At 38.6% G+C, this 72,089-nt stretch overlaps 3 protein-coding genes across 3 annotated transcripts; 1 reads left to right on the top strand and 2 right to left on the bottom strand.

The window, feature by feature from the left end:
• Positions 1-23,610: 23,610 nt before the first annotated feature.
• LOC130731943 (uncharacterized) lies at positions 23,611-25,238 on the top strand. Its single transcript, XM_057584102.1, has 2 exons — positions 23,611-24,636; positions 24,739-25,238. Exons 1-2 carry the CDS (start codon positions 24,448-24,450, stop codon positions 25,003-25,005), a joined length of 456 nt encoding a protein of 151 aa, XP_057440085.1. The 5' UTR covers positions 23,611-24,447; the 3' UTR covers positions 25,006-25,238.
• A 179-nt stretch (positions 25,239-25,417) lies between these two features.
• On the bottom strand, positions 25,418-26,115 carry LOC130731942 (uncharacterized). Its single transcript, XM_057584101.1, has 2 exons — positions 25,846-26,115; positions 25,418-25,751 (listed from the first exon to the last, which is right to left on the bottom strand). Exons 1-2 carry the CDS (start codon positions 26,002-26,004, stop codon positions 25,536-25,538), a joined length of 375 nt encoding a protein of 124 aa, XP_057440084.1. The 5' UTR covers positions 26,005-26,115; the 3' UTR covers positions 25,418-25,535.
• A 2,721-nt stretch (positions 26,116-28,836) lies between these two features.
• On the bottom strand, positions 28,837-44,479 carry LOC130733570 (acetyl-CoA carboxylase 1-like). The gene is made up of 32 exons (XM_057585795.1): positions 43,998-44,479; positions 42,808-43,186; positions 42,193-42,399; positions 41,952-42,113; positions 41,644-41,736; positions 41,460-41,555; positions 41,205-41,378; positions 40,435-40,528; positions 40,160-40,347; positions 40,027-40,077; positions 39,910-39,949; positions 38,830-38,954; positions 38,605-38,721; positions 38,434-38,508; positions 38,281-38,337; positions 38,051-38,155; positions 37,239-37,325; positions 36,963-37,154; positions 36,404-36,592; positions 36,136-36,246; positions 35,965-36,051; positions 35,706-35,882; positions 35,246-35,323; positions 35,023-35,145; positions 34,313-34,582; positions 33,882-34,219; positions 33,420-33,657; positions 32,954-33,309; positions 32,648-32,861; positions 31,758-31,934; positions 29,492-31,639; positions 28,837-29,248 (listed from the first exon to the last, which is right to left on the bottom strand). The coding sequence occupies exons 2-32, from the start codon at positions 43,153-43,155 to the stop codon at positions 29,192-29,194; spliced, it is 6,774 nt and encodes a 2,257-aa protein (XP_057441778.1). The 5' UTR covers positions 43,156-43,186; positions 43,998-44,479; the 3' UTR covers positions 28,837-29,191.
• Between the last annotated feature and the right edge of the window lie 27,610 nt (positions 44,480-72,089).

The raw sequence follows: 72,089 nt of genomic DNA, 5'->3' as shown, positions 1-72,089 counted from the left end.
AGACTACCATTTTTGATGATAGCTGAGGGGATCTTATATTTGATTATTAACCTAGATCCTTCAGCAGCACTGAGTTTCTCAGTTGTTTTTTCAAAATATCTGGTGGGAATGAGTCCCTCAGAAATACAACTGGAATCAGCCCCAGTATCAAAGAGAGCTGGAGTTTCCAAGATAAAATCTCCTATAAGGATTTTGATGTGGATGTAGAATTTCTGGATGGTGACATGATTGATGACTTCCATAAAATCATCGCAATTGTTGTTAGGAGCAGGATTGGAATCAGGTATAGAAGAAGAACTGTCTTCTTCATAATTTCTAGTCAGTTTGTCTAAGATAAGCTGCTGACTTCTTTGGATTTGTTTGAGACCCTTAACCTCGATTTTAAGGGTACTAACTTCAGATTGGAGGTCTTGAATAGTGACAGGTTTGACAGCAGATTTTTCAAGACGCTTGAAGGTATCCCTAAGATTGAACTTATTGGTAGTAATAGGACTTCTGGGAGGCCTGTCTTCAAGAGTAGATCTGAGGCGTTCCAAGTAGATTTTCTTTTCTTCAGGATCAGGGATAGAATTGATGGCCCTAAAGAGAAGATCTTGCTCATTAGTCAAAGTGTTAATGGTCAAGGTATTGACAGAGGATGATGATTGAGAATCATCATTCTGGATTTGATTTAGGTCTTCGGAGACCTCGGAGTCGGAGTCCGAAGGATTGGATTCTTCTTCATCAGAGGTTTGAATGAGAAGATTGTTGATCTTATCCTCAATCTCAGGTTCAAGCTGAAGCTCAGAGATTCTTCTTTTGAGTCTGCAATATCTGCTAATATGGCCAGGCTTGCCGCAGGTATAGCAGGTGACATCTTTTCCTTGAGAGGTTTTAGTCTCAGGAGGGTTTTTGGAGGTTTGAGCAGAATGAGGTTTAGATCTGGGTTTCCTTTGATCATTTCTGCTTGATCTCTTTCTCCACTGTTGTTTGGGAGGAGGATCTTGCTTTCTAGGTTTAGGTTTCTTGGGACAACCTTGAATTCCAAATTGTTCGCAGAAAGTACCCAAATCCCTGCGATTTTGAGACTTCTCCTTAGTGAGTTGCTGTTGGATTTTGTCATCCTGACAGATTTTGAGAGCAACTCTTTGAATGATAGCAATAAGCTGTCCATAACTAAGGGTGTGATACGGGATTTCTCCCCCCGGATTTTGGCTTCTAAGTTTTTCCCGAACTTTGTCGCCAAAAGATTTAGGGAGGCCTGCCAGGAATTTCTCTTTCCAGAAGGCTTGTTGGCTGTCTTCCCGGGTGTAGACTCTGGTCAAGAAGGTATCCTTATACCATCTAAAATCACCCAAAGATTTACACTTAAGATTGGACAAAAGATCACCAGATCTATCCTTGATGAGGGAAGGATCTCCAACAAAATGTTGAGCTATAGTGAAGATTAAGGAGTTGACAGCATCAGGAATGAATTTCCCATCTTCAATGATAGGATTACCTTCTTCATCAGTCTTGATAGCAGTCAAGATCTGATTCTTCTCGTCTTCAGTGAGATAATTATCCCACCAACCTTTGAGCTGGCCACAGAAACCAGCAACCAAGACTTCGACAATAAGAGATTCAGGACAACTATTGGCGATAACATAGGCAGTGGCTACCATAGTCATATTTTGGAGGATTTTGGTGATGCCATACTCGTTTTCACCATCAATATTCCATTCATAGACATTGTTGGCACTGAAGCTTTTGAAGTTTGAAGATTCTTCTAAAAGAAGATCAGGAGCAGTAGCTCTAGGATAATAGAGTTTGGTTTCTTTTCTCCACTGATTCCTAGAATTGTGATTAACAGCGTTGATAGGAATACTCTTGACAGATTGGATATCAGAATCAGACTCAGCCTTACCATCTTCAATATTGTTTAAAGAAGTAGAGGCATTACGAGTAGAAGTCCGAGTTTTTGGAGGAGCAGGAGCAGAGACAGTAGGATTAGAAACTGCCTCCAGAGTAGGAGTTTCCTGAGTCGGGGTTTCAGGGATCACTTGATTGAGAAGCTTCAGTTGTTCCACAACTTTCTGAAGAAGCTCATTATCAGATTCATTCTTGGCACGAAGGGATTGAGCTGAGTGCCTAGATCGATTACTGATTTGGAAAGGTTTGAATAAAGGTTTTTCCAGTTGACACCCTTTAGGGATATCAAGATCTGGGGAAGAGGGTTCAGTCTTGACCTTTCCTTTTCCTTTTCTAGCAGATTCATCATGAGTCTGAGATTCTCCAAGAGTTTGAAGATACTTATTGGTATAATTGGCCTGTTCCATGAGGTCTTTGATGTCCTTACTGGTGACCTCACCTTCTTCTTCTCTAGTCTTGAAGGGAGAAGCCAAAACAGGTGTAGATTGAGCTCCTTTAAGAAGGAAAGGAGTTTTAGGTGGCAGTTTAGAAAGGGTTTCTTTTCCATCTTTATGCTGCCATTTAACCATGTCAATTTGGAAGGGGTAAGATTTCCAATTCTTGTTGGCATAATCTTGAAACCATTCAAAAAAGAAGATGTTCTGCCGGGTTTTTTCAAGGAACCCGTAGAATTTTTCTTGGATCTTCTTTCTCTTTTCACCCTGATACTTTGCAAAGAACCATTTTCTTTGCTTAGTCCATCGGTCAGAGTAGAAATCTGCTTTGATACTTTCTTTGTCGATGACAAATTCAGTAGTGATAGCTCCAATGAAATCAGAAGTTTCTCCAGGGGTTTCTAGAGAAGAATACGTTGGAGATAAGTTGGATTGATGATCTTCATCACCCTTGTCATAGGTAGTCTTGACAGGAGTGGTATTGACATATCCAGCCAAATGGATAGTAGATCCGTCATGAGAGAGGGAAGGTCGAGCACTAGACTCATGCTGGTTCCTTCTGGTCATAGAAAAAGATCTTCTAGACATGGCGGATTGGAAATCATTTGAGGACGTCCTAATAGATCTAGGGATAGAGAAGGAATTTCTCCTATCAAAGATGAGATCTACTTGGCCAGATTGGTGTTGGACAATTTCACGAAACTCAGGAGTTTCAACAGGTTGGGCTGGAGTAGCCTTTTCCAGAGACCATTTCTCTGGAAGGGTGATATCACTCCATTGGATGGTTTTGGGCACAATAACATTGGCCTTATCATAATCTGTGAGGAAGAGGGTAGTTTCTCCAGATTTCTCACAATTGGTTCGCAAGAAATAAGATTTGATTGAGTTCATTACCTTGTATTGAACCCTGTAGATCAAAGAGATTGGAATGGAATCTTCTTTCATATCAAGGCCGTGAAGCTTGATATTTAGGAAGAGAACGTCAAGGATGTTTTTGTCTTCCAGACTGACAGTAAGATCTGGAAAGCAATTGAAAAAGATTGTTTCAACCGTTCCTAAGAGGGAGTCATGGAATTGATTATGTCTAATATCCCTAAGACAAAGAAGAACAGAGATGTCCAGAGACTTCCTAGTTAGGGGTTTGAGACCAACTTGAACACTATATCTAACAAGAATTTCTTAATCCTCTTCTCATCCCCCTTCTGCTTCCGACCCCCTCTTGGTATCAGAGCCTGATGGGGAAGTAGGAACATGCTAAATATGTTAGATATAAGTTATTTCTCTGTTCTGTTCTTATATAATTAAGCACTATGGTCGGGATCTGGACTGGTAGTACACTTTGAACTAAACTAAAATGAAAGCTCTTTTGAACATCTTCTAGGATTATTACTATTCAGACTTATGATCATCTCTGTAGCGGAGGCGTTGAAGGCAGTAAGTCCCTGTGTGGCAGTAAGTCTATATTGGCCATACTACAGACATGTTATTAAGTTCTGAATATTTTTAATGTCCTTGTTTAGTTTCTTTTTGTGGTGGCTTAAGTCTGATCCAGATCTATACTGCTCAACTATTAAGAACAACGCAGAACATAACTTATATTTCTAATTTATTTATATGTTTCTATAGAACCAGGTGATGGCGATGATACTTACGGGTAAGGAAGATCTATCTTTCATTATGCTTCGCTCTTTCTCTTCTAAGCTTTCTTTCAGATCTTCCCAACCCTCTTCTTCTTCTATCAATCATCCTCATCAATCCAATCAATTATCCAAATCTGTCTTCAAAGAAGAAATTCATTTTGAAGATATCAATCAAGATCTCGACAACTGGGAAATCCCTAAAATCTCTCATACTGAGATCTACAAACCAAATGGATCTTTTTTCAAACGCTCAGACTTCATCATCAAAACCGTTGAGCAAACCTACAAGCTCAGATCTGATAAAGAAGAAATCCATCTGCTTTCTGAGAAAAGCGTCAAAGATCATATCAGCAAGAACTTCAACTATCTTCACATAGGTAGTGTTCAAGTTGGTCTCAAACCCCTAACTAGGAAGTCTCTGGACATCTCTGTTCTTCTTTGTCTTAGGGATATTAGACATAATCAATTCCATGACTCCCTCTTAGGAACGGTTGAAACAATCTTTTTCAATTGCTTTCCAGATCTTACTGTCAGTCTGGAAGACAAAAACATCCTTGACGTTCTCTTCCTAAATATCAAGCTTCACGGCCTTGATATGAAAGAAGATTCCATTCCAATCTCTTTGATCTACAGGGTTCAATACAAGGTAATGAACTCAATCAAATCTTATTTCTTGCGAACCAATTGTGAGAAATCTGGAGAAACTACCCTCTTCCTCACAGATTATGATAAGGCCAATGTTATTGTGCCCAAAACCATCCAATGGAGTGATATCACCCTTCCAGAGAAATGGTCTCTGGAAAAGGCTACTCCAGCCCAACCTGTTGAAACTCCTGAGTTTCGTGAAATTGTCCAACACCAATCTGGCCAAGTAGATCTCATCTTTGATAGGAGAAATTCCTTCTCTATCCCTAGATCTATTAGGACGTCCTCAAATGATTTCCAATCCGCCATGTCTAGAAGATCTTTTTCTATGACCAGAAGGAACCAGCATGAGTCTAGTGCTCGACCTTCCCTCTCTCATGACGGATCTACTATCCATTTGGCTGGATATGTCAATACCACTCCTGTCAAGACTACCTATGACAAGGGTGATGAAGATCATCAATCCAACTTATCTCCAACGTATTATTCTCTAGAAACCCCTGGAGAAACTTCTGATTTCATTGGAGCTATCACTACTGAATTTGTCATCGACAAAGAAAGTATCAAAGCAGATTTCTACTCTGACCGATGGACTAAGCAAAGAAAATGGTTCTTTGCAAAGTATCAGGGTGAAAAGAGAAAGAAGATCCAAGAAAAATTCTACGGGTTCCTTGAAAAAACCCGGCAGAACATCTTCTTTTTTGAATGGTTTCAAGATTATGCCAACAAGAATTGGAAATCTTACCCCTTCCAAATTGACATGGTTAAATGGCAGCATAAAGATGGAAAAGAAACCCTTTCTAAACTGCCACCTAAAACTCCTTTCCTTCTTAAAGGAGCTCAATCTACACCTGTTTTGGCTTCTCCCTTCAAGACTAGAGAAGAAGAAGGTGAGGTCACCAGTAAGGACATCAAAGACCTCATGGAACAGGCCAATTATACCAATAAGTATCTTCAAACTCTTGGAGAATCTCAGACTCATGATGAATCTGCTAGAAAAGGAAAAGGAAAGGTCAAGACTGAACCCTCTTCCCCAGATCTTGATATCCCTAAAGGGTGTCAACTGGAAAAACCTTTATTCAAACCTTTCCAAATCAGTAATCGATCTAGGCACTCAGCTCAATCCCTTCGTGCCAAGAATGAATCTGATAATGAGCTTCTTCAGAAAGTTGTGGAACAACTGAAGCTTCTCAATCAAGTGATCCCTGAAACCCCGACTCAGGAAACTCCTACTCTGGAGGCAGTTTCTAATCCTACTGTCTCTGCTCCTGCTCCTCCAAAAACTCGGACTTCTACTCGTAATGCCTCTACTTCTTTAAACAATATTGAAGATGGTAAGGCTGAGTCTGATTCTGATATCCAATCTGTCAAGAGTATTCCTATCAACGCTGTTAATCACAATTCTAGGAATCAGTGGAGAAAAGAAACCAAACTCTATTATCCTAGAGCTACTGCTCCTGATCTTCTTTTAGAAGAATCTTCAAACTTCAAAAGCTTCAGTGCCAACAATGTCTATGAATGGAATATTGATGGTGAAAACGAGTATGGCATCACCAAAATCCTCCAAAATATGACTATGGTAGCCACTGCCTATGTTACCGCCAATAGTTGTCCTGAATCTCTTATTGTCGAAGTCTTGGTTGCTGGTTTCTGTGGCCAGCTCAAAGGTTGGTGGGATAATTATCTCACTGAAGACGAGAAGAATCAGATCTTGACTGCTATCAAGACTGATGAAGAAGGTAATCCTATCATTGAAGATGGGAAATTCATTCCTGATGCTGTCAACTCCTTAATCTTCACTATAGCTCAACATTTTGTTGGAGATCCTTCCCTCATCAAGGATAGATCTGGTGATCTTTTGTCCAATCTTAAGTGTAAATCTTTGGGTGATTTTAGATGGTATAAGGATACCTTCTTGACCAGAGTCTACACCCGGGAAGACAGCCAACAAGCCTTCTGGAAAGAGAAATTCCTGGCAGGCCTCCCTAAATCTTTTGGCGACAAAGTTCGGGAAAAACTTAGAAGCCAAAATCCGGGGGGAGAAATCCCGTATCACACCCTTAGTTATGGACAGCTTATTGCTATCATTCAAAGAGTTGCTCTCAAAATCTGTCAGGATGACAAAATCCAACAGCAACTCACTAAGGAGAAGTCTCAAAATCGCAGGGATTTGGGTACTTTCTGCGAACAATTTGGAATTCAAGGTTGTCCCAAGAAACCTAAACCTAGAAAGCAAGATCCTCCTCCCAAACAACAGTGGAGAAAGAGATCAAGCAGAAATGATCAAAGGAAACCCAGATCTAAACCTCATTCTGCTCAAACCTCCAAAAACCCTCCTGAGACTAAAACCTCTCAAGGAAAAGATGTCACCTGCTATACCTGCGGCAAGCCTGGCCATATTAGCAGATATTGCAGACTCAAAAGAAGAATCTCTGAGCTTCAGCTTGAACCTGAGATTGAGGATAAGATCAACAATCTTCTCATTCAAACCTCTGATGAAGAAGAATCCAATCCTTCGGACTCCGACTCCGAGGTCTCCGAAGACCTAAATCAAATCCAGAATGATGATTCTCAATCATCATCCTCTGTCAATACCTTGACCATTAACACTTTGACTAATGAGCAAGATCTTCTCTTTAGGGCCATCAATTCTATCCCTGATCCTGAAGAAAAGAAAATCTACTTGGAACGCCTCAGATCTACTCTTGAAGACAGGCCTCCCAGAAGTCCTATTACTACCAATAAGTTCAATCTTAGGGATACCTTCAAGCGTCTTGAAAAATCTGCTGTCAAACCTGTCACTATTCAAGACCTCCAATCTGAAGTTAGTACCCTTAAAATCGAGGTTAAGGGTCTCAAACAAATCCAAAGAAGTCAGCAGCTTATCTTAGACAAACTGACTAGAAATTATGAAGAAGACAGTTCTTCTTCTATACCTGATTCCAATCCTGCTCCTAACAACAATTGCGATGATTTTCTGGAAGTCATCAATCATGTCACCATCCAGAAATTCTACATCCACATCAAAATCCTTATAGGAGATTTTATCTTGGAAACTCCAGCTCTCTTTGATACTGGGGCTGATTCCAGTTGTATTTCTGAGGGACTCATTCCCACCAGATATTTTGAAAAAACAACTGAGAAACTCAGTGCTGCTGAAGGATCTAGGTTAATAATCAAATATAAGATCCCCTCAGCTATCATCAAAAATGGTAGTCTTGAAATTGAAACCCCTTTTCTGCTCGTCAGAAATCTTAGTCAAAAAGTCATAATAGGGACTCCTTTCATTAAGAAACTCTTCCCTTATGATACTGACTTTAATGGCATCACTGTCCAGCACCTTGGACAACCTATTCTGTTCAAATTCTCGGAACCTCCCTTTGACAAAACCCTGAATGTTATATCTTACAAGGAAAAGCAAATCAATTTCCTCAAGGAAGAGATCTCCTTCAAGAACATTGAAGTTCAATTACAACAACCTTCAGTCAAAATAAGGATTGAGAATATTTTGGGGAATATTCAATCTAGCATCTGTTCTGACCTACCCAATGCCTTTTGGGAAAGGAAGAGCCATATGGTGGAACTTCCTTATGATAAGGATTTTTCAGACAAACAGATCCCAACCAAGGCTAGACCTATTCAAATGAATGAAGAACTTCTTCATTTTTGCCGAAAGGAAATCGATGATCTTCTTAAGAAGAAACTAATCCGCAGGAGTAAAAGTCCTTGGTCCTGTGCAGCCTTCTATGTCAACAAACAAGCTGAGATAGAACGAGGAACCCCTAGATTGGTCATCAACTACAAACCTCTCAATCAAGCCCTTTGTTGGATTAGATATCCTATTCCCAACAAGAAAGATCTTCTTGCCAGACTGCATGATGCTAAGATCTTTTCAAAGTTCGACATGAAATCTGGATTTTGGCAAATCCAATTACAAGAAAAGGATAGGTATAAAACTGCTTTTACTGTCCCTTTTGGACAATATGAGTGGAATGTTATGCCTTTTGGGCTAAAGAACGCCCCATCCGAATTTCAAAGGATCATGAATGAAATCTTCAATCCCTATTCCAAATTCACTATTGTCTACATCGATGATGTGCTGGTCTTCTCTCAAACCGTGGATCAACACTTCAAACACCTCAATACTTTCATCTCTGTAATCAAAAGGAATGGTCTGGCAGTATCCAAAACAAAAGTCAGCTTGTTCCAAACCAAAATCAGATTCCTTGGCCATAATATTCACCAAGGAACTATCATTCCCATCAATAGAGCCATCGAGTTCACCGACAAATTCCCTGATCAAATCATAGACAAAACCCAATTGCAAAGATTCTTGGGATGTCTCAATTATGTTGCAGACTTCTGTCCTCAACTCAGCACAATAATTAAACCCCTTCATGATAGACTCAAGAAGGATCCTCCACCCTGGTCTGATATTCATACCAACGTGGTCAAACAAATCAAACTGCGTGTCAAAAATCTTCCTTGTCTTTATCTCCCTAATCCTCAAGCTTTCAAGATTATTGAAACTGATGCCTCTGATATTGGCTTTGGTGGTATTTTGAAACAAAAAATTCTTGATAAAGAACAAATTATTGCTTTTACTTCAAAACATTGGAATCCTGCTCAACAGAATTATTCTACTGTTAAAAAAGAAGTTTTAGCAATCGTTTTATCTATTTCAAAATTTCAATCTGATTTGATTAATCAAAAATTCTTAGTCCGAGTAGACTGCAAATCTGCGAAAGAAATCTTACAAAAAGATGTCAAAAACTTAGCTTCAAAACATTCTTTGCCAGATGGCAAGCTATTTTAAGCGTTTTCGACTTCGATATTGAATATATAAAAGGTTCTAACAATTCTCTCCCTGATTTCCTCACTCGTGAATATTTGCAGGGAAGATCATAAGATGTCCTCCAGAGGAGGATCCTCCTCCTCCCGAGGAAGAGGAAGAAACAAAGAAAATAGCAAAGGTATTATAATCTCTGACTCTTTAATCTTATCTGGGCCCACTGCCCATCAATCTGGACCCACTGTCCAAAAATCTGAGCCCACTGCTCAAAGCCAATCTCCCCAACCAAAACAAACCAAAGCAGATTATGCTTTATCAATTCCAACTCTCCTTGCCCTCAAACAAGCAGGCCTGGATAATGTTCCTCAGGGACTCATCAATTTACCCAAAAAATCCTGGGCTAGCATGACAGAAGAAGATGATGACCTTCAATCTCTCCAAGCCATCATTGATAAAACCAAAACCTTAGCAACTCATTGCGGGAAAAAACCCGTTGTTGCTCAACCCAGTCAACCCAACCAAAATACCGGTTATCTAGCCAAAATAAACTCCAAATTCCAAACTTTTATTGAACGAGAATGGTGGGATAGCTCTGGAGGAGTCGACCTTGCCAACAAAATTGGCATTAAACTCTTCCCAAATCACCTTGATCCCATTCACCCAAACAAATCCCAAATTTTCTATGAGTTTATCCTTATAGATACAAACAGTGTAGAAATCAAACACTTTAGGGATAAATCTGATAACTCCCTTATCACTCATTCTACACTCCAAATTCTCCGTGTCCTTCGTCCCACTGACTTTGGACCTAATCCAAATGGTTACAAAAAATTCTCTCAGAACTTTGACCCTGTAGGTTTCAACTATTGGGACTATATGAAAGCTTGGGAGAATACAATCCTTGGTCTACAAAATCAGAATTTCAAACACTCTTGGCTCATTTATTTTAAATGGTCCAACAAATATTCTTTTCCAAATTGGTTTCACTCTTGGTGGGATTTCTTTGGACCTACTACGGAAATCTTTCCCTCTGAAGTTCTTGAGGGTTACAATCATTTTTTAAAGCATTGGAATAAAGATTTAAACAATTATCCTGATTGTTTGAATTTTTACACAATCTTTTCCCTTTCTTGGGTATTTGCCTGGCGTTATGGTCTCAAGACAAAAGCCCAACCAATTCTCCACAAACAACCCTTAATCAAATGGTGGAAGGTCTTTGATGCTTCCAAAGCTCATAAGGAGAATGTCAATCAGTGGTTTAAGTCTAACCAAAAGTGCCTTAAGCATGTCAATCCGCAATCTAGTCTCTTGCTCAATCAAAAGGCCCACATCACAGCGGCCCTCGCAGGAGCTTCAACAGAAGAAGACTTGCTGAAGAATCTCCAAACAGCTCTGCAATTATTGAAAGAAAAAGAGCCAAAGGAGCAGGCCTCATCCTCAAAGGCCCCTCAGCAGAAAACTTCCTCACAATCTTCTTTCGGATCAGATCTTGTCCCGGAAACACTGGAATCAAGTGAAGATGACCTCTGCTAAAAGCTTTGTCGTCTTTTATCATTATGTTTTGTAATAATTCAATCTCAATTATTGTATTCCACTGTAGCAACAGTAGAACTTTTTACTGTAGCAAATAGTGCCCGTCAAATAGTACCGTCTACCGGAACTATTCAAACAGTGACCAAATTTTTCTTTAAATAGGCATCTTCTGAGCTTTGTTAATCAGAGTTTGGTATAGCCTAGATAGAGAGTTATAGAGAGAGAAAACACTGAGAGTTCTTCTGTAAGTTCTCTTTCAGTTTCCTTTCTTCAATCTTTTCAGTTTTTCAGTTTTTAAAATTCAGTTTTTGTAACCTATGTTTATGTAATATATTTCCTCCAGTTTTATTATTCTGTTTATGGAAGGCTGAGCCTCCTGTTTTAATTCCTGTCTTTTAATTTCTGCAATTTAAATTTCTGCTAGAAGCCCCTCCGTGGTGGCGTCCTACTTCTCTTCTTAATCCTCTTCTCATCCCCCTTCTGCTTCCGACCCCCTCTTGGTATCAGAGCCTGATGGGGAAGTAGGAACATGCTAAATATGTTAGATATAAGTTATTTCTCTGTTCTGTTCTTATATAATAATTAAGCACTATGGTCGGGATCTGGACTGGTAGTACACTTTGAACTAAACTAAAATGAAAGCTCTTTTGAACATCTTCTAGGATTATTACTATTCAGACTTATGATCATCTCTGTAGCGGAGGCGTTGAAGGCAGTAAGTCCCTGTGTGGCAGTAAGTCTATATTGGCCATACTACAGACATGTTATTAAGTTCTGAATATTTTTAATGTCCTTGTTTAGTTTCTTTTTGTGGTGGCTTAAGTCTGATCCAGATCTATACTGCTCAACTATTAAGAACAACGCATAACATAACTTATATTTCTAATTTATTTATCTGTTTCTATAGAACCAGGTGATGGCGATGATACTTACGGGTAAGGAAGATCTATCTTTCATTATGCTTCGCTCTTTCTCTTCTAAGCTTTCTTTCAGATCTTCCCAACCCTCTTCTTCTTCTATCAATCATCCTCATCAATCCAATCAATTATCCAAATCTGTCTTCAAAGAAGAAATTCATTTTGAAGATATCAATCAAGATCTCGACAACTGGGAAATCCCTAAAATCTCTCATACTGAGATCTACAAACCAAATGGATCTTTTTTCAAACGCTCAGACTTCATCATCAAAACCGTTGAGCAAACCTACAAGCTCAGATCTGATAATGAAGAAATCCATCTGCTTTCTGAGAAAAGCGTCAAAGATCATATCAGCAAGAACTTCAACTATCTTCACATAGGTAGTGTTCAAGTTGGTCTCAAACCCCTAACTAGGAAGTCTCTGGACATCTCTGTTCTTCTTTGTCTTAGGGATATTAGACATAATCAATTCCATGACTCCCTCTTAGGAACGGTTGAAACCAGCCTGAGTAATGGACCAATCTTTTTCAATTGCTTTCCAGATCTTACTGTCAGTCTGGAAGACAAAAACATCCTTGACGTTCTCTTCCTAAATATCAAGCTTCACGGCCTTGATATGAAAGAAGATTCCATTCCAATCTCTTTGATCTACAGGGTTCAATACAAGGTAATGAACTCAATCAAATCTTATTTCTTGCGAACCAATTGTGAGAAATCTGGAGAAACTACCCTCTTCCTCACAGATTATGATAAGGCCAATGTTATTGTGCCCAAAACCATCCAATGGAGTGATATCACCCTTCCAGAGAAATGGTCTCTGGAAAAGGCTACTCCAGCCCAACCTGTTGAAACTCCTGAGTTTCGTGAAATTGTCCAACACCAATCTGGCCAAGTAGATCTCATCTTTGATAGGAGAAATTCCTTCTCTATCCCTAGATCTATTAGGACGTCCTCAAATGATTTCCAATCCGCCATGTCTAGAAGATCTTTTTCTATGACCAGAAGGAACCAGCATGAGTCTAGTGCTCGACCTTCCCTCTCTCATGACGGATCTACTATCCATTTGGCTGGATATGTCAATACCACTCCTGTCAAGACTACCTATGACAAGGGTGATGAAGATCATCAATCGAACTTATCTCCAACGTATTCTTCTCTAGAAACCCCTGGAGAAACTTCTGATTTCATTGGAGCTATCACTACTGAATTTGTCATCGACAAAGAAAGTATCAAAGCAGATTTCTACTCTGACCGATGGACTAAGCAAAGAAAATGGTTCTTTGCAAAGTATCAGGGTGAAAAGAGAAAGAAGATCCAAGAAAAATTCTACGGGTTCCTTGAAAAAACCCGGCAGAACATCTTCTTTTTTGAATGGTTTCAAGATTATGCCAACAAGAATTGGAAATCTTACCCCTTCCAAATTGACATGGTTAAATGGCAGCATAAAGATGGAAAAGAAACCCTTTCTAAACTGCCACCTAAAACTCCTTTCCTTCTTAAAGGAGCTCAATCTACACCTGTTTTGGCTTCTCCCTTCAAGACTAGAGAAGAAGAAGGTGAGGTCACCAGTAAGGACATCAAAGACCTCATGGAACAGGCCAATTATACCAATAAGTATCTTCAAACTCTTGGAGAATCTCAGACTCATGATGAATCTGCTAGAAAAGGAAAAGGAAAGGTCAAGACTGAACCCTCTTCCCCAGATCTTGATATCCCTAAAGGGTGTCAACTGGAAAAACCTTTATTCAAACCTTTCCAAATCAGTAATCGATCTTGGCACTCAGCTCAATCCCTTCGTGCCAAGAATGAATCTGATAATGAGCTTCTTCAGAAAGTTGTGGAACAACTGAAGCTTCTCAATCAAGTGATCCCTGAAACCCCGACTCAGGAAACTCCTACTCCGGAGGCAGTTTCTAATCCTACTGTCTCTGCTCCTGCTCCTCCAAAAACTCGGACTTCTACTCGTAATGCCTCTACTTCTTTAAACAATATTGAAGATGGTAAGGCTGAGTCTGATTCTGATATCCAATCTGTCAAGAGTATTCCTATCAACGCTGTTAATCACAATTCTAGGAATCAGTGGAGAAAAGAAACCAAACTCTATTATCCTAGAGCTACTGCTCCTGATCTTCTTTTAGAAGAATCTTCAAACTTCAAAAGCTTCAGTGCCAACAATGTCTATGAATGGAATATTGATGGTGAAAACGAGTATGGCATCACCAAAATCCTCCAAAATATGACTATGGTAGCCACTGCCTATGTTACCGCCAATAGTTGTCCTGAATCTCTTATTGTCGAAGTCTTGGTTGCTGGTTTCTGTGGCCAGCTCAAAGGTTGGTGGGATAATTATCTCACTGAAGACGAGAAGAATCAGATCTTGACTGCTATCAAGACTGATGAAGAAGGTAATCCTATCATTGAAGATGGGAAATTCATTCCTGATGCTGTCAACTCCTTAATCTTCACTATAGCTCAACATTTTGTTGGAGATCCTTCCCTCATCAAGGATAGATCTGGTGATCTTTTGTCCAATCTTAAGTGTAAATCTTTGGGTGATTTTAGATGGTATAAGGATACCTTCTTGACCAGAGTCTACACCCGGGAAGACAGCCAACAAGCCTTCTGGAAAGAGAAATTCCTGGCAGGCCTCCCTAAATCTTTTGGCGACAAAGTTCGGGAAAAACTTAGAAGCCAAAATCCGGGGGGAGAAATCCCGTATCACACCCTTAGTTATGGACAGCTTATTGCTATCATTCAAAGAGTTGCTCTCAAAATCTGTCAGGATGACAAAATCCAACAGCAACTCACTAAGGAGAAGTCTCAAAATCGCAGGGATTTGGGTACTTTCTGCGAACAATTTGGAATTCAAGGTTGTCCCAAGAAACCTAAACCTAGAAAGCAAGATCCTCCTCCCAAACAACAGTGGAGAAAGAGATCAAGCAGAAATGATCAAAGGAAACCCAGATCTAAACCTCATTCTGCTCAAACCTCCAAAAACCCTCCTGAGACTAAAACCTCTCAAGGAAAAGATGTCACCTGCTATACCTGCGGCAAGCCTGGCCATATTAGCAGATATTGCAGACTCAAAAGAAGAATCTCTGAGCTTCAGCTTGAACCTGAGATTGAGGATAAGATCAACAATCTTCTCATTCAAACCTCTGATGAAGAAGAATCCAATCCTTCGGACTCCGACTCCGAGGTCTCCGAAGACCTAAATCAAATCCAGAATGATGATTCTCAATCATCATCCTCTGTCAATACCTTGACCATTAACACTTTGACTAATGAGCAAGATCTTCTCTTTAGGGCCATCAATTCTATCCCTGATCCTGAAGAAAAGAAAATCTACTTGGAACGCCTCAGATCTACTCTTGAAGACAGGCCTCCCAGAAGTCCTATTACTACCAATAAGTTCAATCTTAGGGATACCTTCAAGCGTCTTGAAAAATCTGCTGTCAAACCTGTCACTATTCAAGACCTCCAATCTGAAGTTAGTACCCTTAAAATCGAGGTTAAGGGTCTCAAACAAATCCAAAGAAGTCAGCAGCTTATCTTAGACAAACTGACTAGAAATTATGAAGAAGACAGTTCTTCTTCTATACCTGATTCCAATCCTGCTCCTAACAACAATTGCGATGATTTTCTGGAAGTCATCAATCATGTCACCATCCAGAAATTCTACATCCACATCAAAATCCTTATAGGAGATTTTATCTTGGAAACTCCAGCTCTCTTTGATACTGGGGCTGATTCTAGTTGTATTTCTGAGGGACTCATTCCCACCAGATATTTTGAAAAAACAACTGAGAAACTCAGTGCTGCTGAAGGATCTAGGTTAATAATCAAATATAAGATCCCCTCAGCTATCATCAAAAATGGTAGTCTTGAAATTGAAACCCCTTTTCTGCTCGTCAGAAATCTTAGTCAAAAAGTCATAATAGGGACTCCTTTCATTAAGAAACTCTTCCCTTATGATACTGACGTTAATGGCATCACTGTCCAGCACCTTGGACAACCTATTTTGTTCAAATTCTCGGAACCTCCCTTTGACAAAACCCTGAATGTTATATCTTACAAGGAAAAGCAAATCAATTTCCTCAAGGAAGAGATCTCCTTCAAGAACATTGAAGTTCAATTACAACAACCTTCAGTCAAAATAAGGATTGAGAATATTTTGGGGAATATTCAATCTAGCATCTGTTCTGACCTACCCAATGCCTTTTGGGAAAGGAAGAGCCATATGGTGGAACTTCCTTATGATAAGGATTTTTCAGACAAACAGATCCCAACCAAGGCTAGACCTATTCAAATGAATGAAGAACTTCTTCATTTTTGCCGAAAGGAAATCGATGATCTTCTTAAGAAGAAACTAATCCGCAGGACTAAAAGTCCTTGGTCCTGTGCAGCCTTCTATGTCAACAAACAAGCTGAGATAGAACGAGGAACCCCTAGATTGGTCATCAACTACAAACCTCTCAATCAAGCCCTTTGTTGGATTAGATATCCTATTCCCAACAAGAAAGATCTTCTTGCCAGACTGCATGATGCTAAGATCTTTTCAAAGTTCGACATGAAATCTGGATTTTGGCAAATCCAATTACAAGAAAAGGATAGGTATAAAACTGCTTTTACTGTCCCTTTTGGACAATATGAGTGGAATGTTATGCCTTTTGGGCTAAAGAACGCCCCATCCGAATTTCAAAGGATCATGAATGAAATCTTCAATCCCTATTCCAAATTCACTATTGTCTACATCGATGATGTGCTGGTCTTCTCTCAAACCGTGGATCAACACTTCAAACACCTCAATACTTTCATCTCTGTAATCAAAAGGAATGGTCTGGCAGTATCCAAAACAAAAGTCAGCTTGTTCCAAACCAAAATCAGATTCCTTGGCCATAATATTCACCAAGGAACTATCATTCCCATCAATAGAGCCATCGAGTTCACCGACAAATTCCCTGATCAAATCATAGACAAAACCCAATTGCAAAGATTCTTGGGATGTCTCAATTATGTTGCAGACTTCTGTCCTCAACTCAGCACAATAATTAAACCCCTTCATGATAGACTCAAGAAGGATCCTCCACCCTGGTCTGATATTCATACCAACGTGGTCAAACAAATCAAACTGCGTGTCAAAAATCTTCCTTGTCTTTATCTCCCTAATCCTCAAGCTTTCAAGATTATTGAAACTGATGCCTCTGATATTGGCTTTGGTGGTATTTTGAAACAAAAAATTCTTGATAAAGAACAAATTATTGCTTTTACTTCAAAACATTGGAATCCTGCTCAACAGAATTATTCTACTGTTAAAAAAAAAGTTTTAGCAATCGTTTTATCTATTTCAAAATTTCAATCTGATTTGATTAATCAAAAATTCTTAGTCCGAGTAGACTGCAAATCTGCGAAAGAAATCTTACAAAAAGATGTCAAAAACTTAGCTTCAAAACATATCTTTGCCAGATGGCAAGCTATTTTCAGCGTTTTTGACTTCGATATTGAATATATAAAAGGTTCTAACAATTCTCTCCCTGATTTCCTCACTCGTGAATATTTGCAGGGAAGATCATAAGATGTCCTCCAGAGGAGGATCCTCCTCCTCCCGAGGACATCTTATGATCTTCCCTGCAAATATATATAGAGGACTTATTATTCCCACAACTTGTTCATTTGTAAGCTGAGTTAATCTATGTTGTGAGATTGTTAAGCTAATTGGATGCTTAGAAAACTTGAATTTAGCGACTCAATAATTTATTTTACTTTTTCATGGAAAAACATATTCACAATCAAATTAAAATGCTTATGTATATCTACTCCCATTATTAGAAATTGGGAGACCTATACTCAACCACAAAAGCTAGCTCAAGAGTTGAAGTTTGCACTACCCTTATAAAGGATATATATGCTCTATCTCTAGTCAATGTAGGATTTCTAGAAAAAGTACTAAAATTATAACAAAACATTTTCTTTTAGTTTCAACTTAAAAAAGTATTTCATGCAAATTATTTCTCCCCGTATGAGCTTTTTAGTATATGTAACACGTAAACATAAATGAATATAAACTATATATGTTCATTTTTTTCAATTCCCTCACCATTTCATATTTATATATTTATATATATATATATTTACTTTTACACTTATGAAAAAAATTCTAAAATTATATTGAAATTTATTGTTTGTTATTTTCAACTTGAAAATATTGTAATATAAATGTCCTTCCCCGTGTAATCTATATTTTCACAATCAAATTAAAATGGTTATGTATATCTTCTCTTAAAATTATTTAAAAGTCTGTAAAAAGTACTAAAATTATATTAGTTTCAACTTAATTTTAACATCAAAATTCTTTTAAGTGTACTGATAAAATGATATTGAAATATTTTCTATTAGTTTAACTTAAAACAATTTTAGCACTTTTTATGGAAGAGAATATTAAATTATATTAAAATTTATCTTTAATTTTTTTAAGTGTAAAATATTTTAATATAAATATTCTTCTTCGTGAGAGAGATCCCTATTTTCACAATAAAATTGTAAAAAATGCATTTTACATTCATTTAAAAAGAAATACGGTCCAAGGATGAAAAGTCAAAAATAAAACCTGTTTACTTAAACTATATTTATAAAGATATATAAAAAAATATAGAATTTATATGCTTTGGTAAACAGGTTTAAATTTGAAGGACTTAAAAATTAACTTTTTAATTAGTTTCAGAAAAAAAAAAAATTGGTATATCGAAAACATAAATTGCACCCTTTGAGGATTGATCTCAGGACCTCCCACACTCAACCCACATGTCCCCTAGCTCTTACCACTTTAGCTATCATTCGAGGACAAAAAAAAACTCTTTTATTGATCCAACAACAATATAGCTGACATAAATGGTAAAATTTATAATTCAAAAACTAAACAAAAGTTATAATAATCTTCCGATGTACCAAAAAAAAATTATAATAAATTTTATTTTTTTATTTTAGATTGTGGAATATTTTAAAGTTAAGAAAATAAAATACATTAGTAACATACAATGACAGTCATAACGCCCTCTAAACTTCAACTACAACACTATTCTCGTTGATATCTTTACATGATTTTTTTGATTCATCCTCGCAGAACCTGTATCATCTATTAGAAAGAAAATTAGTGCTACTTTGAAGATAGGGAGAAACTTCAGAAAAATAGGATGACCATAGAATTGAGACAAAGAAAGCACATTAAATCAAAATTTAACAAAACTGAAAGAAAACAAAAATTTAGGAATAAAACCATCAAAGAAATTATCCAAGTCCTGCAAAACAGTCAGATATATTGTCCCGAAAAATAAAATCACTGATAAGATTAGCCATTGATGGAAGCAATGGCCAGCATCATCAGCTGTTTTATCCCCTTTCTTTGCATCCCCAATTAAACACTGTGAAATAAGAGCAAACACAATTCTTTGAAAATTCACAACAGATTCCACTAAAATGTCGTATAGCTTACTGTACATGCCAAAGAAAGGGGCAAAGGAGAGAGCACTTGAACTTTGACCGGTAATTCCAACTTGAAAGTATTTTGATGTAAAATGTTCATACCCGTATGAGCTTTTTAATATGTAACTTGAAAATTAATAAATAAAAGCTATATATGTTCATTTATTCTAAATCCGGTCAAAATTTCATGTTTTTATGTATATTTAACTTTAAACTTATGAAAAAAAATCTAAAATTATATTAAAATTTATTGTTTGTTATTTTCAAATTGAAATCTTTTTAATATAAGTGTTCTTCCCCGTGGAATCCCTATTTTCACAATCAAATTAAAATGGTTCTATATATCTACTCTTAAAATTAACAAAAGTCATAGATATTACTAAAATTATATTAAAACATTTTCTATTAGTTTCAACTTCAAAGTATTTTCATGCAAAATGTTCCTCATGTATGAGATTTTCACTATATAATTAATAAATATAGACTAAATATGTTTATTTTTCTCTAATTCCCCGTGAGAGCCCTATAATAACAATCAAATATAATGCTTTTGTATATCTACTCTTAGATTATTTAAGAAAGTATGGAAAAATTACTAAAGTTATATTAAAAAATTTCTATTAGTTTCAACTTGAAAGTATTTTCGTTCAATATATTCCTCATGTAGGAGCTTTTTTAATATATTATTAATAAATTTTATTAGTTTTAGCATGAAACTATTTTCATGTATCCCGTGGGATTTTTTAAACTAACTAAAACATAAATAAGATTAGTCTATATTATGTTAACATTTTCTATTCCTCTTATGACATACTTTTAAGGAACCATACCCATAAAAAGGTAAAAAAAAATATTAGAATAAAAAATTTCTTTTAATAGAATAAAGAAAGCAGTTTCATAAAAAGTTAATCATAAACAACAATTTAATCATCAAATTATTAAATTAGTTACATCAAACAATTTTTTTTTGACAGAATTACATAAAACATTTTTTTTTTTTGAAATAAAATTACATAAAACATTGAAACCATGCTAAGAGTGTGATTTCATCAAATAATGCTACTAACATTAAAAAAAAATTAATGTCAATCGTCCAACTCCTGATTACCAACTCTTCTTGAAATCATCTTAGGTTTGGTGAAAACTCTCTTCCTTACAATATATATAACTTCACTCCCCTTATTTATGTCATCATGTCTATCGCATATTCTGGCCTTTTGCATCTGCAGCTATCACAACCTCTTTAGATTTTTCTCCATGAAATAGTTTAATTAGTTTTGCCCTCTTTCAAATTGAAGGCTAAAATTTGTCTCCTCTGATCAAAGATACTTTATCCTCCTTTTAATTCTTCATGAAAAATATTCCTCCATGTGGAGCTTTATACACTGTAATTTAAATATAAATAAATGAAGGTTCAAAATTAATTAGCTTAGGAAGCAGCACTAACATACCCACATCACAAACTCTATCAATCTCATACATTGTTAAACACAAGACCCTTACATAATTGAACCAAGAGGAAACTTAGCAATTTTAAACATAACACCAATAGAAGAGTACCAATGAATAGTGTTCCTGCACCTAGAAAGTAAGATAGAGGTGCCAAATCAAATTTCTCCATTATGCTGCATATGCAACCCTTCAAGATATATCAGTGAAAGATACCTACACCTTAAACATAAAGGCCTTGCCCAGAATAGAAGAAATAATATAACAATATCAAAATTATGATCATTATATATTTTATGAAGTCTACTTATACATAATTTTCATAATATATATAAGGCTTAATTCCAATTTGGGCCCCTGATGTTTCAAGAATGGGCGATCCGCACCCCCCGTGTATAAAAGTTGTGGTCAAACTCCCCTTTGTTACAAAACTGTGCTAACGAAGCCCTTCCGTTAGCTTCCGTCTGTTGACCAAACGGAAGTGGCTTACGTGTATTTTTAATTTCTTTAAACCTTTATTTTTTTTCAAAAACATTCCCTCTAAATTGACCAAACCCGATTCCCCCCCAAATTTTTCCCAAATTGAACCCTATATTTCCAATTGAACCCTAAATTCACCATTAGAACAAAGAGAAAGTGTGCGCCTTCAATCCCTCAAGTTCCTGGGTTTCTATCTCTGAATCGAACGGTTGCAGACCAAGATTCGTGCATGGCAAGGAGAGGGAGAGGTCGTGGACGGCGTGGATCGGCTGGAGCAAGGAATCCGAGGCAAACCCCTTCGCTGTCGAACAGTGAAGCTCCGCATGTGGTCCACACTGCTGGCCATTCGAAGTACCTTTTCCCTTCCTCTCTGTCGTTTCCTGTATATTTTATGGTTCAGGGTGTTTAATTTATTGCAATTTACTGTGGTTGTTGGAATCTAGATTGGCAACTGTACATATTTGGCATGGGGGAAAGTTTGTGACTCACCCTACGTATGACTATATTGATGGGGTCTGTGAAAGTGTTGAGAAGTGTGATGTTGATACCATAAACTCAATTGAGTTGGTAAAATTAGCCAGAGGTCTAGGTTACAGGTCCTTCAAAGTGTGGTACCTTCAACCTGGGTTTTCCCTTTAACATGGGTGCAGACACTTTTCAAATGATAGTGATGTGGTGAGGTTCTTGGATGAGCACATTGGGGCTGATGAAATTACATTCTACATTGAGACATTGACAGATGTTCCTGGATCTCTATCAGGCTTGGTAATTTATGATGATGATGAGGTTCAGATAGTCCCTGGACCTGAGGTTACTCAACCTGAGCTTCTCACTGGAACTGAAACTGAGGTTGTCACTCCACCAGAGGTCACTGAAGTTGAGCTTCTCACTGGACCTGAACTTGAGGTTGTCACTCCACCTGAGGTTACTCAAGAGGAGTTTGTCACTCCACCTGAAAGTGTTGCTGCTAAGGTTACTCAACCTGAAAGTGTTGAGGTTTCTCAACCTGACACTGCTGAGGTTACTCAACCTGAAACTAAGAAGGTTAGTCAACCTGAAACTGCTGAAGTTGTTATTGATGCTAGTTTTGTGAGAAGGTCTGAACATGAGGTTTCAAGTGAAGATGAAGATTATGATGGCGGTTCTGAAGAAGTTGAAGATGACAGTGACGTGAGCCTTGATGACAGTGACTATGATGAAGCCTTTGACTGGAGTCAAGTTCTTCCAGTAGATTACAAAGTCCCTAATGCTGTTTGCAAAAGCCCAATTGTTGCCTATTTTGAAGATTTTGTGGATGAGAATGGGAGTTCTGAAGACCTAGAAAGTCCAGTAGAGGATAGTGATGAAGAAATTGACAATGTAAAGAGGAAGTTTCCAAAGTTCAAGGCTGGAGATGATGATTCTGTGATCAAATTTGAGGTTGGCCAGATATTCACAAATGCTGATCTGTTTAGAAATGCTGTGAGGAACTATGCTTTGCAGAATAAGAAGGATCTTGTGTTTGATAAGAATGATACAAAGAGGATTGTGATAAAATGCACTGAAAAGTGTCCATTTTACTTGAGGGCTTCCAAGTATAAACAAAATAATTATTTTCAGATTGTCACATTTAAGGATGAGCACACATGCTATTTGAGTAATAGAAACCGACAAGCAAGGCCCAGTTTTCTTGCTAAGAAGTTTGTGCACCTTCTAAGGCACACCCCTCATATGAAACTGAAAGCTTTAGCTGAGGAAGCTAGACATAGGTGGAGTGTGAGGTTGAGCAGATATCAAGTATCTAGAGCTAGAGTGAAGGCTTTAGCTATGATTGAAGGGGCAACCTTGGAGCAATATAAGCATCTCAGGAGTTATGGTGAAGAGCTTAGAAGAAGCAATCCAGGAACCACTGTCAAAATCAAAACCATGGCAGGTGCTGGTGTAGCAGTATTTGAGAGGATATATGTATGCCTAGCTGCATGCAAAAGAGCCTTTGCCACCACATGTAGACCTCTCATTGGTTTAGATGGGTGCTTCCTCAAAGGAGTTTATGGGGGGCAACTCTTGACTGCTGTTGGAAAGGATGGTAATAATCAGATGTATCCTATAGCATATGCAGTTGTAGAGGCTGAAACAAAAGATTCTTGGGAGTGGTTTGTGGACTTGTTACTGGCAGATTTAGACAGTATAGAGAGCAAGAGATGGTGCTTTATATCTGACCAGCAGAAGGTATATATTACTGCATTTTAATTACATTTTTACATGTTGGTTGAGCTGTTGTTTTAATTTTAAGACTAATTTTAATTACATTCTTACTTGTTGGTACTTGAATGTCTTGAATTACAGGGGCTTGTTCCTACACTGACAGCAATGGATGAGAATGTTGATCACAGATTCTGTGTTAAACATCTCTATGGAAATTGGAGGAAGAAATACCCTGGACAGGAAATGAAAGGAGCACTTTGGTCTGCTGCAAGAGCAAATACTATGTCACATTGGGAGAAGACAATGGATAAGTTGAAAGAATTGAATGAGGAGGCTTGGAATGACATGAAGCAGATACCTATCAAACAATGGAGCAGAGCTGGCTATAGCACATACCCAAAATGTGACTTGCAAGTTAATAACGTGTGAGGCCTTCAACAGAGCAATCCTAGAGTATAGGGATAAACCTATAATCAACATGCTTGAAGGATTGAAGTTCTATCTTACCAACAGGATTGTGAAGCAAAGGGATATGGTTATTAGGTACCAGGGTGATCTATGTCCAACCATTCAGAAGAAATTAGAGGTGTCTAAGAGAGACGCTGCTGCATGGCTTCCTTTATCTGCTGGAGACCCTAGGAATTCACTTTTTGAAGTAACTAATGGGACTTGGAAGTATGCAGTGAACTTGGATGCTAAATCTTGTGCATGCAGAAGGTGGGACCTAACTGGTATCCCTTGCTGCCATGTTGTAGCTTGCATATGGTACAACAACACCAGGCCTGAGGATTTTGTAGACCCTTATTACTGGTAATTGTGTTAATGTTGTATCTTGTATTACTGAAATTGTATGTTGCATATCTTGTATTACTGATATCATCTCATTTATGTGTTTAGGAAAAGTACGTTTTTGAGGACATATGAAAATATCATACTACCATCAAATGGTCCTGACTTGTGGCCTAATCCTGGGAATAATGTATTGCCAATCATCCCACCAGCAATGAGGAGGGCTCCTGGAAGACCAAAGAAAAAAAGGGTGAGGGCTGCTGATGAGCCCAGAGATCCACATAAGCTGCAAAGGTTTCAATCAACTGTCTTTTGTGGCAACTGTAGAAGGGCAGGCCACAACATCAGATCATGCAAGGCAAAAACAGCTGCTGATATTGTTATTCCACCAGGAGGGAATAAGGTAATGATTTGCAACAACTAACTTATTAATTTGTTTTAAATTTATTTTTCTTTCCAACTTTTTTTATTTCAGCTCTGGTTATTTCATGTTTGGAACTAACAGAAACAGAAGAAGAAGACTAAAGAGGCAAGTGGCAGTGGAACAACTGAGGGAGCAACAACTCAGCAACCACCCCTAAACCCAACTAATGGAGCATCTCAGCAACAACCCCAGGGAGCATCTCAGCAACCACCTCAAGGAGCACAATTCAATGTTGGTGTCTTGACTCAAGAAGTTCCATCACAGGGAGGAAGCTCAAGAAATGAAGTGGGAACTACATCAAGGACCAAAAAGAGGTCAAGAGCATCATTGAGTGTTGTGGAAACTTAAGACAGTCTCACTTGAAGAAGGCTGCAACATTATGTGTTTTGATTAAGTGGGAACTAGTTAGGCATATTTTGATGTTTTGGTCCCTTTAATTATGATGTTTTGTGAACCTTAGTTATGATGTTGTGGGAACCTTAATTATGTAATTTGTTATGTTCCTAACTTACCTTTGAAGGTTATGAACCTAAATTATGTATTTTGTGGTGTTTTAATTAAGCATGATACCTTTGGAGCTTCAAATGTTGTGTTAATTAAGTATGATTTGGTTTCTGTGGACATGATTTGGTTTCTGTGAACATGATTTGGTTTCTGTGTTAATTAAGGATGATGTGGTTTCCTTGTTTTGTAACATGCATCAGGATAGATAGCAAGCCATAGCAAAATTAAGGTAATATAGCAACATAGAAACATAGACTTTAGACTAAACTGTGAGAATTCTCATTGCATTAGAATATCAAGTAGCAATTAGGCTACCAATTACATTCCATCATAACCAAGTAGGCTTAATTCCTAACCAGTACATGACATGAGCCCTATTTCCTAAGGTAAATTTTCAGCAACAACATTACAATCACAAGCAGAAAAACTGCACTAAGTCCCCACCCAATGACACAACACCTAGTCAAATAGATCTCCTTCTTCTTATGCACTTCAAGCTTGCGGATTAGCCCAGAAATAACCTTCCTATCACGTACATTGCCTTCCCCATCATACCAATGAAAATATGAGCACAACCTCCTCCCATAAACCTGAAAAGGAAACCCAGAAATATTATAAACATTGTCAATGATATTTTCCAAACTAAGATGAAAAGGAAACCCAGTTTCGATTGTCAAAACTTACTTGATATTTTCCACATCCATAGAATCGCCGGCCAGCATTTTCACCCACCCAACATGTAACTAGTTTCGACTCAGCCCCACAATCGCAAACCCTTGTCGTTCCTCGAACAGACCCATGGGTCATGGAGCTTCCACTTGACATTTGGCTTCCTCTTTCCATCTATCGCAGCAGCGACTTCCTGGGGGGAATCGGTTCTTCAAGCTACTGCTATCGTCTTCTCCCTCGCACCGGTTCTTCAAACTACTGCTATCTTCTCCCTTTCTTTTCTCTTCAACAATGGTGAAATTAGGGTTCAAGTTGGGTTCAATTTGGGGGATCGGGTCTTATGAATTGGGGGGGGTGATTTTCATGAAAAAATAATTGTTTAAAGAAAATATAATAACACGTGGCCGCCACGTCAATTAATGAAGCCACTTCCGTTTGGTCAACAGACGGAAGCTAACGGAAGGGCTTCGTTAGCACAGTTTTGTAACAAAGGGGAGCTTGACCGCAACTTTTATACACGGGGGGTGCGGATCGCCCATTCTTGAAACATCAGGGGCCCAAACTGGAATTAAGCCTAAAAAAAAGTACTGCTCTTGATCCTTTTTTGAACTTATCTGCAAGAAAAGAAAGGTCATGTGTAAGTAGACTTCATAAAAAACTTCAAATGATGGATACCAAGATATTGCTTACTTCTTGAAGGAATTCAGAGCACCTTTGCTCTCCAGACACTTGAAGCCAAGAGTTCCAGACCATATTCTTTCAATTCTGCAAGCACGTCACCGACTTCCTCAAACAGAAAATTAGATAGAGGATCAGAACTAAATATGGTCTAGCAGCCTAGTTTCTAAAGCAAGGAACATGCCATTAATCAAGTGTAAGTTTTCCCAATGTTTTCCCCAAACGACCAACATTAGTAAGTTGACCAGTTACAAATCTACTAAGGGCTGCTGTTTAGTCAACCTCAGCAAGTAAAAAAATAAAATCAAGAGTGTATAAAGACTGCTTCTATGCAATAAGACTATAAAGCTTGCAACCTATGTGCATTCATACAGCAAAAATTTGCCTTGCACATGACCAGGTATAAAACACCAAAGGGAGCTTGCAACATATTATACATACTGAAGAGATCCAGAGAGGACTCTGATTTTGATACAAAATCTATAGGGATTTTACAGGCTCACAATGGTGCCAACCATTTTAATGTAAAAACTTAGAATCTCATATGTCCAAGATGCTCACTGATAGAGTATAAACAACACTTTAAATGTTTCATGTCCCGAGAAGCATCCTCTATAGAAGAAAGAATGGCGACACTAACAATATATCAAGGGGAAAAGTGATAACAAGAAAACATGAACAAAAAAGCACACCTCAGGTAGCAGCCTCCATCTCTGTCTTTTGCCAACCCAAAATCAATTAACATTGCCTGAGCAATAATGTAGTTATTTATTTCAAAATTAATAATAAATCACTGGAAAAAATAAATTATTATTCAGCCTAGCAATTACCATGTGAAACACATTACATACCTAGCAAGTACGCCGGATTGAAGCATGTATTTTGCAGCCCTAAATAAAAACAAAAAAGAACAGTAAAAAAAGGATTCTCAAAACATAAACCCATAAACATTGAGGAATATAGGGTAAAAATGTAACCTTGGAGTCCATCAAAACCATCTCCAACGATGAAGGAAGCTTAGATCCAGAGTAGCTAGGACTTAACCACAACCTTACAACCTTCACAACAATGGCCCAAGTTTCTTTGGAAGCATCAATCTTGGACACATCATCAACTCTGAGAGACATTTCAGGAGGGAATGAAGAACAAATTATGAAGAAGATAAACACTTAATTCAGAAGGGATTGTGGATGAAGGCATCACAACACAACTACTTATATAGAAGACTCTACATGGGTTGAAACCTTTGGATTTCCATTTCAAAAAAAGAATTATAAACAACAAAATAAGGGGGGATGAACAAACCATTATTGGGCACATATAGAGAAAAACAAAACACAAAGTCCCAATATCCATTAATGGGGCGTAAAAAAACAGGGAATGGAGAATGGAATGTTGAATAGGGAATGGAGAAATCCATTCAAAGGAGGCAACTAATTTAAAAAATTTCGAATATTAAGGAAAAAGGGACCAGATACATAAACTGTTTTTCAACAACATGAGAAAAGGGAGGAAAAAGAGAGAGAAAAGGAATGAAGATTAATTTTAATTGTACATTGAAATTTGTCCAACATTAAACACTTAGAATAATTCTATGCTTAGGCCGAGATAATGAGTTAAGATAAAATTAATGGAAATAGTGGGAGAAGAGAGAGAATGAAGGATGGAGTAATAAAAATGAATATAATAATCCTTAAGGGACACGTGTCGAGTTGTGGTGCAAAGGGAAGGGAATAAAATATTGTAAAATATTCAGGAGCTGAGGTTTTTGATAATGGCATGCTTGGAATGTTACTGCTTTAATATAGATATAGATATAGATTTAAGCAAATTTTAGATGGGTCAACTAGCCTCCCTTTTTTAGCGACTCACCTCATTTTAGGGATTTCCTCAACCAATATTTTTTTTGACAAGCCAACCCATCAACTTGCCAAACCACCTCAAAATGGAGCAAGTTGTAATGTTCAACCAATATTCCAATGGCCAGTTAACTCGTCTCACCCCCAACCTACTTGTTTTGCCGCCCCTAGGTCGCATCGGTGTTTCCTCCCCGCTTAGTTCATTGCAGAATTATTTCTTTCTTTTTGACTTTTTATTTTCTTTTCTACACTTCCCTTGTTAGAAGTCAAACTTGCAAACAGCCTGAGAAGTGTCTGGTAATTTATCCTGCAGTGCCCTTTCAAGAACTTTTTCGAACTCTGGTAATATTCAAGACATTATATAGATTTAAAAAAAAATGGAAAAAAGCTAGATATATTGATTAATTTTTTTCATAAATCAACTGCCAAATGCCAATGTTGATAAAACAAATAAATAACTAGCAAAACATTGTCAACTGCCCAAAATTTTATTACGCATAAATAATCAATGTTACAAAATATTACATACTTATTCAGATACATGAAAGGAATCAATCAACCAGCAAGTAAACAGACAGAGCGTGGTAACGCTGCTGGTTGTGATCCTCGAACTATATAAATAAAATACCTACGAAGGCATTTACACTCTGATCCCTTAGAAAAGAGTCATTTCTAGAGGAATGCTGCTGCTTTCTTTGCCCTTAGCCAAGGGAATCAACACATGATTGCACAAATAATTGGGTACATTTTCATGGTCACACATCAATGACACAAATAATAAAACAAAAGTGCTAATGCCTGGCCACAGGAGCATTTAGTGTCTTCTATCCAAGTACCTTGCGAAGTTCATCAGTCAATTTGTCACGACTTGATGCCTCCAACTGCATAAGATTACAAATAATCATCTTCAGGTTTCAAGGTATTAAGAAGCAAAATGATGAAACATCAAACAATTAATGTAACTGCTAAGGTCCTACAGTGACTAGAGTTAATGACTAAATAAGTCAGAGTAGAGTAACCCTCACCCCGGAGCTCGAAGGTAGAGTTAGTCCTAGCTCTTAACCCGAATTCTAATAGTAACCAAATAACAGTGACACAGTTAGTGAAATGAAAAAGTTCATTACCTTGCTTAAAAGGGCAGCAAGACCTTGAGGTAGAGCTTGCAAATCTAGAGCTGAGTCCCCAATATTTGTCAATTGAAGCAACAGTTTCTGGACGCGCAATTCCTTCAGTTTATCCTCATAATTTGCAGGATCAGCCTTCCATCTGAAGAAGGCTTCATCATCCAACCAAGCCTCTTCTCTTCCTTTGGCAATATCAGAACTCAAATACCAGCTTTTGATCATGTTCATCGCAGACGTGTGAGACAATTGGTCCCCAGCAGCATCTCTCACACTGTTGATCAGTGAATGCTCGCCAACTCTTCGGTGCAGTCGCCGGTAGAAGACAGCACGAGAGTTAGCCCAGTCCAGAACTTCTCTGATTACACCCTTTGCAGCCATTCTCAGGGAAGTATCATGAAGTTCAGCAAACTTGGTAGCTATCTGGGTATACATAGGCAAAAGCTGTTTCTCACGGGATTTAATCTGCTGCTGCAGGGACTCAATGGTACCAGGGTCTCTGTTAGTCTTGGCTTCCTGAAGTTTCGCCTTCAGGGTTATCAACTGTTGATCAAGTCTACCCATACACTCCAACAATTCTCTTGTTCTGAATTTGATCTCAATCATTCCTTCTGGCTCAAGGACATTACCTTTAGCTGTTCGTTCGGCATACATTTCAATGTGGTCTGAATTGATTCGACTGTCAACAACAACCCACGCCCCTCCACGAAGTTCACCCATCATAGGGATGTATACGAAGATTGGCTGCTTGTATGTTCTCAGGTTCTCCACAATAGTCGAACCGGCCTGAAGGATTCCTTCAAAAAGGTCCCTTTGCCCACCTGAAAAGCCTCTCCAGTTTGCCATAATGAAAAGCGGGAGCTCTTCTTTGTTGAAATCCAGTATTGCTTGAGCCGTCTTAGTTGCGGAATCAGGAAACCACACTTGCCCGGCTTGAGGAACAACCCGCTCATGAGAATCAAGCTGGCCCGGATCAGCAGGTATTATTTGCATAACTGTCTGTGTTTCTACAGCAACAATTCCCACAGGGATTCCTCCAAGCTTTGCTCTTCCTGTAACAACCGTCCTCGCCCACCCATCTAGCGTCTCCACAAAGCTATCCTTGTCAAAAATGCCTCCCAGCCACTTTCCGTTACTATCCAGAGTTCCCGAAATGGCGGCACGAGGATCGCACGAATTCTCTGGGAAATACTCCACCAGTCTCTCTGGAGGATCAAGGGGCTTTACAATGGGAAGCACACCACCTACATGGGAAGGAATGTAGCTAAGCCACTTTAAAATAGAAGAGACACCTTCAAGGTCATCTGAAACTGTAAGATGAACAACTCCATTAGTTGCCATGATTTTAGGTCCACCAAGCTGCATGTGAGAGCTGTATACCTCCCGACCAAGAAGTTTGTTTAATGCTGAGAAACCAGTGAGAATTATGGGCTGATCAAGCCTCTGTATGCACCTCATCCCGAGCCTTGCAAGATAAGCACCGATTCCAACAGTCCTACCAGTCACGTAGGTCAATGTAAAAGTTTCCTTGTATGCCTTAGAATAGGCACCAGCAATGGCCCCGCTTCCACTCAAGTTTTCAACCCCGAGGCCATCCTCCTTGCCAACAATGGTATCTATAACCCATCTGGTTTCTCCACTCTCAAGCTTTAATTCATGTGCTATCACTGATGATCCAATCTGAGCATAATCCTCAGGTGTTAAATATACATACTGAAAACCTTGCTCAGGTTTAGATTCTTCAGACCAACCAACTCTGAAACAGGCTTTGACTTCCTCAGCTACACCTAATCGGGCACCAGAGTTTGCTGCTAAATAAATTAAAGGCAGTTTTCTTGCGCATGCAAGATCAGTTACTGCACGAAAGAATGCATCCTCTTTTGGGCCAAAAGAACCAGCCTTGAAGGTCACATCATTTGAAACAACCAATATAGTCCTTCCAGATGGGAATTCAGGGGTACACATTTCCAGAAGCCAGGCTACCATGCCGACATCATTGAGACCAGGAGGACGCTCCACAGGAACAAGCGGAGTACCCCAGCTACCTTCTTTGTCAGCAAACGTAAGCTCTGTTACTTTTAGAAGATCTTTGGCTCTTTCAATTCCTGGCTGTTGGATTTCCCATGAATGCTCCAAGGCTCTTTTAAATGCCTGATAGAAAGAAATATTGTTAGAAGGAAATGGTGCGCACACACACATGCAGGCCCATACAAACATACATTGAGAAAAGAAAACTATGTTTCAACCAAACTCATTAAATATCAATTACCAGGGGAAAATCGTAGCAGTATGTGGTGCTATTCTTTCTTGCTGAAAGACGTTTCCGGTCAAGAACTCCCAAAGATTGATAGTTCTCATTCACTGGCACACCATGCAGAGGACCCTTTACGTTGATTGAACTGTATACCACTTTATGAGTGGTGGCATCCTCTACTTCTCTATATATCTGAAATTGTGTAAAGTAACAATCAAATCATTATATATGTATAACTCCATTAATAATCCTGCCAACACAGAAGGCAAGATATATCTAAATTGAAAACATAATGTTTAATACAAGCAGAAGATTATGACTATCCTTACATAGTGAAAAGTGAACTTTCTAAAGACATAAAAAGAGGAGCAATGCTAGTAACATAATCTCACTAATACACTCTATTACTGGTGAATTCTACACGAGTTCCACTAAAAACCAGGGTCCCACTCTTTTTTTAGTGAAACTCGAGTGAAATTCACTCAATAGAAAATTTTCTTTCAAAAGAGAATAACATTCTACCCAACAAACAAAAAAGGTAAATTTATTCTTCTGACTTTCTGCTGCACTAAGAAACTCAAACAGATGAATTTCTGACAAACAAGTTGTATTTATCAAATGCTTCATGATTATAAATACTAAAAGCTTAATTATGGACTATGAAATTAGCACTAGATGCTAATTAGCATTTCAGCATCAAATTTATAGAAAAGCGCTCCTTTTCATTAATAACACAACCACTCTTCCGGTTTATATGTACAAGGTTTAACCAAGTGGTAATTGTTGCTGTTGATTTGTAGGCTAGTAAATACTTTGCTTGCCAAAAGCAACCTTTAAGAAACTGAATGAAATTTTTTGACATGAAGGAAAGATTTCCTTGAAAATCTAAGTGCACAAAGACTTACATGTACAGTGCATGTATGACCAGTCACATTGTTTACAATGACCCTCCAATTACCATTTGCCTGTCCACAAGCAGCCATCCAGAGCTTGACTTCCCACACAACCACCCCTAATCTATGCATTCTTACTCCAACAGATGAATGGATTTCGTGAGCCAGTTCTTCCAAGATTGCCTCAACTATTGCTTCTTCTCGACCAGCATCGATGTTAATTCTCCTGGAAATAACACACAAAATGTTAGACACGGATGAAAGCTTTTTATCATATGCTAAAAGAATGTATATGGAGAAGCTTTCAGCCACATTTACTTGGGATAAGGCACAAGGTCTTCTATGTGTTGCTCGCGTATGATATAGAGATACATATGAGCATGTTCAGGTTTGATGGCGGCATTATGTGCATTAAGTTCCAGCTCCTCCATTGCAGTCATCAAGGACCTAAAGATGCTCCTTGAAGTATAGGACATACTTAATTGGGTACGAGATGTTTCTGCATTCAGCCTTTGATAAGAAGAGAATCCTTCATTTGTGGTTGGCTGTCTTAGAAGTGTTCGGAGAAACATTCTTTGAATTGGTTGTGGCTTCTGATCTACAACCGTGTATAGATGCCATTGACGATCTCGAGATGGGGTGTACCGTATATTCTCATAGTGTTTAAGTTTGTCCTATAATTAGACAAAATGTTAATGAGTTTAAGATCAAGCATACAAGTGAAATGTACTTCTTTACCACCTTGTAAAATAAACTGGGGGACTTGAACATTGAAAGAACTAACCAATTCAAGATAAATGGATAGGGGAGGTTCAAGGTGACGCAACAGAGGTTCCTCAGCATAGTAGAGCTTTTCAGATGACCAGTGAAAGGAGTGTCTCATTGGGGCACGCCCTTCATCCCTCTGTATGATACAGCTGATTACTCCAACACCTGCAGCGCGTATTGTGGAGCCTACTTCCTGATCTTTGAGTATTTTGGCTAACTTATTGATTCTTTCTTGAGCCTGATCCTCGTCACCACTGCAAAAGACCAAAAGTGGGTTGTGAGGAAGACAAAGGAGGTCCTGATCAATATTTTAACAAAAATAATACTAGTCTAAAAACTTGATATTGTTCCATACTGATCCATATCATCAACCCAATAGGACCGAAGATGTATTCTAAAAGACTAGAACTAGTCTATAAATCTAAAACTATAAGCTACAGTCTATAACCATTGATGCTTTGACAATTCAAAACTGTACCTGTCTTGCAGTAAACTCATTTGGTTATTGATGCCCGCTAATCCAATATGCATCATATTACCATAGATATTGGTGTCACCAGAACCACTTGTAAGTTCTTTGGGAAGGTTACCAGTTGCTTCCCTTAATGCAGCACTGATAATTGCAGGCAAAAACTGTAGAGATTTAATAATAACCATCACTCCCCATTTTTTCTCACTATGTCCCTCCACCAGTGCTTTATCCGTCTGGTCTTCAACCCCATTCTTCCGTTCAATATACCCTTCAAAGAACTCCCATGTAGCAATAAGACCAGATCTGTGCCACTGCATCCTTACACTCCCTTTGACGAGATATGGCTATAGTAAACACTAGAAGTTAGAAATGCCTACAATAATCCCCTTCCCGCAATAATGAAAAAGTTATCAAATGATAGTAGTAAAGTGATGTACCTGGTAGAGCCTTCGTATATAAGTTTCCACAACCCTCCTTTGAAGGGTGTGATCACTGTGATCAAATAAACCCACAAGGGCATCTTCAACTGCCAAAGGAGCACTGACAAGGTCCTCCATTCGGTCATTAATGGCACTCTTCCTCCTTGGAGTATCAATAGTTTCACCATCCTCAGTGAACATCTCAAGTTCAGAAAGACTTCTAGCAATACTGGATCGTAGTTCACTCAACTTAGTTTGTTCCAGCAGTTGACTTGCCTTAAGAGCCAACTGCATCAAGATAATTATAAATCAGGATTCTACTCGAAATGTTCCAACAAAATTAGGCCTGTTTGGTTTGCAAAAACGGTTAACTTTCACTATTAATTACAAAAAATGCCACGTTGTTTTGATTCCATTTACTTCTTTTAAAGATTTGTACAGGAAACAATGTAAATAATAGACTCATTTTCACTTTTACCACTACATTAATCTGAAAACAAAATAGAATGAAAACAAGGTCACATTTTGTAATTGAATATAAAAATATGAAATGAAAACAAAAGTCTATGCAAATCAAACAGGCCCTAAAGGTATCATCCACAAGATGAAACAGAAAGTTCACATGCTCTCCCAGTAGATGAGACACTATAAAATATAACATGAAAGACATAAAAGATAGAACCCTCAATTATTCAGCTAGACATGGATATCTTAGGAGAATGTCCAACCTGAGAATAGTTTGTATGGTTGAGAGCAGAGAAACGGATCAATTGATCCCTATAGGCAGCAGGGTTAGGGTAAACCAGTTTATCCATCAGTCGCAGTATGAGCTTATTTTTACTCTTGATACCCTGAAATCCATGAAATGCAGTTGATATAATTGTGGTATAATGTCAACAAGACATCAAGGAAGCAGATCACTCAAGCTAAGCGTGTTATAAAAGTTTATACCTGGTGAGAGAGCACTATATCTACAATCTTTAACAAATCTTTCTTGTACTGAAGACGGAGACGTTCAATTACATCAGCCTAGCCATCAGGGGAAAGGGAAAGGTAATAAATATTCCGCAAAACTAAATGATATAGAAAACACTTTTTATATTAAAAGAGCTGCTAAGGTAGTTCCTAGCTTTCTAGAATTTGTTGCATGATAAACCAATCATTAGCACATTGGAATGAACAGGAAAAAAATGAAGACCATTTTTTATATCAACACCCCAGGACAATACATCAAACAGTTTGATTTAGACAACGCAAAAATTGAAAATGATTAGTTGGCATGTAATAAAAACTAAATAAGGCTGAAAAACAACAATTAACAAATCATATTTTAATATCACCAAGTTAACCTGTTCAACAGATAAAATTACCCACATCATATCAGTACAAGCAGTCAAATGCTCATACTAACCTGTATGTTATCACTAAATAGTTCTTCAACAAAAAGATACTCTTCAAAAAGGGATTGAACAATTATATGGGCATGACTCTCTCTTCCACCCTCATAAGACTTCACAAGACTCAACAGAGGTTCAACTAGTCTTTCTTGGGCTCCTTTTTCGTTTTCGGGACAGGAGGAAAGGTGAGCCTACATTATAAAATGCATCCAATGAATTATTCAAATTAAAAGGAAAAATATCTGAATGAGCAATTCAGGAACAGCAACTCACTTCAAGAATTCCCTTCAATAATTTGGCAGGGAAATCAACAATTTGGGAGCTTGAAATCCTCTCGAACTCCTTATATTTTGATTCCAACTGACAAAGCACACAGTTAAGGGTAGCTTAGATCACTGTGTGAATGTTAAACACAAGGGAAAAAATAGCAGTGTGTCTGTTTACCTCATTTTTTAGTTCTTTAGGAAGACGAGTTGCCAGAACTGCGAAGCACTCTTGCCATTGAAGGAAAGGTAATTCAGGACTGTCAAGGCAATTGAGCAAACTTTGCACAACCTGAGACAGATATCTAGCTTTTAATAAGACAAGAAGATACAAGTCTCGAAATAATACTAGGATCCAAAAATCTCCTATCCATGACGGCTGAACCATAACCACCTAAAACTACTATCAAGTTGCATTTTTAATGAATCAAGGTGAAGAATGTACACACCTCATCAATATTGTGCTCATAGCCAGCAAGAATCATCCGTGCAGCATTTAAGCTTGCGGCACATTTCTGATGAACTTTACCTGAAATTGCAGTAGGAAAACCCAAGACTGGGAAGTTCCCAGTGAAGGGTTCCGCCTTTCTTACAGCTGAAGGATCATCTAGATCAAGCCTTGCTATAAGTTCACCAGCCTGCAAAAGACAATTTTTTCTTATCCTCTTTCATTTTAAGCACTGTTAGAAATATAATTTAAAACCATTTATGTGTTTTCACCCAATAGCTTAATATTTTTGGATAGTTGGTTAGTGACATGGTAATAGTATCAAAGCCTCTGTGACCAAGTGGTGGTCTAGAGTTTGATCCTGGTGCTCCATTATTTGAATTAGAAGTTGAATTTCAGCACAGGGCACTGTGCATTGTTCGCGCTTCAAGCCTAATGGGCTCTTACGTGAGATGATGGTTAGAAATATAATATAAATCATTCATGTTTCTTTACCCAATAGCTTATTTTTTCGATAGTTTGGTTCATGACAAGCACTTGTACTCCCTATGTAGATATACCTGCATTGCTTGACCTTCAGACATTTTGAAATGAATTTTCCCAGAAGCAGGTGAAAGAAGAGGCATGCACATCTTCATAACCTCAACTTCAGCATATGGTGTGTCAGCATCAACATGACTGTCATCCACAACCAAATACCTCAGAAGCTTGCATGGTGTCTCTGCAATTAACTTTGACGGATCATGATCATTCTGCAAACAAAAGGGGTTTAGAAATTTACCACAGCCATAATAAAAAGAGATAGAAATTTGAAGGTAAAAATAAACTCATTTCACCTGAAGCAAGCAAGTCCTTCCATCAATTAGAAGGCGAGTTCCAGCTGCTTCTTCCTCTACGTATATTACATGACTGTTACCATCCAACTGTAACAAGTGAAAACTACTAGTTAAGAACACAAGAATAAGGAATAGAACAAAGGGTCAGTTATAAAATAGTGATGCTAAGTATAAAACACCATAAAATTAGCAAAATTTGCTAAAGTAAAACAGAAATTATAGATGCAGCACAATAAATACTAGTTTATGATTAGAATGAGTTGAAAAGATACACTATAGGCACACACATCACTTCTATTCAAACATGCCTATCAATACTAAAAACCAATCTAATGCTTTAATAAATCTTGTTCCAAATATGGTATGCATTGAACTCTGAGATAATGACGAAATCATAAAAAAAAAAAACCATAAATCAGTTATATAGAAATACCTCATCCTTTTTTATTTTTTCTGATATCAACAAGTTAGAAAATCTCTACAAACAGAAGTTCTTTTTCATACTGAATATTTTTAGGAACCTACTAGACAGAAGCCGGAATCATATATGCGTACTTAATATTCCCTTTTTAAGCCATATGATTAATGATATAATTAGGATACTATTACTTAAATTTAGAAGCCAGACCTGCCATAGTTCATTTCCATATCAAAGAAAATATAATGAAAATTTCTGATTATGGATGAAATAGTAACACACACATATGTTCACAAACCATGGAATAATATAATGTTGACTGTACTGAATAGTCAACTGTAATGGAAAACTATGAAAACCAACATACAAAGGCAATTCAGAGAACAATACTTGCCTGCATCAGCAAACCTCCATCACGTAAAGTATGTATCTCAGCTTCTATTTCTGATTCATTCAATCTCAATTTATAACTTCCAGGTCCTCCTCGCATCACGTCAATCTAGAAATTGTTTTATGAGATATGAATTACACAAATTAATCATTTCCTATGATAGCATAAGTCTCAAACAAGGTAAGAGAACCACAGAAAATGTCAATCAAGTTGACACTTATAAGAATACACACCGTATATTTGCTTCCTTCAATGTTCAAAGACACTTGAGAATGGACAAGAGATATATGCTGGCATAATTATAAAGTAAAATTAGTATCAGTAGAAAATAAGAAAGGAGCTAAATGCAATATGAACTCGATGCTCCTCTCATTTAGACACCATACCTTGGGAGGGATTTGCCCCTTTTCAAGATAGCCAATATAGTCAGAAACCAAAGCTGCACTGCTAGCAGAAGCTTTCTGTATTAATTGGAAGAAACACAAACCATGAATTCCACAATATGAAACTAATAAGAAAAAAAGGAGAAAAATTATGTAAAAAACAAGTTTCCTTACATAGAGTGCCCCTCCAACAACAGAAAGATACCAGGGAGGCCTCTCTGCTCTAACCCGCATAGCAATTCTACTGTCCAGCCATCCTGTGTGGATTTTGTTATCTCTGTAGTCTGCAACCTGAGATCATGTATTGGACTAGAGTCACTTTCGTATTATTCACTTATAAAATGTAATCTTTTCCTTCAAAAAATAAAAAAATAATTTGTAATCATTTAAGGGATTTACATTCAGAAGATCAATGGTGTAATCAACATTTGTACGAATTTCTCCCCGAATTTGAATCTCCTTCAGCCCCAAAACCATATTTGCAATTGCTAAAGCCCTTGATTCTCCAAAAGCAAAAACATGCCCTGAGGTAAAAAAGATAGGATATTATAATTTACAGTATAGGAATTGTGTAGATACATGGATCATGGATGTAAGAACAAGAAAGAAAGCATGTAATGGGGAATTGACACCCTACAGTTCAAAATTACAGATCATGTTGCTATATATATTTCTAAATAGACGAATCAAAACTTCCCAAGTTCCCCAACCTATAAAATTGTGCAACAGAATTCCTTGTAAATTTCTAAATAGATGAACAAACTCTAAAATTTTCGTAATTTTTTACAAGCTTCTAAACAGATGAATCAATAGTTCCAAACTACCTGCTCATGATAAGAAACTAAGTACCAGTCTCCTGTCATGGGAACATAAAGTACCTGTTTCCTGTTAAATTTTAATGTTCTAAACCTCCCACCAAACCCAAATTTACATCCTAGTTCTTGCTTTACTAGTGACAAAAGTCATGGCATCATCATACTTCCCATAACAAGGCAAGTAGATTTGGCATTAAGCACAAAAAGTGAGCAAAAAATATATGTTAAGAGATATGTGATACTATCACTTCTCTACTTATGGGTAGCATTAGTAGTATTATATCTGATATGATTATTACTTTCTGTTACCTTACGGCTACACTTATTGCTTAGTTTGTTATAGCTCGTTAGAACTAGTTATGACTAGTTAGCATCTGCTGGAAACTTTCCCTTAGGCTCTCCTGTGTTATAAATATAGAAGCTTGGTGTAACATTTCAGTATGCAGTAATATTATTCACATTCAGTTTAGATTAGCTCTTTTCTCTCTCACTCTACAATTCTAATAAAGGTCTTAGAGATGTATATCAAGATGATGGCCTGGAATCTACAATTTTCCAATTTAAGTGCACAATGATAGCCTGGGCATTCGTAGATCAATAATAGCTAATTTGTTTACAAACATTTGTTTGTTTAATTAAGTGATAGTTAGTAGTTACTACTTACCAAACTGAGAATCTGAGAATTCATGGATCCCTCCTCCAGACTGCAAACATTTGATTTAAAAAATTTAGCACCTCAACAGTTAAGTTTCATGTTCATATGAAGAAATAGAAGGCTTACCTTAACAGAGAAGTATGCCCACACATTTGGCTTACTTTTAAAGCTGAGCTCCTGCACAAATATTTCAACTAAGTACAAAGCTATGGGATGAATGAAGTAAAAGATGAGATTGCTGTTAGACTGAGTAGTTAACCTGCACTTTCCCACCAGTAGGCTTAAAACCATCATCAGGGTCCTCACTAGTGACTCGAACAGCCACACAATGACCTTTTGGCCTAGTAGATTCTGCTTTGTCAAAATCAAAAGGAGTAGCTGAAACTGATGTTTTCCTCCATGCATCATTCCCTCCACCGTGTTCCACCCCATAGAAACGCCTTATCTCTGTTACACATAAAATTAATTTCAGAAATCAAAGCAGTAGCAAAAACAAGAATGTAAGAACTGTAAAAAATATTTGTGGGCTAGTACCAGGAATTTGCCAGAGAGGGATTCCCATCCCAATGGCAACTTGTGCTGCTGGCAGATTTATCTCTGCTATCCATTCAGTAACAGGATGCTCAACCTATATAGGAATCAATTCAAACAATCATCCACAGTGGTGAAAATATTATTAGGAAAAAAAAAATTAAAAGAAAATAAAGCAGAGGGTATGGAAAATTAGGAAAAACTGACTCCAAGCATTACAGTCATCCTTGTGAAATCGCCAAAAATAAACAGAAGCATTTTCCAAGAGTAAGTACAAAGCATAAGTGGCTATATGTCACCACATAATTTTAAGCATTATAGTAAAACATATTCAGCTTCTATGTCCATTTAAAAGAAAATAGGTCCTTTTAGTCAGAACTGTTTAACTACTTCACGTCCATCAAGAAATAGTTATTTTAGTAAAAAGTATTGGATTTGTCCACAATTTATAAAGTTTTTCAAATTTATCCTTAACCCAATTTTTTAATCATCCCCGGTAACTGGAGAAAGAGTTCAATTAATGTGCTACATCCACTACTTGAATAATTAAGGGTATTTTTGTCAAAAAAGAAATCCATTTCATACAGTGTTTAAGGTGGTTCTTATAAAAACGACCAAGCTATACCTTCCATTTGATTCTTAAAAAAACACCGAAGGTCGTATTAATTATAACCAATTGGAGAACCAAAGTCAAAAAGAAGAATCAATCATGTCACAAGAGATAAACAGATAATTGTGGTGTGAGCCACAACCAAGGTTATGTAGTACAATACCTGTAGTCGGGGGTTCAACTCTAAAAAGTAGTACTCGCCAGTTTCCATACTATATAGATACTCAACAGTAGCTGCCCCAACATAATTTACAGATTTAGCCAATCTTCTAGCTGCCTGCTCTAGTTGTTTCACCGTTGCCTGAGGTGCTACAGTAATAGGACCCTCCTCGATAATCTGTTACAGATGATCGATTATGTCATTTGTGAGATCAATTTCACCATAGTAATTTCATGTGGTAACAGAAAACTTCCATACCTTTTGATGCCTCCTTTGAACACTGCAATCACGACTATGTAAAGCTGCAACATTTCCATACTGGTCACAAACTAACTGGACTTCTAGATGTCGGCTCTAATTTGAAACAAAAGATAACATCAGAATATGATCAAGACTCCAAGAATCATGTTCATTAAGCTCAAAGCTCAGTGGATTATCTAACCTGGGATGCGACCTTCATTATAAATATAGGTGACCCTGGAACTTCACCTTGAACTTGCTTGAACAATGCCCTTACCTCATCATCATTATGAACCTAAAAGATCAACATGTTTGTTAGTTTCTAATCTTTATCAAACAAATCACACAAAAATAAGATAGCACAAAGTTCTCAGCATTATAGGTCTTTAAGCAGTTTTCTTGCAAATAATTTACATACACCTGGAAGACTATTAGTTTGTAAGATTAACAGCATGGACGCTACAATAAGATTTTGTCGTTGCTACAGTATTGACCACACAAGAAGCAAACCTTTCTTATTCCTTTACCACCACCACCCCAAGATGCTTTGATCATTGCAGGGTATCCTACAACTTGACAACTGGCAATTGCTTCTTCCGTGGTATAAACACACGCTTCCCGATAAATTTCATCAGGAATAGTAATCAATGAACTGTCAGGAGGAATTTTCACCTGTACCAAGAAATTTGAAAGCCATAAGCTGTGCATCCCTTATAAAAGAAACACGCAACAATGGGTGATTGAAACTTACATGAGAACCACTCCATGGAAGGGTTGGCACAGAAGCTGCTTGAGCTATCAAAGACGAACCAATTTTATCTCCCAATGCTGCCATAGATACAGCAGGAGGTCCAAGAAATACAATTCCTTTTTCTTTTAGTGCATCAGGAAGCTCAGGATTCTCGGATGCATGACCCCAACCAGGCCACACCGCATCAACATGAGTTATCTCAGCCATCTGGTAAGATACATTGGATGGTATTTAGAGAAGTTTAGAAGTTATATAGTTCAAAAAAATCATAGCGCTATAAAAGCAATGAAATCACTAGAATGACAAGAATACACGACAGGGAACTAGGCAACAAGAAAGATAGTTAGCAACAAGGAACAAACAATGCAGTATGTATTTCTATCAAGTGTGTATTTTGTCTTGGGATGTGCACATTTGTTAAGTTTCTCGTTGAAAAGAATGTTTTCTTCTTATTGAAATTTGATTTGACAAAACTTGTTTAAAGAAGTATAGTATGAAGAAACACCTCCAAGAATAAAATGCCTTTTGAGTTTCATTGCGTACTACTCTCCTTAACAAAATCTGCTTTGACAATCACTTAGAAGTACATAACCTTAACAAGTTAACATCACAAACCTCGACAATAAGCTGCACATTGGCATAGTTATTGTTATTGGTCCCACCAGGTACTTCCACAAATTGATCAGCTATTCTGATATGTTCTGCATTGATTCTCATATCCTCTGGTGTAGCCATGGCAACCAACAAGATAGCCTTCTCCGTGCCAAATGCCTCATAGGCCCAGCTCCTAACACTGCGCATGAACTTGACCGCTGCCATTCCATTGTTTGCAATCAATATGCTATGAATTGGCCTGTTCCCCCCAAGGGCGTTGCAGAATTCAGTTACTTCAGATATTGTAGCAAGGTGCTTGTTGGGGAGTACACCATTTATATATCCATTCCCACCCCCCATGGTCGCCATCACAGAGCTCCTTCTACGTGTCTCCTATGTACTGCACAGTAAATTATATATATTACCAGAAATTGAAGGCATTTTAAACTCAATTAGAAATAAGGATTTTCCCCCAATGTACATTGCTTCTTCCATAGAATTCCAAAAACTTTCATCAGAATTTTTCATCTAGCTTCTTTTATAGAAGAAACTCAAACATCTAGTTTAGCAATACAAAAACTCAAGCATCTAGTTAAGCAATACAAAACCCATCTTAACTTATTTGGCAAGATTGACACAAAAGTAAAAAAAAGTTATAACTTTCTGTTTGGTCCACCAATATGGACTAGGTAAGAAAGTCCACTTTTTCAAAACACTCAGAACTGTGGCTGATTTGGTGAACTCATTCCTCCCAAACTTAAACCTTTCACTGCATGATATAGACACCCAAACAAAGCCTAGTAGTTCAGTCTCTCCCTCTCTTGTGTGGGATGGTGGAAACATCAATCGAAACCGAAAGAAAAAAGGCCCTACTATCATCCAATGATAAGACAAACTCACTCACACCTTTTCAATCAAGTGATCCCTATGCCTTGAGATTTGGCATACCCCAGAAACTGTAAACAGACCCACCAAACAAAAAGTCATTTTTTTAGCGAAGTCTCTAAACCAAAACCAACTCCAAACAATTGGGTATCAAAAGGTCCTCCCTTTCCTTCATGAACAATAAAGCAGAACTCAACAACACTCTGAACTACTTAAATAAGTATGGAGAAGATCCCAGAAAATAAAACACATGGATTCAGCAGAAAAGAATAACTAACAAGTATAAAAAGAAAAGGAAGAAGAAGAAATGGATCACAGACACAAACCTTGGGATGGAAACTTTGTAGCAAGATTTATTTTTGTAGCTCTGTCTGGTTTTTTTGACCAAATTGGTGGGTGTTTAAGAAGAGTTGGGTGCTAAGAAGGTGAATTATAAGTGAAAAATTGATGGGGTTTTGAGCATGTAAATGATGGTTGTGATCAGTGAGCATGCAGAGAAACCAAATAAGTTAGATGCAGAAGAAGGAAGAGGAAGAGGGTAGGTTTGATTTGGGTTGACGCTTGGTGGGTCTCTTCAATGAAGGATGCACGTGGTACCTGCCCTTGCCACAACTCTTGTAGTTGTTTGTAGTTGTGGTACTGTTGGTGGTAGTAGTAGTAGTAGTTCTCAGCTACCTTCTTCTCTCTCTATATATATCTCTCTCTATGTGTTATGAATGGGTGTGGTGTGAATAAATATGCAGTAATTGAAACAAGGGGAAAACGCAAACAAACAAAGTAAAAATGGTGAAGAGAAAAGATGGAATTTTGGGGTACATACAAAGAATGAAATTGGATTGGGTAGCAGCCGCATGTCATATAAAATGAATGAATATCTTGTTGATGGGGGCGCCTCTCTTGACTATGCGTTGTTGGATGGCGTTGCCCACCAACCCCTCTTCTCTTGTGTATCAGTAGAAGAGTCAAACTGTCAAACATGGAAGCTCCAACTTGATCAAACAAATCTACATTCTACACCCACCCATCATCAAAATTTGATTTTGTTAATAGAAGAATTAAATGTTAAATGATTTGTGCCTTTGGTGATGCTCATCTATTTTAATCATTTCTTTCTTTATTATGTATTTGTTAGTTCCTTCATGTCACTTTAATGATTGGATTTGATGGTCGAATTATTGGACTTTGCAAATTTGAAAAATGATTTGTTGGAAGAGGGGTCTGTTTGATTCTGTTTTTGTTTTATTGTTTTCAAAAACTGTTCTGCAAATCAGTTTTAAAAAATTGTTTTTGAGAATGAAGTAAATAAAAAATCTGTTTGATGATTCTATTTTGAAAATTGTTTTGGGAATGAAAACACAAAAAAATCTGCTTGTGGTAAATGTGTTTTTAAAGCATGTTTTGAAAATTATAAATTAAAAAACTTGATAAAAAAATTCCATTTTGGATTTTTCTTTAATCCATCAACGCCTCTCATCCAGTCTCCACCGTTGTCAGTGTTTAATGGCCCAAACATCCAACCAAAAAATCCTAAGTTCTTCTACCTCTCAAAACTTTCTTCATCCAGCACTTAGCGCCTATGCAAGGCAAACATGCGTATTCATGTGGTAGGTGCCTGGTTGCCATCAAAGTAAAAGCAAAAATTGTTGGGAAAATTAGCACCTAACCAAAATCAAACTTACAGCGAATATAGATCAATAAAATTATAAAAGAAGAAAACTTTAGAAGAGAAAAAGGATGAACAGATTGGAATTTGTTGCAGAGATTTTTTATTTGCAGAACATGGGTTTCTTGGTGATGGATTGGAAACGATATTGGAAACGATAGACGAGTCTGGGTATAGGTGATACTGATTGGCTTATTTCCAAGTAGTGCTCCCGAGTCCCACATCGTATAAGGATGTTTACTTCATTACTGTATCCAGTAATTACAAGAGTGCCATTAATGAAAATGTTGTTCTCCGTGTTTCTGAAAAAACACCAAAACAGAAAACAAAAACATATTTTAATTGTTCTGATTTTTCTGTTTTAAAAACAAAAAAATAGGAAACTGTTTTTTAATTAATTATGAGAAAAAAACTTTATCAAACAAGTTTTTTTGTTTTTAAATTTTATAAAACAGAAAACTGTTTTTAAAAACAGAAATCAAACAGGCCCTTAATCATATAATGTATCTTAGAGCTTTAGTAATTAGTTTGATGATTATCACTCATGAGGATACATTGGCAAGCAATTATTCTAAAATAAACAGTTTCAATTGCTTAACAAAAAGAGAAAGATTTGGTTAACACCGCAAATATATATATATATATATTTACACCTAAAAGTTAAATTGCACCCACCAGGAATTGATCCTTGGAACTCCCCCTACCCAACTCATATGTCTCTCAGCTCCTACCACTTGACAACGCAAATATATTAGATAGACCTAAAAATGTAAGATATAAGAAAAGAAAAGAGGTCGGTTTAGAAAATTTATGGAAATCGGAGGGAAGAAATATTGAGTTGTGAATAAATCTTAGCTCTAAGAAAAATATTAAAGTTGTAGTTTTATTAATGTTAGACCATTTCATCTTCTTCACTAAGATAGCGTTTGGCTCAGTTTTTTTATAACTTAAAAGCTCCTTAAAAATAAAAGCTAGGCCAAACACATTTAAGGATAAGCACTTTGAAAAAATGATAATGAGCTTTTTAGAAAAATGCATCAAGATGAGCTTTTTAAAAAAAAAGTAACTTATTTTTTTATGAAGGTTAAACAGATTCGTGCTCTTACTAACGCAGTCTTTCTACCATCACTGTCATTGCCACCACCAGCTTCACCACCGTCGTCGCCCCTACCACCACAACCACTGTCAGCATCGCCGCCACCACTACAACCTCTTTCATTACCACCTTCAAACTCCATCACCACCGCCACCACAACCTCTATAATAAGACCACCGCTCTCCACCATCATCACGGTCATCGCCACCACTACCGCCACTGTAATCGTTGTTTCCGCCACCACTGTCATGGTCACGACCTCCTTCTTCATCACCACCTTCACCCTCTACCGCCACTGGACTCATCAATAAGACAATCTCCCTCCACCACCAAAATTGTCTTTGCCACCGCCACGACCATCGTCGCCACCAGGTAACACTCATCTCCACCACCACCACCAGCTCCATCACTAGCACCATCCTCTATTGTTTCTGCCACCTCCACCATCACCATCATCACCACAACCACCCTCCATAACTGCCATTGCCATCACGACCACATCCACCACCACCATTACCTCTACCCTCCACCACACCCCTGCCACCACCCCTACCACCACCACCACCCTTCACCATTGTCATTGTTGTCTTCACCCTCTACTACCACTTCCACAACATTATCATCGTCGTCACCACCTTTACCATCACCGCCCTTCACTGCAACTAGCATTGCTTCCACCACCAGCAGCAGCTGCACCTCCAGCACCACCATTGCCTCCGCCACCACCTACACACAACTATCACTGCCACCTCCGTCGTCGCCATTATATAATACTGACGTCCACCACCTCCGCTACCTAACCTCTCTACCATCGTATCACTTGACCATACCTATTGTCATGAAATTGAAAACTGATAAATATCCTTTAAATCAAAATTACCTCTTTCCTTTTTTTTAAATCTTTTATTTTAAGCTTTACCTTTTTTTTTGTCAAGTTTTAAGCTTTAGCTTGAAAGTAGTTTTTTAAGCAAAAAAACAATTGGGTCAAATGTACCTAAATATCGTTTAGTTTCTACTTGTTTGAAAGGAGTTTTTGCAAAGGGGGATCGAAACATGGGATAGAGAGAGAGAGATAGGAGAAAAATGATCTCTCTTCCCTCGTTTAGTACCACCTACAACTACAAAGGAGAATAAGAAAAATTCAAGTGTGAGATGCTATCTTTTACCGGTTCTAGTTAACAAAAGAAGAAAATGGATTGCATTTTTTTTATTGAAGTTTTTGATTTTACCCCAACTTTAGTGAAGTCATTGTTCATATATTTATGTAAAAATATTATTTTATATAAAAATATTATTCTCTTTTCTCACTTTCTATTCAACCAAATGAAATGAAATAATGTTCAGATAAATTGTTCTCTCTTCTTTATTATTTATTTTTTCATAGTCATTTTCAATTTTTATTTTTCGGCGTTCTCTCTTTCGCTCTTAAACCAAACAAAACCTTACAACATTATAAGCTTTCATTAAGATCGTCGTTGCATGTGTCTCTAACTAGCAATTTCTAAATACGGCTGTGTGCTAGGTAATTTTCTGTTTTTGAAATGAAGTGGTTCTAGGATCCAAACTTTTTTTCCCATTATAGCGCGACCAATCACTTGTTTGATCATTATTGCGTTTATTCTTTAATCGATTATTTTCTACCACAATATCAATTCTTTTTTTAAGAAAAATAACAATTCATAATAATGATTAGCGAAGGATAATGATGAAAAAACAATTCATTAACATAATGTGCATGATGAAAGATGACAATATAAGATTATTTCTTGCACTATAACATTTTGCCACTCTGTCATTTCTGCATAGGACAAAGTTGTAATTATCGTTATTCCTTTGGTTTTTTTAATATATGTCATGGCCGCCCCCATTAAGAAGACCAGATGGATTCGGGAGATGAAAGCATACTCTGGTTTTTATAATTGTTGAAAATAGGATGATGAGAAGAGGTAGGTGATAGGTTGATATTGACATGAATTATGGCATGGTTTTTCTATGGTTGGGAGTTAGGTTTATTGATTTTGGGATAATGTTTAGTTCACATTTCTATAAAATGTGAAAATAGAGTTGAGAAAATAAAGATATAAGAAGTTAAGAGAAAAAAATAAAAATGTGATGTGAAAGGATTGAAAGAAAAGAAATAAATAATTATCGAAAAAAAAAGTAATAGATAGATAGAAAGTTCAAAGTAGAGTGGAAATGAAGCTGAAACATCTCACTTCATTTTCATTTTTATCAATCTCTCTTTTCAATCATTTCACTATATTTTTCTTTTTATCTCTATTCTCTCCACTCCATATCAACTAAAATGAGAGTGTGAATGAAACTTAATTCATACTTTTAGTAGCATTGACAAAAACTACAAATAATCCTTCTTATGTTTAGTGTATTTATACATAAATAAATGTGACTTATAAATAAAGACGAAAATAGTAAAAACAATAGATAAAATATTAAATATATGTGATGACTCGGTGATTTACTAGTCTATAACATACAAAACATATTAATTTTTAAAATTAATACTTAATCTAGTCTTAATATGAAATTTAGATATTAAGTTATAGGAGGTCCCTCCTCGAGTGCGATCATGCCCTTGGTTCTTTCTGCTCCGTCGGATTCAGGGAACACACCAGGTGGTCCTTACTGGACGCGAGCTAAGAAGGCGTGGACAGTTGGCAAGCTTGTGGGGTGGACTTTTGACGGTGGGGACGAGGCGGCTATCTGTGGCTTGGCACAGGAAATGGAGGAGTGGTGGCCGCCTTGAGTGTTGATTCTACTCTTGGTTTTGTCTTTGGTTATGACTTAGGTTTTCGCTTTTCTTTTAGTTCTTTTGGTTTGTTCTTTTGTTCAGGGAGGCTCTTGTTGTTTATACTTTTTAGGTGGTTAAGTGGTTGTGTATATCTCTGTGAATGATTGAGGATTTTTGTTCTTGTATCCTCATTGTCATATTCCTGAGCTTAGCCTATTCCATTTTTATTATATTTAATATATATATATATATATATATATATATATTTGGATTTCCAAAAAAATAAATAAAGGCTTATAAAAAAAACAGTACTTATAAAGAAAAGAAAAGAAAAGAAAAGAAAAAACTATGTGTAATAGACCGACAACTAGTGACCATAGGGTCGAGGCCTAAAGTTAAAAATAATACTTGTATATTGCAAAAATTAGGGGTGCACATGGCCGAGTAGATCCAATGAATCCGTCGGATCCAACCCAATTCAATTGAAAAAAATCTGAGTTGGATTAGGCAAACAGATTTATCGGATGAATTTTATTGCAATCCATTATCTTCGGATCGGATATCAGTTTCAATAATAATTCATCCAACCCAATCTAAAATTCAAACATATAATAATAATATATTATTTAATACATATTTTAAATAATTTTACCTAATCTACTACATCTAAAATCTAAAAACTCTTGTTTGTAGTTATTTTTTACTGTATGGATGTTGGTAGTTTTATGAACTTATGATGCAGTTGTTGGAGACTCGAAGTATTTGTTCAGTTTTTTGTAGTTATTTGGCATATTGGAGAATGAAGACATCTAAGTTCCAAGTGTTGTGGCATTATTGTATTGATTAACTTAATTCCATTGTCACACTTATTTTTCATGGTATTTGCCTATTTGCCATTTTTGCGATACTACTTCATATTATTTAGTACAATTTTTTAAGTCTTTTTATGTTATTTGGTGCTATAACATATTTACCAATTTTTTCTTCTTTTTTTCAAATTTTTTATATTTTTCTAGATTTCAAATTTATTATTATTTTAATATAGCGATCCAATCAACTAGCCCGAACCAACCCAAATATTGTTGAATTGGGTTGGTTCGGGTTTAAATATTAAAATACGTAAAATCTAACCCAAACCAACCCATTTGGATTCTGATAAGCTTAAAAATTCATCCAACCCATGTGCAATCTGTAACATCCCACACTCTAACCAAACAGGTGATGACCGTTAGATGACGAATTAAACCTAGAACTAGGAATGACTAGGATTAGGACTCTAACAAAGCCTGAGGTAGTATGAATATCTATATATATATATATTATATATATATATATACATGATACGTGTATGTGTGTGCTTGTGTGTGTATATATATATATATATATGCCTATTTTATGCACGATTTACGATGCGACGATAGAACGTCGGTGTGATGATTAGATCAAACCGACAATCAGAGGTACCAAAGACATGGTCGTCATGACTCCCATTTAAATGAATGACTCGAGTAGATGAGGATAGGAAGCTAATCCAATCGAATCTCTTGACGGTAGTAACACACTGTCTCAGATCGATCGATAGTCGAACCGACGAGTCAAACCCTAGCATACAATATGTATTAGTATTAGACATTCAGAGGGGAAATACACTATTAGAAAACCCTTAGTATTCAGAAATGATGAAGCATAGTAGCCAAATTGTCCCGACTTGAAGACAGAATAAAATAATTGACCAACCGGTGCCCTAGGTTACTAGTCACCCATGATGACACACTACTATTCATCAATAGTAAGCACCGTGATGGCTTCTAGTTCCCATAAACCCCTCCTGAATGATGCCTGGACGAGCACAGACCTGCAGCAGCACCTGGAGCCTTGTGGTAATCAGCTTGCATGCAATTCCATAGGTGGTGCAACTTGATTAAGCTCTTAATCTTGATTTGCTTAATTTAGCCACTTACAACCTATAAAATGGTACCATTCGAACCCCTTGAGCCTCAGACATTCCATTCCAACACTTAGCCTCTTAAGATAGTGCTCAGATGGCTCATAGAGAGTGAGAGACCGAGAAGAGCTTCACAAGCTTCTTCTCTTCGATTCTCAAAATTTGTTGAGTGTTAGAGTGTAATTTTCGTTCCATTGAGTTCCTGAGAGGGTAAGGATTCGATCTGGGTCAATTTCATGAAGCTTTGAGCCCATAAAACCAAAAGTCGTGAGCACCCTGCAACTCCGGCGAGAAATTTCCAGAATTCGGCGAGTTCTTCAACCTGTAACTCGACTTTTCTCACGTTTCAGACCTCCATAGCAGCACCCATTAGCACCACATTCATCCCCATAACCTGTAGAACAAGTCCCAGTGCCCGGAACAGCACGGCGGTGACGATTTCAACACCTCCGATCATCTTCTCCAGTGTTGGTCAATTCGCAAGTGTACGAATCCACCCGGTTTTAAATATCGAATCACAAGGATTGTGAGTGAATAGATTTGGTTCAAGCTTTGAGTTTGAAGGTTTGTTTTATTGAGGCAAACAAATGACGAAGTAGTAATAAGGAAAAAAGAAAATATAAATTCAGAAATGAAACAGAGAATGAAAAGAAAGGGTGATTTACTTTGGGTTCTTGCTCAACTAATCAATTCAAGCACATCATTCTAAGCACATGTTCTCATGAATCTCTCCTTGATGTTATAGCCTAAGCAACTACCTATCGATGCCTCGCATAGATAATTCTTTCAAACCAAAAGATAAGCCCAATTCCTTGTGTACTTACACATTTGTTTGAAGCATAAAGCTTATAAAGATCAGGCCAACAAACCCCAACCCTTCCTCTATTCCTAGTAGCAAGTATAGAAGGGGTAATCCCAAATCGGTTCCCTAATCTATAACAAACTTCCGTTCTGATTATAGAATAGTATAAAGCAAGCAAGCATACAAGCTTAGATTGAAATTCAGAAAATGGGATTCAAGGGAAGAAGGAGAACATGTGGGAAAGAACTTAAGATTATAACTCAAATATAAAAAGTCTTACAAAGAAATCCAAAGCAAAAGAAGAGACATTAGCCAAGCATGGCAAGGCTAAGAACCTGAATTACAAGCTTAGAAGCCCTCTCACACTCTCCTAGATGCTCCTCTATGTAACACCCCGATTTCGGTGGCGTCACTTTAGTAACCAAAAGTAAACTTAATGCGGAAAAACGTAAATATTTTGGTCATGATTTTTAACTTAGGATTTTCAAAACTGAAATCCCAAAAATAAAATTTTGCAGGGACGTCACCAACGACGTTTATGACAACTAATCCTACTAGCACTAAGCTAAGGCGATAGTTTTCAGCCTAAAGGTTGAAGCTTTACACCAAAAACTCCAAAAATGGGTATTTTAGGTTCAAATTGATTCCGGCGGAATTCCGGCGACATAACGGAAAATCTAACCCGGCAGAAGTGATCTTGGGCACATATAGAAGAGGTTTAGAATCAGAAATGAAAGATTCAGGATAGTTTTGCAAAAACCCATAAACTATCCGCTCAGAAAACTCTACAGAAAAGCTATGGAAAAAGCGATCGGAGGTAAGGATTAGCGACTATACCTCGAAGCCTTGAAGTAGCAACTGATTGATCGACGATCAAGCAAACGATGAAGAAAATCTTCTCCTCCTTCTTCCTCTTTGTGGCCGCGGGTTTGGGTGGGGAAATGGGTAGTTTTTTTGGTTTTTTCTTCCTTTCTTTGCTATATATAGAAGGTGGAAATTCGCGGGAAAATGAAAGTTTCGCGAATCTGATTTTTCCGGCGTCATTCTCCATGAATTCTAAGATAGGTTTTGGCAAAGGAATTCCTAAGCTAAGAAGATGTCTCCTTGTATTTTTGGCAACTAATGCAAAGTCGGTGCAAAGTCGGTGTAAAACTATTTTACCCGATAAGTTGCTTTTTGCATCGAATGTCGGAATGGAAAACTTCCTTCTGAAGAAAGATTGAAATCATCAAGAGAAATGGGTGTACGTGTGTAGAATATTCATTTGAAGCTCTGAATAGATAAGGTCTTCATTGTCGAGAAATTCTAGGGTTTTGAAATACCAGGGATTCGGTTTCGGCAAACTTCCGATGATTGGAATCGGACGTTCGTAGATCCTAGAGTTTCGCCTCGAAACGATTGTGATATATGGAAAAAGAGAAGTTCTAACATTTCTCTGAAGATTTTTGGAATTAACTTCCGTCGTGCCTAAAAGTGAAAATTAGCCATATACTAGGGTTTCTGACCTAGGTTAAGCGTATAACGGTCGTGCTATAACTTTTATCGATCATAATGAAATCCTTGAACTTTTCCTGAACTTTCTCCTTCATAAATTTATTTCATTTGGTAAACTCTAGTTCAGGTTTCCCTTCACAATACATCAACCCTAATCGTAAATGGAAATCTCTTCCACTGATCCTAAGCTTAAAAACTTGGGTCTTACACTCTACCTCTGAGTTTATGTAAAAATGAAAGTAGTATCAAAGATTCCAAAAGAAAATGACTAAAATCCTATTTATAGGCAAAAATCACGAGTTTGGGCTGTTCCGGGCGCTCAGGCGCCAATTCAGAGCGCCTGAGCGCCAATTCCATCATGAAAATGAGCCCCTGGAAGGCAATTGGCGCCAATTCAGAGCGCCTGAGCGCCAATTCCAGAGCGCCTGAGCGCCAATTCAGAGCGCCTAGGCGCCAATTCCAATTTCTGGAACAGGGCAATTGGCGCCTAGGCGCCAATGGAGCATGCCTAGGCGCTCAGACTCGCTGGAAAGTCCCTTGATCTTCATTTTAACTCCTCTTTATGCCTCTTTAAGCCTCCCTTCAATTCACCAAGCTTCTTGAACTTCCTTCTTCTTCAGTTTCAGACCTGATTACTCTCATCCAAGCTCAAGGAAAAATATCAAGAATACTAACCATTTAATTGCACAAGGGACTCAAAACTAATGACAATTAACAAAAGACTCAAACTATACTAAAATGCAACTAAAGCCCTTATAAAACTACAAAATTACTAAACTAATGCAAATGCACAAATAAAAGTTAAAATGCATGAAAATGCATGAAACACTACATGAGACATAAGAAAAAGACTCAAAACTAACAAAGAAAAACCCTAAAAACATCATATAAACCCGGGTCATCATCCGGCGAACCTCGTCTTCTCCGGCAAGTGAGTTTCTGCAACTCTCTCATTTTCGCGTTGTTTTCGATCCAAAACTTATCCTTAAGCATGTTAGGACATGTTTAGGAAGCTTTAGACTAGTTTCGAGCCTCAAATCACCATGGATTAGCAGAACCAATATTTGAATTTTCAAACTCGAGCATGCTCTCGGGTTGAGCTTCAGGCCTCGAATTGGAGTGCCAAATTGATTAGTTTATGCTTCTGGAACATGGTAGAGCCTTTTAGGATAGGTAGAATCGATGATAAAGCTCTGAGGTGAAAAACCCCAATTTATCCTCACGACCGATTCAAAAATTGGCAAATTGAGGTAGTTACAGTGCTCAAATGTTTCTAAAAATGGTCTAGATGGATTTAGAAGGTTGGAAACTATAGGAATAGAGTATCAGAAGTTAGTTTTAGCCTAGTTTGTGAATTTCTTAATTTGCAAGTAAACTTATGATTAATTTGAACTTAAGCTAGGTTAATCAGCTTAATTAAGTGATTTTGAACTTGATTATGAGTTAGGAAAACTAGGAATAAAGTAATGGAAGACCAAGAAGTCAGAAGTCAGTAGGCTAGCAAGATGAATTAGGAAGTTAAGTTAGTAAGCTAAAGAATAAGTGATTTTGACAAAATGACTTAAAGAATAAGTAAAATAGTCTAAGAAGGGACTGAGTTAAGTAACAGAATCAGGTCAGTAAAGAAAATTGGTTAAGTCTAAGAGTAGAAGGTTAATAAAAAGAAAATAAAATTAGTACATGAAGTAGTTATATTTTTAGCTTCATAGATCTATAACCCGACCATAATCCATGATGCAGAGCGTGAAGGATCAAGCTCTCGAGTTTCAAAAGAAATCATGGAGTCACAGGTAAGGGGAGTTAGACAAGACCTTGTCTTGGTACATGACAATTAAGTAATCGTTAAAGCGATAGTAGCCATATTATTATGTACTCGCTTGTTTACAATAACTGTCGATTTCATGAAGTGATGCTGAATGTTTGCTTGTGATTCATATGTGAATTGCTTGTGGATGTTGTATTGCTGCAATTTTAGAAGGGAGATAAAGTATACCATGGGATATGGTGATACTTAGGAAATCGGCTTAAAAGCCCGGATAAGAGAATTTGTCTTATTACTTAGGTTGTTAGGAATAAAAACATCTGAGGTAGGAGGGTACAGGGAAATAATTCACCGGCTTAATGTGTTATTGATACTTGGATTTGGAAACTTGACCTACCCGTCACGTGTTAGGAATCACCTTAGGAAGATAGAAATTAATAATTATAAAATGGAATTAGTAAACGAATAGGTGATACCCTTTTATTTAAAATGATTAAGGAAAGTACATAACCATTACCGGGTCGAATGACTATTTCCTACCCTAAAACCCGACTACTTGATCCCTTCGGATCTCACCTTCAAATATAACGAGGCGTACTTACTTGAAGAGTAAGGTACGTATGTTTGTTTCTAGTTCGCTAGAAATTCGAGAGAAGAATAAGGGGGCGATGGATGATGTTTGTAAACAACCTTTCAGAGCGACAAGTGAAGGTATGAAAAACGGTAGAAAGGGGGGGGGGGTTTGAATAACGTTTTCAAAATAAAACTTCCACCTTAAAGATTTTAACAAATCTTTTCGAGAACAAAGTGCTAAAGATGAGAGATAGAAAAGCACACAAGGATTTTATCCTGGTTCACTTGATAAATCACTCAAGCTACTCCAGTCCACCCGTTAAGGTGAGTTCTTCCTTCTCAGAATGAAGGCAATCCACTAATCAGGTATGTGTTACAACTGCACTTGAAACCTACAAGTGACTAACAACACACTGACTTAGCTCACACTAAGATTCACTCTCTTAGTCTTCTCTAGGATCCGATCAACCTTGATCTCCTAAAGGAAAACTATACAACTGTATATGAAGTTCTTGTTTACAAAGAAGGTGCTTCTAAAACGCTTATAGTAAACACAATGAAATTCAGGATGAAAGAAAGCTTAGAAGGATTTGAATATTTCTTGCGCGTGTGTGAATGCTTCTAGCCGCTTCTTTCAATCTTCAGCCTCTATTTATACTCCAAGGATTAGGGTTGAACGTTGCATGGAAATGCTACCGTTGGAGGGCAGTTCTGGAAATTCCAGCTTCTGCTGTGGCTGAGAACGTTAGGTAGGTCGTCAGGATGGTACAGTTGCTTTTGTACTTGAATAGTGACTTGACCTTTAAACCTAGGAGACTTTTGATCAGGGGAATGCTTCATGTTGGAACTTGTGAAGCCGGTTGATCAGAGTCAGAGGGAAAGCACAGATCCTCTGACCGTTGTATCTTCTGATTCTGAACTCAGAGGGAAGTACATGGTCTTTAGAGTTTCTTGCTTCTGGACATCAAAGTTTCCACTATTCAGCTTCTGGATCTTCAGAGTCTTCTACACCATCAGAACATCTGAACCTTCAGTGTTTCTTGGTTGTCAGAACTTCTGGATCTTCAGAACTTCTAGTGACTGAGTCCACATCAGAGTTTGTATAACTTCAGAACTTCTGAAGCTTTTCCACTGTTCATACTGAACATGGTGAATGCGAAAGCGTTGCTTGGGTCACTCTTTAAGCACAATGCTTCTGATTTGTGTGAGATTGAACTGAGGTCAGAGCCTGTAAATAGTACACTCAGAAAAACACGTTAGAGTACCACAATTGTTCATATCAAAAGGTTAACTTGTAATCATCAAAACATAGAGTTGTACTACTAGATCAAAACTTGATCTTACAATCTCCCCCTTTTTGATGATGACAAAACTAAGATTTTTGATGAACAATTCTTAAACAATAAACTGAATTCACTCAGAGTTTAGGGATATAGAATACGACTTATCCTGATGTGAGTAGTTTATTCTGCTCATTCTGAATTCAAGTCACTGCTTGATTCTGAGCTTAGCTCCCCCTGAATCTAATACTTGATGAAAACGTTAGAAAAGTGTAGATTCTGAGCTAAATAATATGAGAGTTCAGAGTGAAAAACTTATGACATAGATGAAATAGAATAATCAGAGCGCATAAGTATTCAGAGTCAACGGACAAGGTATCAGAGTCTTGGGTATCAGAGTCAAACTAATATCACTTCAGAAGAAGTGAAATGTATTCCTTGTATTTGCCCAGTGACACATCTATGGTCATAAAGGTGGAACTCTTAAATTCTCCAAAATAAAAATAAATCACACTAACACATCTTACACATCAAAAACTGGGTTGTACTCCCCCTTTTTGTCATAAGCAAAAAGCTTGGGGTGTGAAAAACTTAGCATGAAGTACAAGGTACTCCCCCTTAGAGAAGGACTAAGTTTTAAGAAAATTAAAACGATGCATGAATCAGAGTTAGGCGAATTAAAGAGAAGAGTTAATGCAAAAGAAGAACGTTTACCACCGGCCAAGGGAGTAAAGATAAGGGTCAGTTACCAAGAACTTAACCTCGAGAAACTGTAGGAGCATTAACTTTCAGAGAGAAAGTGAAGCCTATATAAAGCGATGGAGAAATGGGTAAGCTTCACAACTCGATCAATTTCATAATCAGAAATGGCTTCATACAAGGTGGCACTAGAAGAGCTCAGAAGGAAGGCCTTCGAAGAAGACATGTTCCTGAATATTCGTCACCCGGATGGTACAAAAACCATATCAGAGCTGACAAGGACACTACTAGAAGAGGACCTGCGTCCAGAGTTGAAGAGTGACTTAGAAGAATTCCTTGCCTTCGTGGAGGAAGTGCAAGAACTCAGCCAGCTTGAACTGAAGCTGCTGGAAGAGAAGGAAATCATAGAAAAGAAGCTCAAGACAACAGAAGAGGTTCTGGAGAGGAATGAGCAGATCGTCAATATCAACAATATCCAGTATTCACTGGATCGTCTGGAGAAAGAGAGGTCAGAGCAGCGCCAAGAGTGCAGAAGAATGAGGAAGGATCCGCCATTCTAGACTTTAGGAAAAGAGAAAATGTATGATGTAATCATATAATGATTATGAATAAACAAGAAAATTTTGAAAAACTCAATGTGACAGAGATATATATTTATATATGCATAGATAAACACAAACGAACAAAGCAGAATAACTAAAGTAGAAAAAAAAATAAACGGAAGTTAAAATAAAACAAAGTTAAGAGGGAAAAACGAAGAGATCCTAAGACTAGGGTTTATCAGTGCGACGCAGAAGTTCCATCATCATTTGCTTCATGTCAACTAGCATAGACTCAAGAGTATCAAGACGTTGTTCCATGATGTCGAGTCTGGACGAGCTTGACTGTGTAGAACTGGAGGGAACATTCTGAGCAGCTTGAGGAGCTGGAATGGAAGCAGAAGCAACAGGAGTAAAAACCACTGGTGCAAGCGCTTGGCATCTACGGGCTTCAGCTTCAGCTTCAAGTCTTTCTGCCTCTAATCTTTCTTGTTCAGCTTGAGCTGCTGCTTGACGTGCAGCTTCTTCTGCTTGCTCTTGCTTTCTTCTTGCCTCTTCAACAGCTTCAAGAAGCCTATGTCTTTGTTGTTGTTCATGAAGAGCCACTCTTCTTGCAAACCTCTGCTTAGCAGCCTTGATCCTCTGATCCCTTTCAGCAACGAGATGACTCATCATAGCAGGAACCTGAGCAACTAACCAAGTACTCAGATTATCCCATTCCTCAGCAACAGAGTCAGGACTCTCACTCAGATCAGTATGCCCTTTGATGTTGCGAATCATCAGTGAAGCTTCATGATTAAACACACTGATGCACTCAGAAAGAGAGGTTGGTCTTAGGTGAGTGTAGGGAATAATGGATAGGTTGGTTTCAGGAGAGGTTGGGTGGTTGCTGTTGTTTGCCTCAGAGACACCTTGAGGAGAACCAATGTTAAACATTTGAGCATTTGGTTCAGAGGTTCCAAGGTGAGGTTCAGAGGTTTCAACCAGAGGATGTGGTGACCTAACCGAGGAGTGGTTAGACACAGATTGTTCTGGTTCTGGTTGAATTGGCTCTTGTTGGACAGGGTCAGGTTGAGCCTGTTGAGCCAAAGGGTCTGCCTCATGTAAAGGATTGGCCAAGATAGGTTCATCTGGGTCAACTAGACGTTCAGGTCTAGGGCTAGGATATCTCCTAGGGCTTGGACAAGTGAGGTAATACTCTTCTAGGGTAGACACCTTTTCTTTTCTCACCTCCATGAATTTTCTAATTGATTCAGAGTTATTGGAAGGGGAGGAGTCAGCAACATTTGTTGGGAATGATACAGGTGTATAGGCAGTGGAGGAGTCTGTATCAGTGGTTCTGGCAGTTTTACGTGCTGATGCTCTGGGAACAGAGTGATCAGACGTTCTGGGTTGTGGTTCTGTTTGGTTAAGCTCTGGTTGTTTAGGAATGATGGGTTCAGAAGTTAATGGGTTGTATTGGATAGTAATGGGAGAGGTTGGTTCATCTTGTCTAGAAGGTTGGTTCTGAAGCATGTTCCAGAGTTGTGCTTCATTTGGAGAAGGTTGGAAAAATGAAGACCTTGGTGAGTGGGGTGGAGAAGTGGTTTGTGCAGCTGATTGGGACTCAGGAATAGGAGTGAGTGGGTTTGTGGATCGTTTGAGCATAGCAGAGATGGGGAGTGCATCAAATGTATTCAAATCATCATCAGAATCAACAACAGACTTACTTGATGAGCGCACTGATGACCGAGTCACTCTGGAAGGAGTTTCAATCCTTCTGACCACTTGAGCAGCTGGTTCCACCCTGGTAGGCTTCACCACAAGTCTGACTTGTTTCTTCTTCTTCTTGGAAGGAGAAGGACCATCTTCATTAGGACCATCATTACCATCACCACCAGCATCAGGCTTGATGGTTTCATCATGTTTCATTTTTGGCTGGTCAGCCTTCTTCCTCTTCGTCAGAGGGGCATCAGATTCCTCAGAGGATTCTTCTAAGACCATTTTCCTCTGAACTTTCCTCTTAGGAGGAGAGTCAAACTCTTGAGCTGGCGGCAGTCTTCTGAAGAATTCATCTAAATCAATTTCAAAGCCTTGAGCCCTTAGGTCTTCAACATAGCACCTAATAGCTTCAGGGTTGTCTGCCTGTGTCCACAGAGGGTAGTCGTTCAGAGGCACCCTTCTCCATCTGATTTCAGTAGATGTATCTTCATGAGTTGGGGCAATTTTCTTCTGGACCAAACCCATCTTCTTCAGAGAATTGGCAGTGAAGACATCACTGACAATGGTGGTCAGATCCTCTATGCATCCAGCATTGACCAGATCTTGCACAAGGTTGCTCTCGATGAAGAGATCTGATAGCAATCTCCCAAAAGGGATATACTTGATTGCTGACTTGATGGAGGCAGTAGTTCTGGACTTCTTGATACACTCATTCAAGTAAGAGAACAGGAAGAAGGGAAGGCAGATCTTCTGCTTGTCTTGAATGAAAAACAACATCGCCTTCTGACTGAAGTTGATGTAATCTGGGGAACTGCCCTTTGGCCTCTGGTTGATACAGTGCAGCAGAATCTTGTGCCAGATTCTGAGCTTGGGATGAAGATCCACCACCTTGTAATCAGTCTTGCCCGGTTTGTATGTGGTGTACAGGGCCTTGTTGGTCTCATCCTTCGTTTTGGGTTTCAGCTTCGATTCAGTGAGTTGGAATCGATACCCATGTGCAGTGTCTGCACCCAGCAGGTTCACGAATGACTTCTCAGTAACTACGATCCTCCTTCCAGCAATGTGGGAGACCACCTGAGTGTCATCGCAGTCAGCGTGTTTCCAGAATTCCTTGACTAATTTGTCATACACCGGTCCTCGAAGCATGTTGAAGTAATTTTCCCAGCCTTGAACACGGACTTCAGGACGTAGGTCATACCCATTTGCAGCAAGATTGTCGAGGTCGAATCTCCATTCTGCCAGTACTTGAAGTTCCTCAGGAGCGTACACACAGTGAACGGCACAGCCCCGTTCTGCAATCGGATTTATCTGCTCTTGACTTTGACCTTGATCAGGAGCTTCAGGACCCAATTGGCCTGTAGCTTGACCCACTACCATGTGAGGGAACCTGGTTGCTTCAGCGGCTTCAGGCTTGGTTTGTCTCACCATTGTTGGAGCGGTTGAAGGTTTTGGGGTTGAAGATGAAGGTGATGAATAGAGAGAGAGAGAGAGATCGTGGGTGAGAGGTTTTGAAAAACTGAAGAGAGAGAATGTAAAACCTTAAGTGTAGGAGAACGTGTGTGTATAGTGGGTTTTTAAAAGTAACCGTTGTTGATCAAAAGACAAGTTAAAGATCAACGGTTAAAAATTAAAGACATCATAGTAACAGTAAATACACATATCACACGCAGGAGAGAAGCACATCTACACTCATTACGACAGACTGTCACACGGGCACAAGGAACTATGCGTCAGAGATACTGACACACGTTTACTGTCTCAGGTTCAGAGTCAGCACCAATGAGTACATATACTCTGATAGAGTTACCTTCTGGACTAGACATCTTCTGATCAAGAAGTATCATAGTCAGAGGTTCTGATCCATCTTCATTCTGGACAAAAGTCCATATTCAGATTTTTCAGAATAAAATTAAATCTGTCCTCTGCTAAGGGCTTTGTAAAGATATATGCCCATTGATGGTCAGTATCAACAAACTTCAGAAGAAGTACGCCCTTCAGTACATAATCTCTAATAAAGTGATACTTTACCTCAATGTGCTTTGCCCTTGAATGTAAGATAGGATTCTTACTCAATGATATTGCAGCAGTGTTATCACAATAGATTGTGATATTGCTCTCAAGGATTTGATAATCCTCCAGCTGATGTTTCATCCAGAGCATCTGAGTGCTGCATATTGCTGCTGAGATATATTCTGCCTCTGCAGTGGATAGTGCAATGGTTGATTGCCTCTTGCTTGCCCATGAGACTAGATTACTTCCCAGAAATTGACAATTTCCAGAAGTACTTTTTCTCTCTGTTCTATCTCCAGCATAATCAGCATCACAATAACCTGAAAGCTTATACTCTGATGTTTTCTTATACATCAAGCCAAGGTTAGTGGAGCCTTTCAGATACCTTAGGATCCTCTTAACAGCAGTTAAGTGGGTTTCCGTTGGATCTGATTGGAAACGAGCACATAAGTGAACACTAAACAAAATATCTGGCCTAGATGCAGTTAAGTATAGAAGTGAACCTATCATACCACGATAGAGCTTCTGACATACTTTACCACTTGCATCTTCTTTCTCCAGAATGCATGTAGGATGCATTGGAGTCTTGGCCACTGTAGATTCCAGCATATTGAACTTCTTCAGAAGTTCTTTAGTGTACTTGCTCTGATGGATATATGTTCCTTCTGGTGTTTGATCAACTTGTATTCCCAGAAAGTACTTTAGTTCTCCCATCATACTCATATCAAATTCAGCCTGCATCATCTCAGAAAATTCTTTGCAAAGAGATTGATTAGCAGAACCAAATATAATATCATCAACATAGATTTGCACAATTAAGATATCATCTTTATAAGTTTTGCAAAAGAGAGTTGTATCTACTTTACCCCTTACAAACTTATTCTCCAGAAGGAATGAGCTGAGTCTCTCATACCATGCTCTGGGAGCTTGCTTCAGACCATAGAGTGATTTCTTCAATTTGAACACATGGTCTGGATTCTTCTCATCTTCAAAACCTGGGGGTTGATGAACATAGACTTCCTCTGAAATATAACCATTTAGGAAGGCACTCTTCACGTCCATCTGATGAAGAACTATGTTGTGATTCACGGAGAAAGAGATCAACAGTCTGATTGCTTCTAGTCTTGCTACTGGAGCAAATGTTTCTGTGTAGTCTATTCCTTCCTGCTGGCTGTAGCCTTATGCAACTAGCCTTGCCTTGTTTCTGACTACATCTCCTTTCTCATTCAACTTGTTTCTGAACACCCATTTTGTTCCAATTACATGGACACTCTCAGGCTTCTTCACTAAGCTCCAAACATCGTTCTTGGAGAATTGATTCAATTCTTCTTCCATGGCCAGAATCCAGTCCTTGTCCTGAAGAGCTTCATCTATGGACTTGGGTTCAATTAAGGACACCAATCCTTTCAGACTGAGCAGGGTCTCTTCAGAGGGTCTGAAGGCTGATCTGGTTCTGACCGGTTCGTCTTTGTTGCCCAAAATCAGTTCCTTAGGATGAGCTGCAGTGATTCTGCTCTTCTTCAGAGTTTGTGAATCAGAGGGACCAGCTTCTTCTTCTGGTTCATCTTCCTCTGGCTTAGCTTCCTCTGGAGCTTTGCCTTTGTCAGAAACATTTATACTTAAATCTGCAAATTTCTCAACTAGCTTTGACTGGTCAGAGTCAAGCTTATCGTCAAATCTAACATGAATAGACTCTTCAATAGTCTTAGCATCAGTATTGTAAAATCTAAAACCTTTAGATCTATCAGAGTAACCAAGTAATAGACATTTAGAAGACTTAGCATCAAATTTATGCAATCTATCCTTAGTATTAAGAACATAACAAACACAACCAAAAGGATGAAAGTAAGAGATGTTGGGTTTTCTGTTCTTCCACAATTCATAGGGAGTCTTAATTCAGAATTGGTCTCACAGAGATTCTGTTCTGAATGTAACATGCTGTATTTACTGCCTCTGCCCAAAAGTGCTTAGCCATGCCAGTTTCTTGGAGCATGGTTCTAGCCATCTCCTGAAGAGTTCTGTTCTTCCTCTCAACAACACCATTTTGTTGAGGAGTTCTGGGACAAGAGAAATCATGTGCAATTCCATAGGAATCAAACAGACTCTCAAACTTGTCATTCTCAAACTCTCCACCATGGTCACTTCTGACACGCACAATCCTACAAGCCTTCTCGTTTTGCACTTGGGCTATGAAGGTAGAGAACACAGCATGAGACTCATCCTTGCGGGTTAGAAACTTTACCCATGTCCAGCGGCTATAGTCGTCAACGATGACCATCCCATATCTCTTGCCACCTATAGACTCAGTTTTCACTGGTCCAAAAAGGTCGATATGCAGAAGTTCCAACGACCTTGAGGTTGAGACAACATTCTTTGCCTTGAAAGGGACTTTAGTGAATTTGCCTTTCTGACATGCTTCACAAAGAGCGTCTGAAGCGAACTTCAGATTGGGTAAGCCCCTGACAAGGTTTAGCTTGCTCAGCTGAGAAATCTTTCTCATACTGGCATGCCCTAACCGTCTATGCCATACCCACTGCTCTTCATTAACAGAAAGAAGGCACTTCACATTCTGAGCCTCCAACTCAGATAATCTGATCTTATAAATGTTGTTCTTCCTCTTGCTGTTAAAAAGAACAGAGCCATCGATCTGACTTACAGCCCTGCAAGACTTTTGATTGAAAATAACATCATAACCCTTGTCAGCTAATTGACTTATAGACAATAAGTTATGAGTTAAGCCGTCTACCAATAACACATTACCAATGCATGGACTACTATCTACACAAATAGTACCAGTACCAACAATTTTACCCTTTTCATTTCCTCCAAAGCCAACTTCGCCTCCAGGCTTAAGTTTTAGCTCTTGGAACATACGCCTTTCTCCCGTCATGTGACGCGAGCATCCGCTGTCCAGATACCATGATTGGTGTTTCAGTGGAGCTATCAAGGATATCTGCAACATAGATAATCTTGTCCTTAGGTACCCACTTTCTGGGTCCTCTCTTGTTAGTTACCCCAGAGGTTCTGATCACCTTGGGTTTCTCAACATGATAATGTAAAGGAATTTTTGCATGATATTTAGACATGGAGAAAGGTCCCTTTTTGAGAGGGGGTTTTGCAACTTCAGCAGGTAAAGGATCAGGCAATATGGTACCAGAGGGAACAAAGCATTCATACAAAGATTTAGCTTTAGACACAGATGGCTCATTTCTAATTGGTTTAGAATACCCAATGCCATGCATTCCATTTCTGCTTACGCCATAGATCATTGAAGCCATTAAGCTTCTATCTACGCTTTTAGCCAGGAATCTTTGAAAAGACTTTTCATACTTAGATTCATTTCTACAATCAGAGACATCACAAGCAACTATTTCTTCTAACTTAGCAATCTGGTTCTTAAGCACAGAGTTAGAATTGATCAAAGCATGATTATCATTTTTTAACTCAGAAATAATTTTCTCATGTTCAGAAGGAGTTTTAGAAACAGCAGATAAGTTCTTTTTCAGCTTCTTGTGCTTAGACAATAAAGAGTTATACTTATCCATGATATCAGACAAAGCATGTTTCAGTTCAGAGGTAGAGAAAGAAGCGAATACCTCATTTTCATCGTCTGAATTAGGATCTCCTTCTGATTCTGAGTCAGAGTCAACAACTTCCTTTGACTCTGCTCCTTTGTCCTTGACAATAGCCATGAGTCCTTGGACTTCACCATCAGAGTCAACATCCTCTGACTCTGATTCATCAAATGTCACCATCAGACTCTTCTTCGTCTTGAAGTGCTTCTTTGGCTTCTTGTCCTTCTTCAACTTTGGACAATCACTTTTGTAGTGCCCTGATTCTTTGCACTCAAAGCATGTGACTTCCTTAATTGATGACTTCTTCTGGCCTGAAGATTCAGACTTTCCTTTTGCTTTTCCAGAGCCTTTGTACTTGCTCTGCCTGTGCTTCCAGATGCGGTTGAGTCTCTTGGAGATCAGAGTCAGCTCATCTTCATCAGAATCTTCTGATGCTTCTTTAGATTCTTCTGCTTCAGCTTGGAGAGCCTTTGACTTCTCAGCCTTAGCCTTTTCAGATTTGGATTTCAAGGCTATAGACTTTTTCCTCAGATCTTGCATCTCAGAACGCTTCAGCTCATGGCATTTCAGAATGCTGATGAGTTCTTCTAAACTCATATGCTCGACATCTCTTGTGAGCTCAATTGATGTCACTAAAGGCATCCAGCTTTCAGGAAGACACCTGATGACCCTTATGACATGATCTTTTGTTGTGTAGCTCTTGTTGAGAGGTCGTATTCCAGCTACAAGCAACTGAAATCTGGAGAACATTTCTTCAATGGTCTCATTTGGCTCCATGATAAAGGATTCATACTTTTGGATCAAAGACAATGCCTTTGATTCTTTAACTTTCTTGTTTCCTTCATGAGACATCTTCAGAGATTCAAAAATGCCTTTTCCAAACTCACGATCTGTAATCTTCTGGTACTCTTCATAAGAAATAGCACTTAGAAGAATTGCTCTTGCTTTGTGATGTTGTGAGTAAAGCTTCTTTTGATCTGCAATCATCTCTGACCTTGGGATCTTCTTGCCTTCTGCATCAACTGGACGCTCATAGCCATCCACAATAATATCCCAGAGATCTGCATCAAAACCCAGAAAGAAACTTTCAAGTCTATCTTTCCAGTATTCGAACCTTTGATCGTCGAACATGGGAGGCTTTGCATTGTATCCATCTTTCTATGTTTCACTGGTGGTATCCATTGTTTTTCACACCGGCCCGGATCACTGAACACTGTTAGGTGTGGTAATCAGAACTTGCGCTCTGATACCAATTGAAGGTATGAAAAACGATAGAAAGGGGGGGGTTTGAATAACGTTCTCAAGATAAAACTTCCACCTTAAAGATTTTAACAAATCTTTTCGAGAACAAAGTGCTAAAGATGAGAGATAGAAAAGCACACAAGGATTTTATCCTGGTTCACTTGATAAATCACTCAAGCTACTCCAGTCCACCCGTTAAGGTGATTTCTTCCTTCTTAGAATGAAGGCAATCCACTAATCAGGTATGTGTTACAACTGCACTTGAAACCTACAAGTGACTAACAATACACTGACTTAGCTCACACTAAGATTCACTCTCTTAGTCTTCTCTAGGATCCGATCAACCTTGATCTCCTAAAGGAAAACTATACAACTGTATATGAAGTTCTTGTTTACAAAGAAGGTGCTTCTAAAAAGCTTATAGTAAACACAATGAAATTCAGGATGAAAGAAAGCTTAGAAGGATTTGAATATTTCTTGCGCGTGTGTGAATGCTTCTAGCCGCTTCTTTCAATCTTCAGCCTCTATTTATACTCCAAGGATTAGGGTTGAACGTTGCATGGAAATGCTACCGTTGGAGGGCAGTTCTGGAAATTCCAGCTTCTGCTGTGGCTGAGAACGTTAGGTAGGTCGTCAGGATGGTACAGTTGCTTTTGTACTTGAATAGTGACTTGACCTTTAAACCTAGGAGACTTTTGATCAGGGGAATGCTTCATGTTGGAACTTGTGAAGCCGGTTGATCAGAGTCAGAGGGAATGCACAGATCCTCTGACCGTTGTATCTTCTGATTCTGAACTCAGAGGGAAGTACATGGTCTTCAGAGTTTCTTGCTTCTGGACATCAGAGTTTCCACTATTCAGCTTCTGGATCTTCAGAGTCTTCTACACCATCAGAACATCTGAACCTTCAGTGTTTCTTGGTTGTCAGAACTTCTGGATCTTCAGAACTTCTAGTGACTGAGTCCACATCAGAGTTTGTATAACTTCAGAACTTCTGAAGCTTTTCCACTGTTCATACTGAACATGGTGAATGCGAAAACGTTGCTTGGGTCACTCTTTAAGCACAATGCTTCTGATTTGTGTGAGATTGAATTGAGGTCAGAGCCTGTAAATAGTACACTCAGAAAAACACGTTAGAGTACCACAATTGTTCATATCAAAAGGTTAACTTGTAATCATCAAAACATAGAGTTGTACTACTAGATCAAAACTTGATCTTACAACAAGGAGTAGGAAAGTGCTGTCACTACCACTAAAGAGAGTGGGAATATAGAGACGCCAATGGTGGTCTTGTTCAGAGATGAATAGACCCGGGACTTACACAATGACTCTACCTCTCCATCAGCTACCGGCAGGGTCTGGAGGGCCGGCCTGATGCAACGTACCAGGAGTCGCGAAGTTGTGTATTTCTGTCGGAGAGCTACTGAGCGATCATGTCCGGTAAAGAGTGGACTGTAAGGAGTGTCCATGTTACCGAGACGACTTTCCGAAGATTAAAAGAAGCTAAGGCTTCGGGCCCCATTAAATATACTCATCACATGATAAATACAATTAAAAAGGGTTGACGATGAACTCACCATTTCGTAAAGAAGTACTGAGAGAAGTCAATTCGAAGGACGAAAGTATAAGGCGGTGAAACCCCATACTATTTGTGATTTGTATATGCTTGTTAACATGCTTGTTTTTATTAGTATGTTATCTTGAACTTTATCGTTTATCTTATTTGACATGTGGCTTGTGCAAAGTCGCGTTTGACTTACCCTTGCATTATTTTTACTATAAAGCAGATCACAGGTTAGAAGATGAGCCTCCCTCCAGTACTCGCCATTCATGCTGACTTCCCGTCCCGTACTGGCTGGCACCTTGACCCCGCTTCCGGTTTCTGTTTTTATTCTGGACTGACCATGTTGTGGTGCAGGGTACCCGGATCAGATGAGCTTGGCTACCCAGTGACCATACCCCTCATGTTCTCATTCTATATGCCGAGGCATGCTAGAGGTTCTGTCCGCCCGTTCCTGATCCGCCACCACAGCCTCAGCCGGAGGTGGATCCAGCGCCCCAGGCCGGATCATGTCCCGATCCGCAGGTTGGTGTGGACCATATGCCCCAGGATGAGCCATTCCGACCCGTACCGATCCGAGTCAGGAGCCCACAGGAGCTCTTTGCGCCTAATCAAGCACCTCAGGAGCCATTAGGTTCTCCGCCCCGGAGGACTGCGCCTCGTCTCAGGTCGACAACAAGGAAGAGGGCGCGGTCACCAAGCTTTTCCAGAGACGCCCGAACGCTCTTGGACCAGGGGAGTTCAGCAGATATCATCTACGGCGGGGCGTTTGCGCAGCTTGGAATAAGGGAAGGTGACCTTACCCCGTATGAAGGGACCTTGGTAGGATTCGTGGGCGAACGAGTGAGGGTGAAAGGAGTCATAGATCTTGATACCATATTCGGCGAGGGCGAGAATGCCAAAAAACTAACAGTAAAATACTTGGTTTTAGAGGCGGAAGGGTCATGCAACGCGATCATTGGAAGGAACACTTTAAACCGTCTGTGCGCAGTGATATCAACAACTCATCTAGCAATAAAGTACCCGTTGGCGAGCGGGCGAATAGGACGGATTATGGTGGACCAAAGGGTTGCCAGAGAGTGTTACTGTAACGCTGTGGATCGGTATGGTAAGAAGAACGCCTCAACAGGACATCGTTGTAATGAAGTAGAGGCTCCGGACGAAAGCTTGGATCCAAGGGGCGAGGGGCGAGGGGCGAGGGGCGAGTCAATAGGGCATACCTGTCAAAGTGTAATGATTTAGGGCACGTGCGCAGTGATGGCAAGGCGAGCAGGTCAAGTGCCATCGCCCTGGGACTGCTTGTGGACTCAGTTTTCCTAGGAAAGGGGTGGTGCAGCGAAAAGTTTGGAATACGAAGATTTTTTGACTTTATTCTCCCGGCCATGTTGGCAATTGTTTTTTCATTTTGTTAAAAACTTTAGGTTTTATCATTGTTTAGTCTTTCATAGTCCTCGCCTTGGTTTCTTCTGTTTAAAGACACACTTAGCTCTCATGCTTCAAGCTCGGTGTCTTGTGGACTGGGCGAGACCCTAGGGTCCCTCGCCCAGGGGACTTAGCCTTAGGCGCGGAACATGCCTGGACCTTGGGCCGCTCTCCCCAAGGCCCAACCGGCCCCATTTAGACAGATTAAAGGCACGAAGGCCCAACCCAAAATCTATAAATAGGGGACGGTCACCAATTGTAAGGGACTCTTGGCTCATTTGGCAATAACAATATTGAAATTCAGTTATATTTTCTCTCTCTAAGCAGTTATGAGCTCATCTCTCTAAAATCTCCGATCACATTCCACACACTCTTGACACTATGCCTTGATTCTATGTTCATGGCGAGAACACTATACATGTATCCTTGTTGATGGTCAAAGAGTTAGAACTGCTGGAGGCATTCCGAGATTTGAGCTTGGATGTGAATCTCGCGCCAGGGAAGTTGTGCTTCAGAATGGTGACGGTGTCGAGTAGACTCTTGGACGAGATAAAGTCAAAACAAGAGACTGATGAAGGACTGATTGAGTGGCACAAGCTTGTTACTCAAGGGAAGGCACCGGAATTCACTATCGGAAACGACGGTCTTTTGCGTTGCAAAGGACGAGTTTGTGTAACCAACGACGCAGCTATGAAGAGGTTGATCTTGGATGAAGGGCACAAGAGCAGGTTGAGCATTCATCCGGGAATGAACAAGATTTATCAGGACTTGAAACTTCATTTCTAGTGGTCTGGGATGAAGAAACAAGTAGATGAGTACGTGTCGACATGTCCGACTTGTCAGAAGGCGAAGGTGGAACATCAGAAGCCAGCAGGGAAACTTCAGTCGTTAGATGTTCCGGAGTGGAAATGGGACAGCATTTCTATGTACTTTGTGACGGCGTTACCACTAACACGGAGAAGGTTTGATGCAATTTGGGTGGTAGTTGATCGATTGACGAAGACCGCTCACTTCGTGCCAATCAATCTGAACTTCAAGGTGGAGAAGCTAGTAAAGATCTACATCGCCGAGATTGTACGTCTGCATGGTGTGCCGTCTAGCATTGTGTCGGACAGAGACCCGAGGTTTACCTCACGTTTCTGGGGAGCTCTACAACAAGCTTTGGCAACCAAGTTGAGGTTGAGTTCCGCTTATCATCCACAGACGGATGGGCAAACCGAAAGGACTATTCAATCCTTGGAGGATTTGCTAAGGGCTTGTGTGTTAGACCATCAGGGAAGCTGGGATGAGTTGTTGTCGTTGATTGAGTTCACCTACAACAACAGTTTTCATGCGAGCATAGGGATGACACCTTACGAAGCTTTGTATGGTCGGAGGTGTCGTACGCCCTTGTGCTGGCATCAGGATGGAGAGAACTTGGTGATTGGACTTGAGTTGGTTCAGCAGACCATAGAAGAAGTGAAGCGAATCCAGGAAAAGATGAGGATCTCGCAGAGTCGTCAGAAGAGTTATGCTGACAACAGGAGAAAGGAGCTGCAATTTCAAGCTGAAGATCATGTCTTCTTGCGGGTCACCCCGATGACAGGTGTCGGAAGGGCGATCTAGTCTAAGATGCTTACTCCAAAGTTCATTGGACCGTACCAGATTACGGAATGTGTGGGGCCAGTGGCATATAGGATTGCGTCATTCCTATCCAATATTCATGATGTACTTCACGTGTCGCAGCTTCGGAAGTACATAGCTGATGACTCTCATGTTATTGAACCTGATGATATTCAGCTAAAGGATGATCTGACGATGGCGATGCCACCCATCTAGATCGTCGACAAGAGTACCAAACGCTTAAGAAACAAGGAGGTGTCCTTGGTGAAAGTGATTTGGAATCAGGCGACAGGTGATGCTACCTGGGAATTAGAAGATAAGATGCGGGAGTCACATCCCGAGTTATTTGTAGAACCTTAAGTTTTGAGGGCGAAACTATTTTAAGGGGGTGGTATTGTAAAACCCTAACCTTACTATTGTATGACTTATATGAGTTAATGAATAAATGTGAAGTTTTTGGTGAAGTTTGAGTTTCTTGTGAATCTGTCCGTGACCTTGTGTGAATTTTCGAGAGGTCTTAACGACCTAATATTGAGAATATTTCTTCATAAGAGTTGTAGCTCTCTCAGTTAGCTAAATTCTCTCATTGGTTTCATGCCGTTCCGACATCTGTAGCCCGAGATATCCACGTTTTAGTGAGCAGAGGTCTGGCTGTACAGTCCTTGCGTTTTGCTAAAAGAAGGGGACTTTGTTTTGTTTTAATT

This window comes from Lotus japonicus, chromosome 1 (assembly GCF_012489685.1).
Source record: "Lotus japonicus ecotype B-129 chromosome 1, LjGifu_v1.2".
Classification (NCBI taxonomy): Eukaryota; Viridiplantae; Streptophyta; class Magnoliopsida; order Fabales; family Fabaceae; genus Lotus; species Lotus japonicus.
Note: the sequence above shows the minus strand (reverse complement) of the source record. Positions and strands in the feature narration are given on the sequence as shown.

Coding starts and splice junctions, on each gene's coding strand:
- LOC130731943 (XM_057584102.1), top strand. CDS start 24,448: ATGAGGAGGGCTCCTGGAAGACCAAAGAAAAAAAGGGTGAGGGCTGCT. Junction 24,637..24,738: donor TTCCACCAGGAGGGAATAAG/GTAATGATTTGC, acceptor TGGAACTAACAG/AAACAGAAGAAGAAGACTAA.
- LOC130731942 (XM_057584101.1), bottom strand. CDS start 26,004: ATGGAAAGAGGAAGCCAAATGTCAAGTGGAAGCTCCATGACCCATGGG. Junction 25,752..25,845: donor ATGGATGTGGAAAATATCAA/GTAAGTTTTGAC, acceptor TTTCCTTTTCAG/GTTTATGGGAGGAGGTTGTG.
- LOC130733570 (XM_057585795.1), bottom strand. CDS start 43,155: ATGGCGACCATGGGGGGTGGGAATGGATATATAAATGGTGTACTCCCC. Junction 39,950..40,026: donor GGGCATACTTCTCTGTTAAG/GTAAGCCTTCTA, acceptor AAATGTTTGCAG/TCTGGAGGAGGGATCCATGA. Junction 35,883..35,964: donor TATTGAAGGGAATTCTTGAA/GTGAGTTGCTGT, acceptor TTTATAATGTAG/GCTCACCTTTCCTCCTGTCC.